The 60948-nt window shown below is 34.6% G+C and overlaps 2 protein-coding genes across 3 annotated transcripts; both read right to left on the minus strand.

The window, feature by feature from the left end:
- Window positions 1–16481: 16481 nt before the first annotated feature.
- On the minus strand, window positions 16482–60430 carry LOC123564749 (uncharacterized). 2 transcript variants are annotated; one of them, XR_008369980.1, is made up of 3 exons: window positions 28811–28855; window positions 17385–17535; window positions 16482–16649 (listed from the first exon to the last, which is right to left on the minus strand). XR_008369980.1 is itself a non-coding variant. In XM_053537398.1 (3 exons), exons 1-3 carry the CDS (start codon window positions 60419–60421, stop codon window positions 16556–16558), a joined length of 345 nt encoding a protein of 114 aa, XP_053393373.1. In that variant the 5' UTR covers window positions 60422–60430; the 3' UTR covers window positions 16482–16555. The 2 variants fall into 2 exon arrangements, 1 of the variants encoding a protein (XP_053393373.1); XM_053537398.1 differs by lacking the exon at window positions 28811–28855 and adding an exon at window positions 60322–60430.
- On the minus strand, window positions 53598–55483 carry LOC123562937 (uncharacterized). Its single transcript, XM_045355515.2, has 4 exons — window positions 55352–55483; window positions 54658–54774; window positions 54147–54297; window positions 53598–53744 (listed from the first exon to the last, which is right to left on the minus strand). Exons 2-4 carry the CDS (start codon window positions 54764–54766, stop codon window positions 53651–53653), a joined length of 354 nt encoding a protein of 117 aa, XP_045211450.2. The 5' UTR covers window positions 54767–54774; window positions 55352–55483; the 3' UTR covers window positions 53598–53650.
- Window positions 60431–60948: the final 518 nt, after the last annotated feature.

A 60948-nucleotide genomic window follows, 5' to 3' on the forward strand; every position in this document is an offset into this window, starting at 1 on the left:
TTAAATGGTCTACTAGAATTATAAAATCTAGACACATTGTCTGTATTTGTTTATATTCTGTTCCACTATATAATAATGGTTACAGACAAGTAATCTGCAGTCAAATACACCGCAAGTTGTCAAATGGGCAACAAAATATGATCGTTTTTGACAGCTGTCTCCATTTATGTTATCAAATGGGCTGCATGGATTCAAATGGGTTACTAAGTCTATGTTACTCAGATATTTTGTCCGTATTGATGTAGCCAAATGGACTATAGTGTAGTCAGATGGACTACTTTGTATAGTCAGATGGACTTCTTTGTATAGTCAAATGGACTATATGTAGTCATATGGACTACTTTATTTAGTCGATGGTTTATTTTTACTGTATGGCTAAACACAGGTGACTGCCATACACTTGTAAAATGTTACAAGAAGATATTGTCGTAAATACAGTATTATCTCGTGGAAGTTGATCTTTACATGCTCTTTTAGTAAGTATAGATATAGTAAGTATATTAGCCTGTCATATATGATAGATGGACATGGCAGATCTTGTATATCACAAATTTTCTGCCCGTTTGTACTAAAAGACTAAATGTAAGTAACTGGACTAATAAAATTAGTCTAAACAGATTGTATTTGTTTATACGTTTGTGGCCGATTAGTTAAATGGTCTACTAGAATTATAAAATCTAGACACATTGTCTTTATTTTCTTATATTCTGTTCCACTATATAAATAATGGTTACAGACAAATAATCTGTAGTCAAATACACCGCAAGTTGTCAAATGGACAACAAAAAATGATTGTACTTCACAGCTGTCTACATTTATGTAGTCAAATGGGCTGCATGGAGTCAAATGGGCTACTAAGTCTATGTAACTCAGATATTATGTCAGTATTGATGTAGTCAAATGGACTATAGTGTAGTCAGATGGATTACTTTTTATAGTCAGATGGACTTCCTCGTATAGTCAAATGGACTATATGTAGTCATATGGACTACTTTATTTAGTCGATGGATTATATTTACTGTATGGTTAAACACAGGATGACTGTCATACACTTGTAACATGTTACAAGAAGAGATTGTTGTAAATACAGTATTTCTCGTGGAAGTTGATCTTTACATGCTCTCGTATATGGTTTTCTATTTCATATGCCACCAAGACAGCGAAGGCTGCTGCAGCTGGGAAAGCTGCTAAAACCGAACGAAGAATAAACCAAATTGAGCAGATTTCAGAAGCTAACACATCCAATTTATCAGAAAAAGACTTGAACACAATTATATCAAATGTTGTTCCTGCTGTCACACAAGGTATGTTGTAGGTTTTAAAAGACTTGAAGGTACTACCGCCTGACTATTCAGAACCAAAACTTCGGAAAAGAACAGATACCTTTGGAATCCACACAAAGCACTTCAACATCTGCTCCAACACCAACTTTGCCAGCTTCAGTTATGAATCAAAATTCTGCCACATTTTGAATCACTTTTTCTTGGTATTGATGAAAAAATCGAAGCTAAGATTGTATCAGATCAGTTTGTGGAGTTAGATTCCATATAAAATAAAGGTGATTATCAATATCATTTAGTCGAAAATGGTAGTGGGGAACTCTCGTTCAAAAAAGTTTTAAATCGTCGACCAGTATAAAAACGCTGGATCAAGGGTTTAATACAGTTCATATTTTTACAAGTGTTTACACAGACAGATACCCAACATCTGCTGTTACATTAATGAAACATTGCGACACAGTTCGTAAACTTGCAAAGCAATCGGGGTATTCCGCTGCCATTTTAACGATAGACAATTTAGTCTCTTAATAGAAGCAAGATTGTCTTCGATTTCATATGGGGAAATCGATACCCAGTTATACACGCAGGCACTGGTCATGGGGTTAATTAAACCAAAACAAAAACAGTCTTTTCCTGGCGCAAGATCCCACCCAAACAAACCGTGCTTTGATTTTAACAATGGGTCTAGTGCCAGAAAATCGTGCATCTTTCAGCACAGATGTCAAAAGTGCCCCTGTCCTCATGGACGAATTGTGTGTTTTCAAAAAGGTGCAATCAAATTTCAAGTCAAAGAACTGATAACGTAGCCCTATGCATGGTGCCTGCAGTCTTAAATAAGGCTACTTTTCATATTGTTACACCAATTAATTCTGATAACCTACGATACTGGCTCCAAAGTACGACTTGGAATTAACTGAATATTTGATGAATGGCTTCACAAAGGGCTTTAAAATACATTTTACCGGTACCCATTCTAATAAATTTCCTGGGAATTTGAAATCTGCGACTGAAAATTTAGAGGGCATAAAATCACTGTTGAAATTGATGCGGGTCGTGTTCCAGGTCCTTTGAATGAACCACCTTTTAGCAATTTTATGACCTCAACTCTGGGTTTAGTGCCAAATCAGGAACCCAGTGAATTTCGTGGAATACATTATTTATCATTTCCAGAAGGTCAATCTGTTAAGGCTGGAATCCAATCAGAATTGTGTTTTGTTCAATATCAAAATATTGATGATGCAGTAGAACTTGTGAAAACTATTTGACCTGGTGCGCTTCTGTCAAAATTTATGTCCAAAATGCATTTAAAATCATTCCAATTCAGTTGTAGGCTTGGTAAATAAACAAACATCTCAGGACCTAAGTATTATATGCCTGGTCAAAAGAGTAGTTCTACAATGTTTGAAATATAACTTTTTGTTTTAAGACACGCATTTTAAAAGCATTGAAAGGTTATCATAATTTAGTTCCTAAAACAGACACACGTTTGCCAGTTGCATAACTTAATACGGTCAATGGACGTAGTTTGCAATTCACAATTTCTACGTATACTGCTAACAGCCATTTGTTTATTGACCTTTCATGTTTTCCTTCGAGTTGGAGAATTTACTTCTTCCTCTCCCGACTCGTATAGTACAGTAGTAGAACATGTATATATAACATTCAATCGAACTAAATAGCTTTGGCTTGGTTCTGAAAAGGTATAAATATAGTCGAGGCAAGACCCATAAACTGCATATATCATGTTGTCACTATGAATTAGGTATGTGCTCATTGCATGCATTGTACTCGCATTATACATTAAGTAACGCTCCACCTGGCCCACTATTTTCGTTTTTGATAAACATCCAGTGACAAGATATTTCTTTTGTACCAAGCTTCAAATGTCACTCACTCGGTTAGGTTATAGTAATGACTTTTACAAAGGTCATAGTTTCCGCATTGGTGCGGCATTGCAAAGAGGTTTATGGGGAGTTTCAGAAGAAAACATCGACCTTTTGGCAGGTGGTTTTCAAACACTTATAAAAAGTATATTCGCATTCCTATGGGAGAAAAATTAGATGGGGTCCAATAATATAGGTACATCATGGTCACAAATGTGATGGGGTCAAGGGTCTCTCACCTTGTGATTATCATGTTAACAAGTATTCTTCAGTTATCCTCTTAAGACAAATATCAGTATTGGATTTTAGAAGTCATACAACTTTGTTTGGGGTGGATTATTTTTATCAAGTTAATATCTAGTTTTCTTATGTTTGTATTTTTTATTGCTAATGGTACAGTGGGATCATGGGTCTCTCGCACTTATGTTATCATGTTACACAAAGTTTATTAGTAGGCAATTTTGCATGTTTTCATGAGTTACTGATATTTTGCTTGTGTGATGGTGCCAAGGGATGCTCGCCTCTTTTTGTCATGTTAAATATACTTGTACCATTGTCTACAATTTCTGCATGTTAGAGGATGTAACACTTCAACAAGTATTCTTCTGTTATCCTCTTAAGACAAATATCAGTATTGGATTTTAGAAATCATACACCTTTGTTTGGGGTGGATTATTTTTATCAAGTTAATATCTAGTTTTCTAATATTGTAATTCTTATTGCTAATGGTGCGATGGGGTCATGGGTCTCTCGCACTTAAGTTGTCATTTTACATGTACATAAAGTTTATTAGTAGGCAATTTTCTAATATTTTGCTTGTGTGATGGTGCCAAGGGGTTCTTATTTTTATTTTGTCATGTTAAATATACATGTACCATTTTCTACAATTTCTGCATGTTAGAGAGTGTAACACGTTAATAAGTATTCTTCTGTTATCCTCTTAAGACAAGTATCAGTATTGGATTTTAGAAATCATACACCTTTGTTTGGGGTGGATTATTTTTATCAAGTTAATATCTAGTTTTCTAATATTGTAATTCTTATTGATGATTGTTATCAAGTAAATATTTAGTTTTCTTATGTTTATAATTCTTATTGCTAATGGTGCGATGGGGTCATGGGTCTCTCGCACTTATTTTATCATGTTACATAAAGTTTAATAGTAGGCAATTTTGCATGTTTTTATGAGTTACTGATACTTTGCTTGAGTGATGGTGCCAAGGGTTGCTCACCTCTATTTTGTCATGTTAAATATACCATTTTCTACAATTTCTGCATGTTAGAGGGTGTATCACAACACATGAGTAAGCTGTTGATAAATAAATGATACACTCACTTTCTTCGGATGGGGTTATTGCTAATAACTTAATAAATGAAACCCATTTATTATGTTTTTGCAATATGTGGCATAAAGGTTAGATCCCCACTTTTGATGATGCATATCAACTGTTAATATTTGTCTTTTCTTGATAAAATTAGTCACCTATCACATATTATGTATGATGCTGTAACAGAACCATTTATTGTTAATTGTGTTTTCAAATTCGTCATTTAGATATTAAATGACAAATTTCAATCAAAGATACGTGTTGGGTTTTGAATTGATTTACTACATCATCAAACAGAGCTCATAAAGTGAGTGTAAGATATCTCCTTGGTTATATGGAGCTAATGGTACGGAGCTTGCATAAATATAGACTGATAAGCCAAAAGAAACTGGTAGCTATTCATAATGAAAAGGAAAAGAAAGCTGATACGTGCCAAAACTGTGATCTGATTAGAAATGCCAAACCAAACATTTCTATCAAACTTTCAACAAAATTAAAAACTCAATATTACCCTCGGATTACTGGAAATCTCTCAAACAATTTGTCAAATCAAGCTCGGACACTTCTTAAATACCACTTATTAAAAATGCAATTAACTACACTGACAATTCTGTTAAGCACAAATTGTTATATTGATGAAAGTAAAAAACCCTCTCATTTATACATAGAGAATGCTTCATATTGAATTTATTAAACGGGTTGAATAAAATAATAAAATCCGTGACTCTGTCGAGAATTTTATCAATTTTATTCAACGAGTTTAATAAGTTGTGGAAATGCTAGCTTTCCCTGTGGAAGAATTTAAAAAAAATCTTTCTTTACCTAATATAGACCAAGTAAGTTCGACCAACATCTCTTATACTTAAAACGATGTCAACGACAAAGCTTTATTACACTAGTGCAATCCCAAAGTTATGTAATGGCTTTATTTCAATCCGACGACAAACATGTTATATGAAATAAGGCAATGCCTCAATCGGGAATCGTTCCAGTCCGATTCCAATCAGCTTGCCCAGAAATATGCGTTTGTATCAATTTAAATAAGAAAATAATACTGCCCATATTTGTACTGATGTGCAAGACGTTGCAGTTCAGACAAGTTATATGGAAGCTTATTAGGCACAAGGAAAAAACGTATTCTTCTAAAAATTCTTCCGAAGTCAGACGCCCTGTGCACGTGCACGTGCAGGAAGACCATATGTTTTAATTCGATAGTATATTTCATTCGGTATATATCGCATGTTACCGTAGAGGGATCGATCCTTATTTTCGTCGCTTTGCGATGAAATTCGGTACGATCGATTCCCTTATAAATATAAGTAAAACTGCATCACGCCTACATTTTATTTCAGTCACCCGAGAGGAGGTTACCATGACATTATTGCCAGTGTCTCGCAAGGATATATTCTACGTCCACTATTATTTCTCGCATATATAAATGTTGCCTGGGAATCCAGTCTGACAATTTCTAACTTTTTTTCTACCTGCAAATTGACAGCCTGGGGAAATCTGTTTTCCGACCGCAGCGCCACCTATATTACACCCGAAATATGCTGGTGTTTGATAAAGAACGATAACTTCTGAAAGCAATAATCCATGGCTAAAAATAGAAACGGAATTCTCGCGGAAAAGACAAATCGGAATCGTGTACTTCCGACGGTTTCCGAACATTTCCGGGCCATAGTCAAATATCAGATTGTACATCCTATAGCTTTTCCAGCAAGTTGTAACAACTTTAAAATACGTTAACATAACTTAAATGTGCGTGATAGCTATCAAGATGTTATATTAATGCAGACATAGTGATCTACGAAAATTACCGAATATTCGGCAGCATTGCCTCGTTTTCGTTTCATACAAGCGCAAATATGATCACATGTTAATTAGTCTAATTATAGAAAATCGATTATCAGCAGTGACATGGAAACTCCTTCACATTTGATGGAGTTGATAATATCAGAAACTCCATGAATGCCAGTTAACACTAATTAGCGCAAGTGGGATCTTTAATGCATAGATATTAGGTATGATTTCTTCTGACAAAGCACAAATATTATCAACGGCTTCCCAGGCTAATATGAATGATATTTTATAGATTAATTCTGCTGTGTATGCATTTGCGGATGATGCATGTCTTTACATAATTGTTGATAATCTAGTAATTGCAGCTGACACTTTAATCTGACCTTGAAAAATATCGAGCTTGGCAGAATCATGGCTGGTAGCTTTCAATCCAAACAAAACGTAATCCCTTCTTTTATCTCGAATGTCACCAAAACTATTCCACCCTCCTATGAATAGTGAAGCAATCTCTGTAGTTGTCACATATAAACAACTTGGATTAACACTTTTTACTGGTGGTACTTGGCACTAATATACCGACAATGAAACAGAACGCATGGCTTCGGATAAATATTCGAAGATGAGGAAACTTAAATTTATAGCTGACAAGGAATCTTACTATTTACACATCTTACATACTACCCTAACTGGAATAGTCAAATGCTGTTTGGGAAAATATCACAAACTATCTTACTATTTACACATCTTACATACGACCCTAACTGGAATAGTCAAATGCTGTTTGGGAAAATATCACAAACTATGAAGAATTTCAACTTGAACAAACCGTTTAGAGTAATATCAAATCATATCTGGAATCTATTGCGAACCTTTACAAATATACTACAAGCTTCCCTTGCAACACGCAACTGTATGTAAATTCATTCCTTTCCTCTCCTCTCCTATATGTGAATGGAATTCATTTCCACTAGTACGAGATGCACCAACCCTAGCTATTGTTTAAACCAGATAAAGGTTTTACTGCAAACATTCCTGAAGATTACTTTACTGGAGATCGGGTACTTCAAATCATGTTCACACGACTCAAAGCAGTGTCTAGTAACTTCGAAAGAGGATTTCTTCCGGAAAAAGTCCATTTTGCGAATGCAGCGAGATTGAAGTCAGCAGATATTATTTCTGTGCTTGCCAGCGGTATATCACGGAACGACAGGCACTTCTCGATTATTTCATACACTGTCTCACTTTTTATTCTGTTATTTGACAATAACAAGATAGGATCTGACACAAACAATCTCATCTTCAAGCATGTGCAAAAAAAAGAAAACAAAACGGTTCACTGAAACATACTTCATTCTAACTTAGGGTTTATGTAGCGAATTAGCTGCAAATAACGGACGTGAAGAAGGTTTATAATTTAATTGCACGACGCTAGACGTGACCTGACAGTGAGAAAGTGCCTCACATTCGTTGGCTAAGTTTTAGCCGAATATATTTGGATGTTTGAACGTTCCCGTATTGGCAGACTTTTAACATTTCACTCCCTGCAGTATCCTAGGAGCTGGGAAAATTAATTAACGTGTTCCTTACTTCTACACAAAAATTGTTCGCAAGTCCTAACAAGTATAAATATTAGATACAAATGTACAAATGTATGGAAGTCCTGGAGGGACTTTTTCTGACTTTTTACTTCCAACAGCCTTACTCCTTGCTTGATGACTTTTATTCTTATTTTCTCTCTAACTTCCAATTTTATTACCTCTGACCTCTAACTGCCTGCTTCATTATATTTTTTCCTCTATGTTTAAATTTCATAACTTCTAACTTCCAACTTAATTATTTCCAACTTCAGATCTCATTACTTCTAGCTTCTAAGTCGCCATATGTCCTATAACTGTGTCGGTGCGACGTTAAAACCAACAGAATAAATAAAATACTTCTCGCTCCCAACTTCATAATTTGCAATTTCTCTGTACCAACTTCCTTATTTCTTAGTTCCGAACTTTCAACTTTTTTACTTCTAACTTTATGACTTCGGACATTCATTTCCCTCAATTCGAAGTTCCTTATTTCTAACTTCAGATTTTCTGACTTGTAACTTCCATGTACTATAAGCATTATGGGTTATTTTAGCTTATCCTTGATCAATTTTTGCACATTCCGATCCCATGCACAAACCAAACCAACAGACACATTTTGAGATTAAAACGGCTAATTTAACAAATAATATGTTTTTCTGTATGTCCAAAGAAGTCATTGTAGTTCAATCGCAGCTAATAATACATAAGTTTGATGGCGTAATACAGACAAACATACGCTTGAGAAATAAAATATAATGACTTAAAAAAAATATTGAAAAGCACAAGCTAAAAGTCTAAAGATGTTATTAATAACTTAAGTACTTGTACATGGTCAATTGTCCTTCCATACTTTGGACAGGTAGAAAGACATTAAAACAGACATACGGACATACACATAAAATTTTGTTAAGCTAATATTTACTCAGCCCTTTTGATTTATAGAAACTCTACATTTTTTACCAGGACGAAGGGTGAAAATTTGGTCAATATTGACAATGAATAAAGCTCAGAAAGAGTTAGTGTAAGTTAGATGTTATGAAGTTAGGAAAGAGACGCGAGGAAAGTAGAAGTAATGAAGTAGGAAGTAATTTGGAAGGTAAGTATGTTGGAAGTTAGAAGTCGAAAAGTTTGATGTTAGAAACCATGAAGTAAGAATTTAGGAAAATAGAAGCCATATTTAGTGCTGAAGCTAGAAATCTCTCCAGAGCTTTACAAATTTATGAAAAAAACACGAAACCCTTCCCATGTCACGTGAAGAATCAATACATTCCTCAAGTGAATCTAAATTGTGGAATTTTATTATTCGTAGTACATTATTATACTGGATAACTTAAGTACTACAAGCTTCATAAAGAGGCTGTATAAAATATTTGTTTTACAAATTTTCAAAAAACCTTCAAATTTTAAGTCAGTTTTTAAAATACTTTTGTAATATGTTGTAAATTCATTTTCGTAAAAATCGTGATCATGTCATGAGTTTCGAGTCGTATCTTATCACACCAAGGTCACTAGATTAAGGTACAAAAGTCAGACGCTTATATACAGCCTTAATAAAAAGTCAAAGGAATGTACATAGTAAGACATTAATAATTAGATCATTTTACAACAAAATCACAGTACTACTATACCTTTTACAAACTGCGCTATATAGTTACGCCTAAAATCATTCTTGTGGTGACGGCGCATATTTGCACAGTCAACCAGATATAAGAAAAGACCTAACCGGTAAAGATTTAAATACACTTTAACTGACGAATATACAAATATTTGTTGTTTTATTTTGTCATTTTCTTGTGACATCACTAATTTGAATGCATGATAGTGAAATATGAATAACTTGCTTTTGGGTTAAAGTTAAAAAATGTTGGTAATGTATTCATGCACGAAATGAAAGATTGCAAGAAATTTAAAAATCATGAAAGATTACTTGTTTCTTTAATATGTTTATGGTGTTTATTTCGATTGATAAAATTCTGCAAATAGAAATATAATAAATATGAAATGTATTGCACTTTTACTTAAGGAATGCGCCATACACTTGATTTTTGCAACCCTCAATAAATCAAAGAAAAGTAATTCTGAGATATCAGATCCCGCAAAACGGCATGCAATTAGACATCAATGAAATGGAGACTAATGACTGAATGTAATATTTTATCAGAATAAAGAAAAAAAAATTTTTCCTTTGGAAAAATACTGGATTATGTACCCAGTCATATTGTTTTAAAAATATCAAAAACTGTACGCTCATTTAGTCTGGTTACGTCTTTTACTTTTTTATATTTGTCTTCATTTTCTCACTTTCACTCCGTGCGTGATATGAATGCTATCACATGTCTTTTGAGAAAAAGGTGCATGTTTTTATAGTTATTCGAAAAACCTTATAAGTTATATGCTAAATATGGTCTGAATGTACACTATGTATCCTAAATAGTTACTGAATCAACAGTAACTGTAACGATATGCATGTGCACACTTATACTAGTAGATATAATTATATTTCAGGAATAACCATGGAGTTCGCATTGTTTCTGCTTGCTGTACTACCATTTACACTGGGAGCTAGTATTGATGAAAAATGATTAATAGAATCGCTTCTTGGTGGATATGACAGTAAGACAATGCTTTCGCTGCTTGAAACTGTATTTTGTTACAGTATGATATTCCATCATTCAATAAAGAAGACCGGTATTGTAAACGTTCTAATTCATTATGTTTTGTTTTATAAATTCTCAGTTATTTGCAGTTCATATATATTGAACATAAATAATGTATTTTATAAAAACATCCTTTGTTTAAAATGGCCATTATATATAAAAATTACTTATTAATAAGCAACATACACAGAATGTATAATGTCAGAATGTACGTAAAGTACACAATTTATGAACACTGGTTGGAAAAGGAATATTTGCCTCTTTCTCGTAATTCCGAGCCTTCTCATTGATTCGAAACTTTGGAAAATTTGCACTTGCAGCTAGTTCCTGTTTCTAAATTTATGCATGCTGCGGCAAATCATATGACAAGAACAAAGAGAAAATATTATTACTCGCATTAAAATAGAAATATAAACAACAGAACATCTTGGCAAAAAAATTGCTTATCTAATATCACTGGGGTAATATATAACCTTCATATAGGAAACAGAAACCACTTATTGTAAAACGTTTTTGTCTGCAAATACAATTATACATCTATTTTTAATATTAAAAGAAGAACTTTTTCAAAAAAAAAAGCATTAGTTTTGGAGTACAGTACAGCTAGTACAAATGATCACTAAAAGTGATGACAACTACTAATAGTACTTAGTATCTAATCTAAATATATCCAATGATTTACAACTTCATTATAATTATCAATTTCAATTACAAAAATTATCATTTAGTAATGTACAAGCCAGTATGTCATTGACATCAGATTTTTAAGTTTCCACAGAAATGAATTGAATTGTTTCACATCTAAAGCATTAATTATTATTTCCTCTTTTTTTTCAAAAACAATCCGTCATTACCATTAACATTTCAACAAATCTCCCCTGTTTTGTGCCAATAAAAATGTGTACCTCGTTGAATTTCCCTGTCAAATTTCTTTCTACTAACTTAATCTACTGAACTTTTTATTTTTGTGCTGATATTTTGCACATCCGTCAACTTTCTTCCGATGTATGCTTTACTTGTTTTCATCGTGGTAGTGCTGTTAATACGAGGCCCTCGTATACACATATTTGAAGTTATTTCAAAACTATTTGAATGTAGTGTACACACATGCACTGTTTGTGGTCAGCCACAAATGACAATGTATAAACTGGCGTTTTACGAGTAACATTTATTTTTTGGTATTATATATTGTAAACCATTACATGCATTTCTCATTTTTCTTTTTATTTAAATAAATGTCTTTTAAATGATTTTAATCAAATACAAAAATGTACTTCCTATTTAAACAGGATAGCATTGTGAATTCACAATGATTTTGCTGGATAAAAATAAATAGACTGATGTGATGAAATATACAGCTTCTTTTATAGTGTCTTTATTTAAATAATCATAATAGCAGTTTTCAGCAAATCTGCATACATATTCAACTGACTGTTACAAATGAAGGTTACGAGCAAATAAACATTATATGATATTTTATGTGCTAACTATGAAAAGAGAGTGTGGAAGGACGTTGGCTCGATCATTGGCTGAGTCATACCAAAGACGTAAAAAATGGTACTAGTAGTTTCCTCGCTTGGCGCTCAGCATTAAGAGGATAGAAGTAGGGCTGGTCAGCCCGGTGTCAGTATAATGTGACTGGATGGGGTATCATGTCCCGTGTCTACGGCGTGATATTCCAGTGGTGATATTGCACTTTAAAGTGGAGTATTATGCTCACTTCTACAAGTAGACACCGTCGTTTATATGACTGAAAAATTGTTGAAAAGACGTTAAATCCAAACATACACACATGCTGTGAAAAGAACATAGGAAATGTTTTGAAAAATATTTTCAAACACCGCTGCAATACACTAGACAGTACCTTATTTGCGCATTTAAAACCTGTCGAAGGGTGTTGGACATTTAAATCATGTAACAGAAAAGTTAGTTATCAAAATCACTGATAGAAAAAGATGCATTATATTTTTAATAGAAAGAATGCATTCAACTTTTAATTTGCATTTCGATTTTTTACATTGAGGCGATACAGGTATTTGAAATGTTTTGGAATTTCGGAATTCCTTGATAAAATTGTTTTAATTATGATTATTGTAATAAATAAAGTTTGCGAGATCGATGAATGCACTAACAAGGACAAATAACCACATGGAAAAACCATGTTCTAAGGACACAGCCCCAATAAACCACAATCTTCTAGCAGGCAGTGTTTATGTGAATGTCTCCATGACAAACATATACACAGAAATCACTTTTTCGACCATGTCCGAAATATCTCTCCTTTGGAGCGGCATGCATCATAAGTAGATAATATAAGATAGACATGCAAATGTAAGAGAAGTTTTATTTTCTAAATTAATTTTATTTTGATTATTAATTGGCCTATATACACTTAGCCTTTATGCTCCTAAATTTCTAAAATGCATTGGTCCATCATTCATTTTGGGCAATTCTGCTTATTATTCACTGTTTACTGAATATTTACAGACTGAATAGCAAACAGTGCAGACCATGATCAGTCAGCAAGGACGTGCAAGCTGGTCTTGGTCTGCACTGGTCGCAAAGGCAAAATCATTTGTCGAAAGCAGGCTAAATGTTAAAGCAAAGTGAAAATTTCATATTCAAATAAACACTAAAGCAGGATAAGTATACCTGAGTTTTACATAATATGAATTACTTATTTTGACCTTGAAAATCTTTAAGTTTGCTACTAATTTGGACAAATATGTAGTTGTAATTCAAAAATAGTTCTCTTAAAGAGTTGTAGAAGAATTATAAGGAACATGTTAGTCTAAAAAAGTAAAATTGAAGACATTCGGGGAAAATTTATTTCCATATTCTAAGATCATATTGAATAAGAGTCTTTTATCCTGTAATGCCAACGGTACAAGGATCTACCCCAGTCGCAGTGCCACTTCCAAAGTTCTTGGCTAGCACCTGAGCTCTGAAACGAAGTACAATGTATGGCGTTATTATTAAGTTTTCGTTATCAATAACAAAAGATAGGGTGCAACAAGATATCTAAACAAACAAATCCTTCATACTTAAAAAACTTTTGCTTGTTCATCATTAGTTGTCTGCCTTTGAAAATTAATGCCATTTGTACAGAAATGAAAAATAAACTATTGTTGAAAATAACGTTCCACCTAATTATGTGAAATTTAGCACTGGGGCGTTATTTCAAGTGCAGAGAAACGACGACATGTAACAGTTCTTTGAAGATGATAAGTTTTTAAAGGCGTTGAACTGTCCGGAAGTGTGACCGCTTTATGCAGTCTTTTTTCCGGAACTGTAAATTGACAGTTCCTTTGTAGAGTAATATACATTTCTTATATGCTGTTCATTTTTTTATGTGAAACAGCTCTTTCTTTGTATGATTTTATGTTGTTTTTTTTTTTTTCTCAAAATATGGGTCTAACCGTTAAGTTTGATTAATTTCAGACTAAAGAAAAATAGTATGTAAAATTAAACATTTGGAAATATTATTGTCTAGACACTAAAGAAGGAACAACTGTGATTTTATTAGAACCAATTATTATATTTAATTGGATGAATGAAAATGCATAACTGAAACCACAAATGATTATGTTGTACAATAACTCTACAACCTTCACTCTGCTGTGGACCCACAACTCCAAAGGTTTTTGGCCCACAGGGACTCTAACTAATTCACCTATACATACACCGGTACCAACGGCTCTACCAGTGGAGTACCCCCAACTACAAAGATGATAACATAGAGAAAATCACCTGAGCGGCAGCAATCTGAAGCCCTCGCCCCAACACCGGGATCCGAACATAAGTCAAAACTTGTGGCTTGGTTTGCGTTCTGGAAGTCTACAATTGTTAGTCTGCAACTGTTAATAGCTTTTTAATATCTAGGCCAAAAATAATCATTTGTTTCCGGAAGTCCCACTTAATAAAAAATCCAAAAAAAAAAAAAATTACCGACCTACCTACCCTAATACTGGAAAGAAACAATCGTTTTTCTTAGGCCCTATCAATACAAATCATCTTACTATAAACATAATTTCATTTTTGAATAAGAAGGAAAACTGATAAAAAGTACATGTATTGTACTTTTCATACATTATAAATACCAACAGAAAAGAAAGTTAATATAGATGCCTATGACCTTGAACTTTACACATGATGCATTATTTCTTGTAATGGTTCAACTTATGTTAAGTTATTTAAATATAATCCATGAATAAACTAGAATGTGTCTGTAGGACACAGGTGTGCCCCCACCGGTACATCTGTCACAAATAAGGTTAATAATTCAAATGTTTACAGTCTTAAGGGAGTATAGCTTCAACAAACATTTTATATAAAGGACTCATTATTCTGGGCCATATACTTTTTGAGCTTTCAACATCACAGACAAGAAAAACTACCATTTTGGCTATTTCAAGGGCAGTAACTCTGTAACTAGCGCTAAAATCTCACGAAGAATACCAAATGTGCCAGGTCGCATCATGATAAAGACTCATGCAATGTTTCATGAATTTACATCGAATACATTTTAGCTAGGTACATCCTTTGGTGAAAATGTGCATTTTTGACTATTTCAGGGGCCGTAACTTTGGAAATAGGGGTGGAGCCAGACGAAAAATGTAAGGTGCGCAAGTTCATATCATGATAAAGACTCATGCAAGGTTTCATCAATTTATATCACATACTTTTTGAGCTAGGCGCGTCACAAGGTGAAAATGTGCATTTCTGACTAATTCATGGGTAACAACTCTGGAAATAGGGGGCAGAGCCAGACGAAAAATAGGAGATGCGCAAGTTCATATCATGATAAAGACTCGTGCAAGGTTTCATTAATTTATATCAAATACTTTTTAGGTAGGCGCGTCACAAAATTTTCCCGGACGGACGAACGCACGGAGGCACGGACAAGACCAAATCTATATGCCGCCCCCCCCCCCCCCATAGTTGGGGCACAAAAGTTGCAGCCCAGATAAAAATACAACACATGATTTATCTCCGAGTGTGACTTGACCTTGAGGTAGAGGTCCGAGTCTTACATGAGACAAATTTGTGACCTCTCCGCGTGACCTTGACCTTTTAGACTGAGAACTGGGTCTTGTACGTAACAAGTGGTCTTATTATTATGAGGAATATTTGTGCCAAGTGATTCTGAAATCCTTTGATAAATGGCAGAATTATGGACCAGACACGAAACAGACCCTGTAAAATCGACCTATAAGTGTGACCTTGACCTTGGAGCTAGGGGTATGTATCTTGCGCATGATACATCATATTATTATGGGAACGTTTGTACAAAATGTTTTTAAATCCCTTGGTAAGTGGCAGAGTTATGGACCGGACAAGACACAGACCAAGTTAACATTTGACCGCAAAGTGTGACCTTAACCTTGGAACTAGGGGTCTGCATATGACGCATTGTCTCATTATGGCAAGTGATTTAAAAATCCCTTCATAGATGGCAGAGTAATAGACTGGTCGGACGAACTGACGGAAGAATGTAGCCATTTTCTATGTCAGCCTTTTTTCTTCGATAACGACGGGGGTAAAAAAGGCGTAATAGAATAAAAACATGTAATGTTCATAGGTCCTCTAGCATTACAAGCATGTCTCTACCGGTTCGACAATCTTTTATAGCAAATACAATCTGAACTTAATTAATATCTTGATAGTATTTTTACGAGGACTGTCTGATATTTTTCTTTCGAAGGCAGCATTACTTTTTGTGAATATCACAAGATGAGATCTTTATGCGATATAATACTAGTACTTAGTTCTACTTTACGGACTCAGAATCAGGGCAGAGCTCCGCTTTGGTCTTAATGACTTTTGATACAGTCAGTGGAAACACGCTTCTTAAGAACTGTCAATTACTTGAAAAAATGTTTTTAAAAAGAACTGTTAGTGAAATACCGTGTCAATATAGAACCCTATCTTACTTTAAAAGGCAAAACGTGAAGATATTTTGAAATCTTTATTTCAGCTGCTTAGGTTAATACTGAATTTAATGAAGCATTGCAGAGCATATCCTTTTTATCCACCAAGAACACCTGTGAGGCCACCACCAGTACAAGGATCTACCCCAGTCGACGATCCAGTTCCAAAATTCTTGGCAAGCACCTGAGCTCTGAAATAAGATACAAAAATGGCGTTATTATTTTGTTTTATTTTTAAGCAATTGTCCGAAATAAAAGGAAATGGAATAACTTAAGAAAAGCTTTCTAATTCACAACATAGCCACAGTTAATGTAAAAGTGAGAGAGCAGCTAATACTTTTCTTTATTACATTTAATTATGCATAACGATTTTCCGAAAAAAAATATAACAAAATTGCAAAAGAAAATATCGCCCCTATGCGCTTTTTTACACGAATAGTGCTGTTAAAAAGAAACACTTGGAGGTAAAACAAATTAAATCACTACTTTGACAGAATGTGCTTGCAACATATTAAAAATTATTTAAACTGAAATTAAGACGTTTAAATCTGTTATTTTGGTTTTTAAGTTCTAGAACCGTTTTCTAGTAAGCTTTTTCTACTTGGTATTTACATTTGTATTAGGAGAAGAAAGGTCTAGGATGTATAGACTCCAAAAATAACTACTCACATGAGCGGAGGTAATAAATGAGCTTCACATATGATGTCTTAAAAATATAATCCACGTTTTTTTTATGAGAACTTAGACTTTACAAACATCAGAGTAGGTGACACTGGTTTAATGTTGGTTATGGTGGTCAATAGGGTCTTAAGGTTGCGGGCAAAGTAAGCTTGCACAGGTTGCCTCAGTTCGATCATATCCAAACTGACTGAAATTTGCTGTGATTAGGTACTTTAAATTTTTATTCATGTTTTATGAGAACTTACTCTTTACAAACACCACTGCAGACGAGACCGGTAATAAGTTGGTTGCTGTGGTCAATAGGGTTTAAAAGTTGCGGGCAAAGTGCGGTTTCACACTGTGCCTCAGTTTCATCACATCCAAACTGACTGAGCAACTGTTTGGCTAAATCTAGGACTGAAAAATATTTAATTCCCCATAATAATGTGTTCATGGCAAGATACTACCCTAGTCCAAGGGTCAAGGCCACTTATGGTCGATTTTACTGGGTCTGTTTCGTGTCTGGTCCATATTCTGCCATTTATCAAAGGATTTCAGAATCACTTGGCATCAATATTCCTCATAATAATAAGACCACTTATTACGTGCAAGACCCAGTTCTCAGTCTGAAAGGTCAAGGTCACGCGGAGAGGTCACAAATTTGTCTCATGTAAGACTCGGACCTCTAGCTCAAGGTCAAGTCACACTCGGAGATAAATCATGTGTTGTATTTTTATTTGGGTTGTAACTTTCGTGCCCCAACTATAAGGGGTGGCATATAGATGTGGTCTTGTCCGTGCATCCGTCCTTGCCTCCGTGCGTTCGTCCGAAAAATGTTTGTGACGCGCCTACCTAAAAAGTATTTGATATAAATTGATGAAACCTTGCAAGAGTATATCATGATATGAACTTGCGCATATCCTACTTTTCGTCTGGCTCCGCCCCCACCCCCTCCACTTTTTCCAGAGGTATGGCCCATGAAATAGCCAAAATGCACATCTTGTGACGCGTCTAGCTCAAAAGTATGTGATATTACTTGATGAAACCTTGCATGAGTCTTTATCATGATATGAGCTTGCGCACGTCGTATTTTTCGTCTGACTCCATCCCTATTTATTTCAAAGTTAAGGCCCCTGGAATAGTCGAAAAAGCTCGTTTTATCAAATGACGTACCTAGCTAAAGAGTATTCGATGTAAATTCATGAAACCTTGCATGAGTCTTCATCATGATGCGACCTTGCACACTTGGTATTCTTCTTGAGATTTTAGCGCTAATTACGGAGTTACACAAAGTTTAAAGAATTTCTGCCCGTAGGAAAAATTTTCCCTATATACATATAGGCAACTGTGGCATTTACCTTTAAAGCAATTTTATCAAGGAATTCCGATATTCCAAAACATTTCAAATACCTGAATCGTCTCAATCTAAAAAATCGAAATGCAAATAAAAAGTTGAATACATTCTTTCCATTTTATAACGCAGCTTTTTCTACGAGTGATTTAAAAGACCAACTTTTTTGTTACATGATTTAAATGTCCAACACCGTTCGACAGGTATTAAATGCCCAAATAAGGTACTGTCCAGTGTATTGCAGTGGAGTTTGAAAATATTTATCAAAACATTTCCTATGTTCTTTTCATAGCATGTGTGTGTGTTCGGGTTTAACGTCTTTTCAACAATTGTTCAGTGATATAAACGACGGTGTCTACTTGATAGTACAACGTACATTACTGGAATACGGGACATGATACCCCACCCAGTCACATTATACTGACACCAGGCTGACCAGTCCTACTACTATCCTTTTAATGCTGAGCGCCAAGCGAGGAAGCCACGAGTCAGTACTATTTTTACGTCTTTGGTATGACGCGGCCAGTGATCGAACCCACATCCTCCCGCACTCTCTTTTTATAGTTAGTACATACAATATGTTTATTTGCTCGTAACCTTCATATGTAACAGTCTGTTGAATATATATGCAGATTTGCTGAAAACTGCGATTACGATTATTTAAAGAAGACACTATAAAAGAAGTCAATACATTTCATCACATCAATCTATTTACTTTTATCCAGAAAAATCATTGTGACTTTACGATGCTATCCTGTTTAAATAGGTAGTATTTGGTTAAAATTATTTAAAAGACATTTACTGAATAAATAAAAGGAAAAATGAGAAATACATGTATTTGTTTATAATATATAATACAAAAATAATTGTTACTTGTGTAACGCCAGTTTATACATTGTCATTTGTGGCTGACCGCTGTAGAACACAGTGCATCTGGAGTTGGTGCGGTGTATACACGATATTCAAATAGTTCTGAAATAACTTCAAATATGTGTATACGAGGGCCTCGTATTAATAGCACTACCACGATGGAAACAAGTAGAGCATACATCGGAAGAAAGTTGACGGATGTGCAAAATATCAGCACAAAAATAAAACTGACTTCTGTAGATTAAGTTAATAGAAGACAGGGAAATTCAACGAGGTACACATTTTTATTGGTACAAAACAAGGGAGATTTGTGGAAATGTTAATGGTAATGACGGATTGTTTTTGAAAAAAAAGAGGAAATAATAATTAATGCTTTAGATGTGAAACAATTCAATTCATTTCTGTGGAAACTTAAAAAATCTGATGTAAATGAATAGGGGTTTACATTACAAAATGAAATTTTTGAAATTAAATTGATAATTAAATGAATTTTGTAAATATTGGATATTTTTAAATTTAGATACTAAGTACTTTTAGAGCTGTCGTCACTTTTATTTTTTAATGCCCTTTTTTTTTCGTTTTTCCGAGCCCCTTTAATCGTTTCAGTTTTTTAAGTAAAGTTTTAAGTGTCAAAAAGTTTTTGCTATAGTTTTAAAACCCCAACATTCAATTTTAAAAAATCCCAAGAAAAAAATTCTACGGTTGTTGTCAATAATAACCGGGCTTCACATGAACCCAAACCCTCTGAAAACCAGATGTTTTCTCGTTGAACCATACGTGATCTTTGTACTAGCCTCCAAAAACTAATGCTTTTTTAAAAAAAGTTCTTTTTAATATAAGAACGATGTGTGAAAAAAAGGCCGTCCCGGGCAAAGAACCCACAAACAAATCAACACCCTTTACAATATTTACAAATTTAATTTAAAAAAGATGATATTAAAATAAATAGATATGAAAAAAAAAAACTGATTATAAGAAAAAAAAAAAAATTCATTATTTCTGAAAAAAAGTTTTAACCCTTTCTAACTGACGTGACACAGGTCTTTAATGAAATTTGTGAACTTTAAGTGCACAAACAAAACATAGTTCAAATTCAGTCCCTTTAAAAACCGTGAATACGTTTTTCCCGGTTGGCCCCTATGGGGTGGGTGATTGCACCCTGACGACTTCAGAGGTAAAAAAAATCATCGCTTTGGGGTTTCGGCACAACCAGGGGGCAAACCCGCGGGGAAATCACTAGGCGAGTGAAGACAATGAACCTCGGGCTTGTACTTCCGGGTTAGAATCACCAAAAAAATCGTCGGGGCGGAAGAAGCAAAAATAAAAAAAACATATGGTAAGCCCATAGAAAAACAAATCGTCAGGGCTAAAACTGCTCCTTTGGGTACCCATCCCTCCGTACTCCCAAATAATACGTGCCTTAAAAATATATTGCCTAAGTTCAGACGTCACATGTTTAAAAAATACGTCACTTTTTCTTCCATTTTACAAAAATTATTTAATTAAAGACTAAATTTTAAAGTAAAAAAAAATAGAAAAGTATATAAAACAAAATTAATGGAAAATGATAAACTGCACCCATTTTTTCAATACAAATTAACAAATTCAATGAAAATAAAACGTTAATGAGAGTTGGCTCCATAAAATCTAATCCATACACTAAAACGGACATTAATTAATTCTATAAGGGGCCACAATTAAAAATTACAAAAATATTTAAAAAAAATGGCACTAACTTGCCATATTTTTAAAAATAACCATCAATGCAGTAAGGCGTTCCAAAATTAAAAAAAAGTTTGCAAAAAAGTTTTTTGAAACAGGCTTTCAATTTCACGATACAAATTTCAGAAAAAATTTTACATCTTATAAAACGAAACATTAGACTCCTCTTTCAAAAAATTTAAAAGTCAAAAAAATTTAAAAAATATCCTAAACATACCGAAACTACAAAAATCAAAAATGCCAAAAAGTAATGTTACAGTTTTCGTAAAGAAAAAAAATTTTCCCAAAATAAAAATGAAATGCAAAAATATAAAAAAAATCTAACAAAAAATTTTCTTACCTCGATCGGCAAAAATTTTTAGCAAAAAATAATTCAACAAAATTTCGTCATAAAGTCGGAAGTTTTTGGCCCCAAGGCATACTAGTCCAGTCTTTTAAAAGGGAAAGGTCCCCCCAAAATGCAAAATTTTCATGGGTTCAGCAAGCCGGGGACCCCGACTTTTGTCATTTTAAAGGGGATTCACGATATACCCGGGGGAATTAACTTTTTGGCGCGAATTAAATTGACAATTTGAGGCCCATTTAGTGTTTTGGGGATAAAAAAACAAAAATTACTGAAGTTTTAAAATTAAACTTTCTTTTTAAATGAACAGAATTTAAAAAATTTACATGGAATTTAAGTTTGAAAACAGAAAAAATAAAGGGGGTATTTCATGCGTGAAACAAATTTTACTCAATAACTCAAAAATTCAAAAGAGAGCAATCCTCATTTACACTACAGATAAAAAAGGCCCCCGTTTTCCCAATTTGTGCACACGTCCCCCCTTAAAAAAGAAAATTTTAATTTTCTAAAAAACAAAATGACATACTGATTAACAAACAAACACACAAAAAAGACACTGTCACATTGTACACCATAAAATAGCCATTGTCTACACTCTACCAAAAAATTGCGCCACTTTTCCTACCAGGAATTGCTCTGATACTGATCCATTGGGCAATGCCAAGCCCACCCACACCGGGAAATTTCTAATTTTCGCTTTATTAAAATAAGTGAGGGGCTGATATTGTCTTAAAAAAAAGCTTTACCGAAAAAATACCGGTGAAACTTAGCTACTGCCCATATTACCCAAAAACATCCTTCTCTTCACGAGTCTTTGCTCCCTGGGTAGAATTTTCTACTACAAACGCTAAGGTAATTTCTCTCCATATTTTCCGAAGCAAAAAGAGCCAAACCTAAATTGAAGCACTACTCTCAAAAAAAAGTCTGATCTAAATTGGAATTTCAAAAATGGGGGACCCAAAGCACCCTTAAAAGTCTGGAAACCCTTTTCTTGACTTCACCCCCCACTCAAAGTTTTGGTGCCCCTTTTTTCGTAAACGTGAGGGGAATTGCAAAGCGCCAAATTTTGAGAAAAACTTAAAAAAATCAATAAAAAACACATACAAAAAAATCTGCCCCAAACCTTTGGAAATTTCTAAAAAACTCTACTTCCGCTTACATTTACTGTTAACTCGTTTTACTCAAAACCTTTGTAGTTTCTGTACCCTGCTTTATGGCCCCCAAAATAACCTTTTCTACTTCTCGAAAACTATCACACTTCATTCGGATCTAATCTGTCAAATCTCTTGATCCCCTCACAAAAGCTGCTCCAACCTTATTAAAAATCCCTTATCTGGTTAGACTTACTATCATCCTTCTTTCCGTACTTTTTTTCAGCATGTTTCTGAAACGTTTAAATTTTCCCGCTACATTATCCTGAAATTTTAGTCTTTTTACTACCTCTATACTACGTAAGGACCCTTCCAAATGTAAAAAAAAAATTTTAAATGTTTCTAGGTAACATACAAGTACCTTTACCTGCCTTAAACCCCTATCTCTAGCCTCCTATTGTAATACTTCTTGATTGCACTACTTTTTGCTAATTTGCTGGCTATCTTAACGTATCTTCCAACTTTTTGCAAACCATAACAACTGGTAAGGGGTTTTAACCCCCCAAAATCATTCCGTTTACCACCCATACTCTTTAGCACTTTATGGGTCCACGATTGTTCTACCATAAAAGAAACTCAAAGGGAAAAAATCCCAAACTTTTTTGCGGAACTTCAGGTAAGCAAACAACATAGATTAAATACCACCCCAATCTCGGGTCTTCACCACATACGCTTCAACATTTTTTCAAACTCCCGTTAAACTTTTTACTAAACCTTACACTAGGGTGATACGGTTTTTTAGTTAAACGGGCCTTAAGACAATCCTACTAACTTCTCCATAAGGTCTGACGTAAAACTGCGACCAAAATCGTAAGCTTTTCCTTGGCACTCCAATCTACGTACATTTTAAACCTTTGCACTCTCCAGTTTAAATACTGGTGTGCATGTTTTCGGATATCTAGAGCATAACTACCATACAAATGCCTTTTTTTTTCCTACAGCATGGTTCAGGGCCCAAACGTATCGACGGAAAACTCTCTTAAACGGAGTACAAAAAAGGCATTTTTCCTAACGGAACTTTACTTACCCCACCCTTAGCATAGTACTTTGACAAATCTAAGACTGACAGTACCTTCAACCTCTGCCATATCCGGGCCCAAAAAAAAATTTCGCCTAATACCCACACTTTTTTCCTTAACCCAAAAGGGCCCGACAAAAAGAATCATGGCAATTTTCATCACATTTTTCTCAAGACTTTAGGTACAATCAACTGCTACTTTGTCTAAATTCTGGGCGGTATACCCCTAATAACAATCTTTTCCTTATCTCAAACCTAACAAAAACCTTCCCTCTACACTGCAAATCGTACCTTCCTCACCCTTTCTTTCTAAAAATCTAAATGCTTTTTTCTGTTGCTTTTTAAAAATTTCCTCTCAGAAATCTAAAATCTAGAGGAAATTTTTAAAGCTTTATTTGCTTTTAAATTTTTGGGTGGCCCCCCTATTCAATGCGGGCGCTAACTACTAAATGAGGTTCTACAGCTCCCCAAAATTACCAATTATAACATCATTGGTAGGTTTATCTACAACCAAACCCCCTCTACTTCCCTTGAAATCGGACAATCAATATCTTTTCTAGCTAATTTTCCTATTTTCACTCCCTTTGACTTCTCTAGGGGGTTTTTTTAAAAAACTGATTGCTTCTCAATTCCTTTTCATATCACAATTAAAACCACCCCGCATAGCGTTTAAAACCCTACCATAAAATACCGGGTTTTGTGGGCATGATTCACTAAGATACCAAACTCCTCAACATCACTTAGTTCTATAATGTATTTCCCTCTCTGACCTACTTGACTTACCCTATTTTTCATCCTTTCTTCCTCACCTCTACTCCTAGATCGGTCCCCGGGCCCCACCCCTATTTCTATTTTCCTTACTATTTTATTTTTTCCCCCTTTTTTACTTTCCCGTTCCTGCCACTTTAAAATCGCTGCTGTTCACGTTCCCCCCGTACTTCCATCCCGTAAATGAACTATGCCCTTTCGACCACACTTTTAAAAAATTTGTACACCAAAGGGTTTTAAACCCCTTTTCCTCATTAGCAACATGCTACACCCTTTTATTACTATGCCTCCCCTTTCACTAATAGGATACTTCTTGGGGTTTTTATATGGTTTATAGCTCCGGTCCTTTTTGGTTCATTTAAGACAACGGGGCCTCCACGAGTCTTTGCAAAAAAAATCTGCAATTTTTGCTACATCCTTAGTTTTAAAAATTCTTACTACCAAATTTGGATAGTTCTCTATTACGAATTAAAAATTGGTCCCTAAATAAAAAATAACAATCCTTCGTACGTTTTTTCTACCTTACTCATCTAAGCCAACCATCTAAATATTACTTATTTGGGTAAAAATCAAAAGGTTCATTATCACAGGCCTCTCAGTTTTTAAAATTTTTCTTAAAGCCATCGTCAGTGAGTTTTGAACTGACGTAGCAAAGCGGCTTTATTTTTCATAATCCTTCCTATTTCCAAAAGGAAACCTATCAAAACCTCTTTGCCGTACCCTTTAAAGGAAAGGGAATTTTAAATGACCATATCCCTTTTTTAACCCATCCTGCGCAACAGGGAGTTTCTACACATTTAATAGCATCCATGGAACAATTTTCATCAAAGGGGAACACTTAACCCCTTTTCCTTTTCCTACCATTTTTCTAAGTCTGTCTTTAAAAATTTTGCTCTGTTTCTAATTTTTACTTTTGCTTCCTCCCTTTTTTGTTTTTCTAAAAATTCCCCAGCAAAATTAACTTCTCCTTTTCCTTTTTTTAACTTTCTAGTTCAACTTACGTTCAAAACCAAAATTTTTCCTTCTAGCCTCAACTGCACGTCGTTCAATTCTATCTTTTCCTTCTGCAAAACCAACTTAACCAATCTTTCCCCACTCTTCTAATCTATTTTTTTCTTTTTCTTAATCTCTCTGTTCTAAACTACTTTTTTTTTCATTTCATCTTTTCTTTCGCAATCTAGCTTTTAACCTAACCCTTTTCCTTCTCTGTTCTATCTATCTTTTTGCCCCTAAACATATTCTTTTCCCCACGTTCCCTGCCTGCTCTTTCCCTTAACAAAATTCGTAATCCTCCTTTATAAACCAACTCCCTTTCCTACCTTTTGTTAACTCTACTACACTAGTATATTCACACGTTTAAAACCATAAACCTACAGTAAACGCTACTTAACAACCTGAGGGGCACAAGTTTAAAAAATCGGAGGGAATACAGACACACTAGTTTTTCACTAAGGCTCCAAAAGTTTCCACTGAAGCCAAAACAAAGTCTATCCTCGTATATACACACAAAACGTCCCATAAAAAAATAAACCTAAGTTGCGAAAAGACATTGCAATCAAGGTCCATAGGCAACAATCAACTAAGTACAGTGACAGGAGCTGCAAAAAAAACCCTAGCCTTATCAAAACAATCAACTGTAACTAGTGTTAAACTTTAGTGTAAAAAATAAAACAAAAAAAAATCAAAGTGTTTTTCCCAAAACAAGTATAGGTATACCCCAACGGTAGCACTAAAAAATTAAAGTAGGTAAAAAATATCAAATAAACAAACTTTCTCAACCACAAAGTAAAATCGATAGTATTATACATACACTAATACAAAATAGGATACCGGGAGAAGTAGGGCGACGCACAATTATAGTGAGTAGGATAACTTCCTGTCAAGGGCGGTCACTCCAGCACAGATATATGGTTGCTTAATCTAGGTGACCCAAAATAAACCCCAAAAAAAAAAATAAAAGGAACGAACCACCCCAATCCAAATTTGTAAACAAATGTCTTCTCGGACCACAAAAGCTGGTTATGAAGCCCAAGGATCTGTCTTTTCTTGTCTGAGTAAAACGTCATTGAAAAAAGAAAAAAACTATATATGTGTAACAATAAAAAAAACAAAAGAAATCTTTACAAATTATTTCTGCATTAAAAGGTGTTTTAAAATGTTTGAATAGTCGTGTCTGGTCACCAACCCCTTGACACCCTTGTGACAGGAAAAGGCGTACCGGGGACAGTAACCAACAAACAAATCAACACCTTTAAAAATTTTTCAAATTTATTTTAAAAAAATGATTTTTAACAATGAATAAATGAAAAAAAAAAAAAAACAACTGATTTTAAAAAAAAAAAAAAAAAAAGTTCAGTATCTCTAGATACAAAAATTCTTATAGTCCTTCTAAAACTGACGTGACACAGGTCTTTTAAGTAAATTTTGAAATTTAAGTAGCACAAACAAAACATAGCTTCTAAATCAGTCCCTTTAAACCGTGAATACTTGATTCCTGTTGGCTCCCCCTGGGGAGGTGATTTCATCCCTGACGACTTCAGAGGATAAAAAAAAATCATCGTCTTTGCGGGTTTTCGCCCACCCAAGGGGGAAAGCTCGCGCTGGGGAAAATCAATCCAGGCGAGTGAAGACAAGTGAACCTCGGGCATTTTACTTTCCCGGGGTTTGACATCACCGGGAAAAACGTCTGCGGGAAAAGCTAAAATATATAACAATTTTTAAACCCAAGCAAACAAATAGTCAGGGCATAAACGCTCCTTTGGGTAACCCCCCTCCGAGGTCCCATAAATAATACTGCTCTATACAAAATATATGTGCTACTAAGTTTGACGCACATGATTAAAAAAACTCATTATTCTCCATTTTACAAAAAAACTTACTTAAAAGACTAAAGTTAAAGTATGAGAAAAATATGAAAAGTTATATGAAACTTATGTAAGGAAAGATAAATGCAGCCATTTTTACAACTACAAAAAAACAAAAATTAAAAAAAATCAAACGTTATTGAGAGTTGGCATCCATATAAAATCTAATGCCATACACTCCCCAAAGGCATTTTAAATTTGATTTTTATAACGGGGCCAATTACAAATTACAAAAATAATTACAAACATGGCATAGATTTCCATATAATTTTTCTAACCATACAATGCGTAATGGCGTTCCATAATTTAACAAAAATGTTTGACATAAGTTTTGAAACAGGCTTTTCAATTAAACACATACAAAATTTTTATATAATTTTACATTTTAAAACAAACTTTTAGACTCCTCTTTTTTAAAAATTTACAAATCTGAAAAATTAATAAATCATCCTAAAAACCGCACCCCCCAAAATCACATGCCGAAAAATAAAATTTACAGAATTTGTAGAAGAAAAAAAATTTACCAAAAAAAAATCGTAATGCAAAAATATACAAAAATCAAAAAAAAAAATTTTTTACCTCGATCGAGCATAAAAATTTTACAGAAAATAAACAGCAAAAATTTGTTATAAAGTCGGAAGGTGGGGTGCGCAAGGCATACATCTCTATTTAAGGATAAGCCCGCCAAAAAACTAAAATTTTATAGGGGTTTAGGCTAAACCCCGGACCCGACATTGCTTTTCAGGGGTTTACGAATAGCCGGGAAACTAACTACTTTTTCGCGAATTAAATGACAAATTTTAGGCCTTTAGTGGTTTTGGGGTAAAAACATAAAAATTCGAAGTTTATAAAATATCCTTTTTTATTACTGAACGAAATTTTAAAAAATTCTGGAAAATTTTAAGTTTTGAAAAACAAAAAAAAAAAGGAGGATTCATGCGTGAAATCTGACATTTACCTCAATAACTCAAAAATTTACAAAAAAAATGATGCAAAACCCGCTTTTCACAAGATAAAATAAAGGCCCCCTATGTCAAAATTTTGACAAGTGAAATTGTGTTTGCAACAAAAAAAGTTTTTTATAAGTGGTTTCTGTTTCCCGTAAAAGTTTTATATTTCCCCAGTATATTAGTAACACATTTTTTGCAAAAGTTCTGTTTGTTCATATTTCCCATTTTATGCAGTGAAAATTTTTTTTTATTCGTCATATGATTTGCCCCCAAATGCAAAAATTTTGAAAAAAGGAAATAGCTTTCAATAAAAATTTTCCAAAAAATTTGGATCAAGCGAAGGCCGAATTTCAGAAAGAGGCAAAAAAATCCTTTCCAACCCGTGTTCTAAATGTGTACTTTACGAATTCTGACATTATACATTCGTGTAGTTGCTTTTAATAAGTAATTTTTATATAAATGGCCATTTTAAACCCAAAGGTGTTTTTATAAAATACATTATTTATGTTCAATATATATGAACTGCAAATAACTGAGAATTTATAAAACAAAACATAATGAATTAGAACGTTTACAATACCGGTCTTCTTTATTGAATGATGGAATATCATACTGTAACAAAATACAGTTTCAAGCAGCGAAAGCATTGTCTTACTGTCATATCCACCAAGAAGCGATTCTATGAATCTTTTTTTTCATCAATTCTGGCTCCCAGTGTAAATGGTAGTACAGCAAGCAGAAACATAGCGAGCTTCTTTCCATTGGTTATTCCTGAAATATGATTATATCTACTAGTATAAGTGGGCACATGCATATCGTTACAGTTACTGTTGATTCAGTAATTATTTAGGATACATAGTGTATATTCAGCACATTAGCATGTATCTCATAAGGGTTTTCTAATAACTAATAAAAGTATGCACCTTGTTTTTCAAAAGACATGTGATAGCATTCACATCACGGAGTGAAAGTGAAAAAATGAAGACAAATATAAAAAAGTAAAAGAAGTAACCAGACTAAATTTATTTATTTTCGTTTCAGTTACATGTTACTTTTTTTATCTAGTTTCCTTATTAGGAAACGTTCCTAAATATAGAACGTTTACGCCTCGATTGATTGCGGCTTGATATTAAAGCCGCTCCGCACGGGATTTACGCTATTCGAGGTCTAACGGGCATAGTGACAACAAGATTATACATATATGTACTAGATTAGATTGGCATTTTTCTCGACAACGTGTGCACGTTTTCAGTGGAAGAAGACAGCCATATTGGAGGAGGAGATAGAAGCCTTTCTGCGCCCTCTAACAACGATGGAAACAATTCAAGTAAGTCCCCAGGGGATTCAGCAATAGAAGCATTTTCGCTTTTTAAAACGTATTTAGACGCCAGTTAAAAGACTTTAAAAAAACTTTAGTTTCTCGAAACCCTGAAAGGAAAAACAGCAGTTCAATTAAAAAAAGAGTCGAACAGAATTCAGTACGAATTTAACATTGAAATTCAAAAGGGGAAATAGAAGTGGTTAGAAATTATAACATTTGTTGCCACAACAAGTTAGCGAAGTTTTGGATGATACGGGGTTCTAAACTGAAGCACCGAACAAGTTAGTTACTTTACTGAAACTTCCCCTGGGGCGGACTACGGTGTCCGAATATGAAAGACCGCTGTTGGGGTTTCAGATAGTGATGACGAAAAACGCATTAAACAGGCAGAGGCCGGGGCTCTCAAGAAAATTAAGACAAAGAAAACCACTTCTGTTCTTGCAGTTCCTTTTCCCTTACAATTAATAATCGTTTGTATGATTTCATGGGGAACCTAAAAACAACCAAGGACAGGGCAGTCCTTTTCCTGACCGTGTCTGCATCCTTTCGTTCCTCACGTGGTACTGGAACATCCAGAAAATGCGGCCATCTGCTTCTCCTGCGGTTTTAGGGGCCACTTCCGTCACGAATGTCACTAAGATCAATCCAGGACCCGAGCTTCCCGCTACCGTCAGCAGATACTCATCCGGAGAACCAGCCAGCACACCAAAAAGACTATAAATGATAAGTATTTTCAGTATTTTTGATTCTTATGAAAATCAATCTGGGATGATTTTAGAGAAAACCGAAATCTTCTACAAATGTAAAGGGTCGCCTCAGGGAACATATTTCGTACTGGAAACATATAGGCGCTAATCCAGAAATTATTGATATTATTGATATGGATAAAAAATTCCTTTTTTAGAACTTCCAGATTCGAGTTTTCAAAAAATAACAGGTCCCTTTAGAACTTTCGCCTTTGTAGAAGAAACCGTTCATGAACTTTTACAGAGTGGCTGCTTTTAAAACACAGTCTTTTCCCAAACTATTGTTAGCCCACTTAAAAAACAAGGCAAAAAACGCCTTATTTTAGATCTCAGAATAGTAAACAAATGGATTTGGAAAGATAGTTTCTCTTTCAAAGATTGGTAAGTAGGTTAAGAGTATTTTGATAAGGATTGTTTTTGCTTCAAGTTTGACCTTAGCAAAGGTTACTATCATTTGGATATTTTCCCCAGTCATCAAACTTATTTAGGTTTTTCAATAAAGGGAAAGTACTACGTGTTCACAGTTTTAGTTTTTGGCCTGAGTTCTGTCCCCTTTGCTTTTACTAAACTTATGAGAGAAATGGTAAAATTCTGGAGAAATAACGGAATTAAAATCGTGATGTTTTTAGATGATGGCTGGAGTACAAATAAGAATTATGATACAAGTTTAAAGATTCGCATTTTGTACAAAAAAGTTTACAGAAAGCTGGTTTTGTTATAAACAGGAAAAATCCGTTTGGTTACCCGTACAGTGTTGAGAGTGGATAGGTATTTACTGGAATAGTATAGAATTTTTACATCAGTATACCTGGGTAGACGCAATAAACGAATGTATTTTTTCTTTGCAAGCCATTTTGAATGATTTGCCTTCGTTTCCGCTAGAAAACTTGCTCAGTGCACGGGAAAGATTATTTTGATGTCCGCTGTTATCGGGAAAACTTACAAGATTAAGACCAGGTATTTGTACATGGAATAGAAAACAGAAAGTCCGGGATTTTTGATACAAGATTTCAGTAAATCATCAATGTATCGATGAGATTAAATTCGGGATCAATAACTTAGTGAAAAGAAACAAAGGTTCTTAAAGATTACTCTCCTACAAAGACTATAGTCTATTCAGACGCGTCCCACGTTGCAGCAGGCTCATATATGGTAAGCTGTAAGGATAGCGTTTTTCATTAAAACTACAAGCTCAGCTTTCAGAGAACTACGCGCAGTCAAATTAGCTTTAAGGGCCTACGGACAAACTTTGAAAGATCAGTCCGTAAAGTGGTTCTCAGATTCCGAGTCATGTGTACACATAGTTCAGTCAGGTAGCACTAAATTCGAGCTTCAGAAAGGGGTCCCGAGACATTTTTGAGTTTTTATGTTCTCAGTTTAATATAGATTTGCGCATTCAGTGGGTACCCAGGGAACTCAACCAAGTTGCGACGATATTAGCAAATTGAGTTGTACAGACGAGGGAAGTTTCAGTAGAATTTTTCCAATTTCTGTAAAATGTGGGGTCCGCACGACGTAGATAGATTTGCCACTTTCCAGAAATAGGAAAATGAGAGATACATTCCAAGTTTATTGATTTTCAAAACCCAGGCAGTTGATGCTTTTACACAGTCGGGGGAAACTGCAATAATTGGCTAGTGCCTCCTATCAAGTTGGTGCATAAAGCTTTGTCACATTTACTTTATTTCAAAGTCGCAGGTACGCTAGTAGTTCCCAAATGGCCTAGTTCGGCATTTTGGGCCGCTTCTTTCCATAAAAATCAGTGAAAAGAACTTTAATCAAGGAATTCTAGAATTCCTGAAACCACGCCTTTTCGTAAATTCAGGAGTTAAAAGATGTGTTTTTGATTCAATGAGGTTCAAAGGCAAAGTATTGGCTGTTAGGGTTGAACATATATAGTCTGAGAGAGACCAGAATTGCCATCTTAAAATCTTTTAAATTTTTCGAGATAAGATAGTTTAAGTTTTACTTGGGTTTATTCGGACCTAATAGAAAGCACATTTTACAGTTTAGATTTCATGTACATCTGATTGTATGTTTGCCTTAAATTTTGATAGTATGTTTTTCAGGGTGAGTGGTGTACAAAGATAAAGATAAACCACATTTACCCCACTCTACTGGTCGATCATCAACACATCGCACAACATCGTACCGTCTGACATTTGCAAGACAAATATATTCGTATTTTTTTTGTACATTGGAATGCTGTCAAATACTAAGACCTGTATCTTATATTTGTGTTTGTTGTTTTTGTAGTTAGGAACATGAAATAAGTGAATAATTGATTTACTCACGACACAGAGTGAGTAAAGCTTATCAGTGTTGTATGTCTTATTTAGTGGCAATTCGGGGCCAATAAAATGGATAGATGGATCGCTTTTTTCTAATTTCATAAAAAGTTAGTTTATATAAATAAATGAAAACATACGTACTTCTGTTGGAGTTTAAAGCACTGACTTAAAAATATTTTTATGATATTTATTTTGCATCCATGGAAAATTTATCTGTTATCATGATATATATTTCTAGTTTTTATTAAATCAATCATTATTATTGCAAATGTTTCATGAACATTATCGGGTGGAAAATCAATTTTCCGTTTTAAATGCAGATACTTCATATACATTATAAAATAATTTTCGACATTTTTTTTTTAATTTCACTATGTAACACTTTTAACGCCTTATTTACATGTAGCAGACTTGATCACTAAACTATTACAGAAAGCTGTAAATATATGATTTTTAAACTCGTAATCTGATAATATCTGTAAAAAAAATTCACTATATAATTGAGCCGCGCCATGAGAAAATCAACATAGTGGATTTGTGACCGCACAGTCTAGGAACGATCCAAGCTGTTCGCTTTCATAACCTACTGCAGTAGGAGAAACAGTTAGTGAACAACACATATCCTGATCAGACCGCGCGGATGCGCAGGCTGGTCAGGAGCCACGCTGGTCGCAAAGCTACTTTGTTGGTTTTCTCAAGGCGCGGCTCATATTATGCAAAACTCCCGAAAAATAATAAGATATAAGATAACGGAAGTGAAATCTTTAATTACTTCATCGTTAGTTCTAATAGGTCCTTTAATTCCTGATCTTTTCGTGTCGTCACACAAGTATTTTACAAGAAAATGCGAAATTTAATTCGTCCATTGACGAAGTGCCATTATAGGTTACTTTTTAATTCCAGCGTAATTTTATAACTTATAAGTTAAACACAATATCACATTTATGTTGAACAATGACTGTTTTCAAGTCTTTAATTTTCACGTGTACTTAATGCTTGACTAGTATCATTTTTATTGGTAGACGAACTGATCAGTGGAAAATTTAGAACATGGCATGAAACACTCAACTATAATTAAATGCATATGTCGGAATTAAAACAAATGGGCATCATTGAACCTGGGGCAATTATCGACCACAATACGTTGATGAATGAAATCGAATTTTCGATGTGTGATGTATTTTCGCAACTCGGCCATCAACATCAATTGCTTCAAAATAAATAGTGTTTTATTAAATATTGTTGCAATATTATTCAAACTCAAAATCATCTGGTTAAAATCAATTAGGTAATTATAGTATACGAGTTCAATGAAATTACATAACGCCGGAATTTTAAAAGCAATGACAGTCTTTTGTGTATTTATGAAATTATAGAATTTAATGGAAACTGTACTTGAAATAGAATAGTTAGAAGATATAAATGCTTGCAAAATACAAAATACTATTTATTTTCATCTTGTCTAAATGAATTAACAAATTATACAGTAGTACATGTATATATACATGTATTATACAGGTTCAAAGACATAATGATATTAAGTTTCATAACCCAGATGTTTTAAAAATATAATCGTTGCATTTATTAAATTATATGAGTTAATGGAAATAACACCTGAAATAGAAAAGTAAGAAGAAATAAATGATTCAAAAATATAAAGCATTGTTTAATTTCTTCATTAAATTTTCTTATCCCATCATAGTGTTGAAATTTTAAATTAACTGTATACATAACAACAAGCCTCTGCATTTACCTGTAAATCGCGGCGATTCATCGCAATTCACCGCGAGCCACCGGCACTTCATCGCGATGCGCCGCGACCATCATCGCGGGACACCGCAATCAATTTTATTGCATTTGGTCGCGGCGGACGCTGTTAAATGTATTGCGGAGATGCATGAAAAAACGCGCATCCCCGCGGCTCAAGAAATTGTCCGCGCTAGGGTCCAGTCGCGGGGAAGCGCGGACTTTGAAAAATCCGCGAGCCAGGGACTGTATATTAAAGTTATTCAGACTACTGCCGTTTTTGATTTTCAGTCCTAAATTTAGCTGAACAGTTGCTCAGTCAGTTTGGATGTGACGGAACAGAGTCGCAGTGTGAAAACGCATTTTGCCCGACAATTTTAAACCCTATTGACTTCAACAACCAACTTATTACCGGTCTCGTCTGCACTGGTGTTTGTAAAGAGTAAGTTCCCATAAAAACAAAGATATAAATTTTAAGATGTCAATTTTGATGCACGTTTATTACCTCCTCTCATATGTCTAAAACTATAATATATATATATTGTTTTAATAAAGTTTTTAATCTGTTGTACGTACATTCTTCTGTAATAGGAATCTGATTTATTTTACATCTAAAAGCAATATTTCGTGTAGAAAAATGCACATAGGGGTGATATTTTCTTTTATAGGTTTGTTAAAGTATTCATGAAAATCGTTATGAATAATTAACAAAGAAATATTGGCTGCTGTCTCATTTTTTCATAAACTGAGGCTGTGTTGTGAATTAGAAAACTATTTCTTTTCCCCCTGTTTTCGGACAAATCAAACATAATAATGGCATCATCATTTCTACTTTTACAGAGCTCAGGTACTTGCCAAGAATGTTGCGAGTGGAACGGCCACTGGAGAAAACCCTTGTACTGGTTGTATAGCCTTTAAACAGATGCAATGGGTAGATAAGAAGGAAAAGTTCTATTGTTCTTAATCAAGTTAAAAGTAGAAATAAAAACCTCTTCGTTTTGTCCTTAAATCAGCATAGACCCATATATATATTGTCAGAGCATTTCAGTGACAGTATTGTTTTAAAAAATTGGCATTTAGGTCCAAGAAATGAATGCTTACGGTGACTGGACCAACAGGCCCTGCAGACTTAAGATAGGCTGTGTTCCAAATCACATTTTGGATGCCAATTCTATAAACTGTAGGTAGGCCGAAGTGTATTGTATCATTTGTTATATTATACCGAAAATAGATTTTATTATATTCATAATATGCTTTACATCAGAACGTATTTGTACTACTGTTACTAGTAATAATGATGGTCATATGCTATTAAAAGGGTTCATATTGGTTTTGCTATATGGCTAAGGACAGTCGTACTGGCCGAGAATTGCTTGCAATTTGGAGGAAATACAAACATTACAAGTATTTATTTGAGCCGTGCCATGAGAAAACTAACATAGTGGCTTTGCGACCAGCATGGATCCAGATCAGACTGAGCATCCGCGCAGTCTGGTCAATATCCATATTGTTCGCTTTCAAGGCCTATTGGAATTAGAGAAATCGTTAGCGAACAGCATGGATCCTGACCAGACTGTGCAGGCTGGTCTGGATCCATGCTGGTCGCAAAGCCACTATGTTGGTTTTCATTACACCATTTACTTACAAAAATGATTTTTTTTCTGATAGGATGAATAAGGCACAGAGCATCATGACGAGCATAAACCAATCATATGAAACGCTAAATCCTCTAATTTGTTTGATTTGGTTTGTTGCCTCCTTGGCTTTTTTACGTTCAACGGTGTGAGGCGAATTCATAATAGTGACATATTCTTGTTTCCCATTAAACTGGAATGTTGCTGACGTTTTTATTTCGTTTTATTCTGTCGCGTCCCTCCAAAAATGTCAGAATAGAAAATGATGTGTGACAGAACAACACTTATGTTCGTTCAGATTACAGTACTATCAGTATTCTTGTCGTTCTGTATGAAGGTATTGGACCCCTAATAGTAATGTTTAAACAATGGTATTTGCTAGGTATATTCTTAAAGTGTTTTGCATTTCGTTGCAAATTTCAAACAACTTTTATCGTGCCGTTTTTTTATAAAATTTTTGTATAATTTATGGTATTTCTTCAAGCTCAAGTAGAGATAAATTGCAAAGTAATGGCCACTGTCTAAAACGTTTGCAGAGAATTCATTATACCATTAACGTTAATAAAAGAAACACCAAATTATTGGTAAACAATAATAAAACACAAAATAAAATAGTCAAAACCATTTTGTCTTCGGTGCCTCAAGTAAACGGATTTAATGAGACAGAATTCTAACCCCAACATTGAAAAATTATGGTCGAGTCCTGTGGCACTGTTTTAAATTTTGTTCACTTCATTCAAAAATAATCTTCGGGCAGAAGTAAAACCTTCCTACATTTTTTCCACAATATGTAATCTAAAGAGTAAAGGCAAAATAGAGAACTTTTACTGCATGTAACTCAGTATTTTTAAAGATGTCTAACTCCATCCCTTACTGTTTCAGAGGTAAATTCAATTTAAACAGTAAGAAATTGATTATTGAATGAAAAATTTCCACTTTTGAACTTAAGTACGAGCAGCCTCGGATAACTACGTTCAGCTACGGCGAGATACGTAACAGCACGGATAACTACGTTTAAGAACGTTTAACTACGGATAAATAAGTTTCAGCCAAGTTGGACTAAAAGTCACGCTCAAATGGCTACGGTTCGCTCAAATTTTGTGCTGCTCAAAAGTGGAGGAAACTTGCAATTTGGAATAAGTTTGAATACTTTTGACCACGTTTCGATACGGATTATATCAATGATACTCTGAGGTACGGCTCAGATACGGATCGATACGGATTACTACGTTTCTGTCCGTAGCTAGACGTAGCTATCCGCGCCGTATGTGTTACTGGGATATTAGTCAAACCTGTTTGAAACTTATTGATCCATAGTTAAACGTACTGAAACGTAGTTATCCGTACTGAAACGTACCTTGCCGTATTGATCCGTACTGCCTGTACTTAAGCGTAGCTCAACGTAGTTCACCGTAGACCTGCCGACGCACTGTTGCGTCCTGTATTTTTTATTCCCTATTTCTATGATAAAATCGCATCAGCTGGAGTCCTTACGTTGTTGTTATTATTTGTTATTATATCAAAGACCTACTTATTTTGAAAATAGATTTTAAGAAACACGTTTTCGTGTTGACTGTTTAATACTTACTACTCGGTATGAGAAAGATTGTCGGTAACGTTTATGTTACCCGTATAACGGCCACTAGGTATTATTCTAGGTTTTCTGCGTGAATAACATTGAACCGTTACTTCCAGCTTTTCTAACATACAGAGCTACTCTAATAATTAACCGGAATATTGGTAACAAATAATCTGCTATCAAGAGGCAATTAAATAATCCATGCATATAAATACATATGAGTGTGTATTTGCAATTCTTACACTCACAAACTTATGCAAAATATGTACTCTTTCTTTGTCCGCGTTATTTTGGATCTTCTTTTGTCTTCTGATAAAAACTTTGAAAGAAGATGGGTAGCAATATAAAGATATATTTGAGCGACTCGTTTTCCATTCTATATGAAATTTACAGTTCAAGCTAATCGCATGATAGGGTACACAAAATAGACCCAACCTGTGCTATCGGGGTTTGTTGAAAAAGAAAAACCAAAGGTCGCCCAACACGACATAAACGAAAATGTTGCAGGCTCGCTTTGATTAAGCCTGTTCATGGACGGTAGTGGAAATGTAAGCTACCGCTCACGTCCTGTTGCCCAGGACTGAGAATAACCCATCATTTACACATATTACAAGTTCTGAAAACAAATTACAGTGGTGTACATTGAACCTTCAGTGATACACAGAGTGCAATGTCATGAGAAACAGCGTCCTTAGGTTTGTCCTAAACGAAAAAAAAAAAAATGGGCAGAACCTAACAAACTTGAATTAAGAGAGGGATCTGAAGTTATGGAGCCTGCATGTCCCAGAAACTGCCAAAAGACAAAATTAAAATGTAAGCAGCATAGTCTAGGGGTAGTTAGACAATACCCAAAGCTGTTAAAGCCTGGGTGTTGGAAACCACCTAAGCCGAAATGTTCAAGCTGAAAAGTTAAACAGTACACTAACACAACATAAATGTCGTGTTGAACGGTCTTAAGAGATTGATATGTATACAGCGCTGATTGAAAGTATGGGGAAATCTTTTATGGCCGCGTAAATGGTGTCTGACCTAATGATATCGCTATTTAATCTGAATAATGTTACTTAAGGTCACAAACAGGTAAATAGTTTTCCCCATATATTCTGTATAAAACTGACACTTTTTAAAGTGCTACCAGTATCGGCCTAGACTGGATGCTGGGGAGGTAAATATGACACCTGCCGTGTGCTCTGCTGGAAATAAGTTGTTCCATCCATTCTAGGTGGGGACTCTCGTCGACTACCCACGTTAAACAAGAAACTTTACTTTACCAAACATAGATAGACCCATTTCAGAGAACAAATCCTTACCTCATTTTAAAGAGTTATGATAAAACTAATATAAAACGAAGAGAAAAGTAGAGGTCATGTATCTTCTAAGAGAGATTTCTCTGTCACATTTGCTTACTGTAAAATCATATCAAAATCACACTGTTGTGACCTGGAAATATTACTCATAGTAAAATTGAGCTTCACTTGACCAAATACAACCTGCTCTCCCATTTTTCCTACCAAAATGTCAAAACACATCCACAATGAAATTTAAGCAACTTGTACCAGATGGCTACACAATCAAGCACGTCCCCCGTTGTAACAGCAGCCGTGGCGGAGGTGTCGCAATCATACATAGAACCTCTATAGATGTCCGCCTTTTGGCATCAACACGAAACAAAGATTTCTCAACTTTCGAATACATGGACGGCAATTTTAGCATGAAAAATTTCATTTTGCTCTAGCTGCGTTTATAGACCACCACCACCCCGGGGAAAGGACTTAAAATAGGAGACTTTCTTGAGAATGAATGGCCCAATTTTCTATCTAGATTTGCAACAACTGAAAAAAAATTATCATTGTTGGAGATCTAAACTTTCATTTTGACATTCCGACTGACCAGACCAAACAGCAAACCCTTGTAAGTACTTTGGATGCACCGGAATGAGACAGCATGAAAATAAACCCGATCCTCGGCGGGGGCGTTTTGTTCTCCGTAAACTATTTGATAAAGACTTTGGGTGTCTGAAATCATTAGTCCTCCACTTGATTCATGTGGGGAAGTTGGCAGTTACTTGCGGAGAACAGGTTTGTACTGGTACAGAATCCAGGAACACTGGTTAGGTTAACTGCCCGCCGTTACATAACTGAAATACTGTTGAAAAACGGCGTTAAACCCAAAAACAAACAAACAGCATGTAAATGAAGCCACTCACGTCGGTGGACATATCCCGGATGTTGTCATTACAAGAGATAACGATGACATCGTGTCAAACATTGAAGTCACTGATCCAGGTCTGTCTGACAACAGTGATAAGGTCGCTCGCGATCATTTTTCTGTGACTTTTAAAGATGCCAGACCTCCACCGGTGAGAAAAACTTTCCTTTCGAAAACTTAGAGCAATTGATGTTGGCTCATTCAAAAGGGATTTTCTGAACTCAGAGTCCTTGAAAGCAATCATACAAAAGACAGATTTTGATGAGTTAGTGAACACATACACACAAGAACTTACATAAATTATTGACAAGCAAGCACCATTTCGCACAAAAACCATTCTTCAGAGACCAACCTGTCCCTTGTAAAACAAAAAACTTCATGATTTCTAAAACATTTAAGGCGCAAGTTGGAACAGAAAATGCGCAAATCAAAACTGACAATAGACCACCAGCTTTACAGAAAACAGTGTGCAAACAGTAAATAGGTTCTAAAAAAGGCAAAAAATACATTTCTACTCGGAAAAGGTAGATTTCTTCCAAAAGATTCAAAGAGTCTTTTCAAAATCACAAAGCATCTGTTAGGTGTTACAAATGACTCATTTTACCAAAGCTGCATCCTTCAAACAACTCGCTCAAGACTTTAGTGACTTTTTCATAAGCAAAAAAGACAAAATACGGACAGACATAGCATCCTGTTTGTATCTGACATTACTGATGACACTGAAACACAACCATCATGGGGGGACTGCCAAACTGTTTTACTCCAGCAACACCAGAAGAAGTGAAGAAATTTTTCAAGGCATCTCCATGTAAGTAGTGTGAATTAGACCCAAAACCAACTTGGCTTTTAAGACATGCCTTTACGAGCTCCTTCTGGCTTTGACAAAAATTATCAAACACATCACTGGAAACGCGTATGTTTCAAAAGAATTTAAAAGTCTCATGTTAGACCTCTTTTGAAAAAAAACAACAAGCCTTTATTCCAATGAACTAAAAGAACTACAGGTATGTTTCAAACCTACCTTTTGTCTCAAAAGTACTGGAAAAAAGTAGTAGATAAACGCATTTAGTACCACCTGAAATTCGAAAAACCTACATGAACAGCATCAGTCTGCAACAGAAAGCAACTTCTTTGCATTATAAAGATCAGGAAGCACTCGTTTCGTCTGAAGAAGAGGACATTCCAAAGACCTGTATAGACCTATATTTGACTACAACTGATACGCATCTGTCAAATTACATGGGCTTGGTATTAAATTTTGAAATAGTCACCATCGCCTGATTTCTCTAAAGTCTCATATTAAGGTCATTGACAGCTGTAAACATCACCTCATTTATTTGATAGTGAACTGAAGAAATATGATTAAACTAGGAAGAAATACTTCTACGTCTACTATAATGTATGTAATGTACGTAATTTCTTACTGAAAAATTGTTTTGGAAGTTAAAATATCCGTAGAAAATGACCCAAAGCAACACATAATTTTATGGGCCCTCTTGTTGCTCTGTCTTTTGAAAAGGCATTGAGTACAGACGTTTTTGGTTTGTTTTTCTATATGTTTATACACGAGCATTTTTGTGTTTTACATACCATGCCTTTTTGTTTCCATTACGTGTGTTAGAGATTCACCTGGAGGGGATTCTTTTATTTACACAGTCCCGTGTCTTTGGAACATGGCGGGGGTAAGAGTGAGGTTGGATGCGCACCATAAACCGGTTTTTACCACTGACCGTTCCAAGACGGTGCTCCACTGTGTTCCTTTGTTTGTTCGTTTTGTCCTCATGTGTTGGCTTTGTGTGTGTGTGCGTGTATGTGTGTGTGTGTGTGTTTGTGGTGTGCACGTCTGCGTGCTGTGGGTTTCGTTTTGGGGAGGCTGCGTTTTTGGTACGTGGCATTCCCTGTTTGATATTTGTCTTTGTTTTGTTTTTTTTTTTTTTTCGTTTAATTTCATTTCAGTATTGTGGAAATCTATTATAAATAAAGCTCAGTACCATAGACATATACGATTAAAACATTTCAGTACTGTGGAAATGTACAAAATCAAATGTATAAGTTTAAGGTAAAATGTACAAGATAAAATGTACAAGTTTAAGATAAAACCGATACTAAAAACCAACAGCCGTTATGGGGAACTTACTTCACAATAACACTTATAGAGAAGATAGATGACATTTCCTTTTTACTCTCTATATATTATACGTAAATGTTGATGCTAGAAAGAAGATAACAAACAATTTTTGAAACATGTTTTTAATGATTTTAAATGTTCAAATAGATAGAAACAATTGACGGTCACCTTCATATACATCAAGTACTGATAATATGACATATAACCCATTTTATCTGTCGTGATGATGAACAAACGAATATAGATCTTCGTGCAAGGACAATTTAAAAATGGCATAAGCAAGCAAAAAAATGTCTTTCCGGTACAAAGGCCTCATTCGAATGATACTAGTTTTGTCACTGAAATGACAGTCGTCTTGTTTTTCCCAAAGCATATAATTAATGATCAGGAACAGTGTTTAATGAAGGGCATTTTCAAGACCTTCATAAAATGGGTTACACATTTTTCCGTCAAAAGCAAGCGTCGGACATTTTAGTAATTTTAGTTTTTAATGTATGTTAAAAATTAAACAAAACAGCTGTCCATATATATATTATGTATAGCTACATGGCTAAAAGGCATTGCTATTTCAATATTGCATGTGGACTTATACTGCAATAGCCATAGATAGACGGAAGCAATAAAAATCATTTTCTACAGTGTTAAAGGTGGTCAAACACATTTAAGCAAAATTTAGTGACATTTTTTACTTTTTGTATATTCTGTTAGAGATTTATTTAAGAAACAAAAATACCCATTACTTAGAGTTAGATCCCTGTTAGAAATATATACTTTATTGATTTTCTTAATAATTTGTAATTATTCAATATTTAACAATCTGAATCAAAAAGTGGGTTTTAAAATTCATGTAGCTTCTGAATTTCATTTTTTTCCATTCTATCTTGGTTGCGCAACCAAGATAGGCAAAGGGAGGTAATAATAATTTTTCAAACTTGCATTTCTAATGAATTCAATCTATATATGTAATTGTTAATGCAATTATTTTACGAATATAATACAATATATCGGTTAGTTATACATTTTCTTAGGTAAAGTATGTTTATCACATTTATACTTACGATAAAATAACTCGATCTTGGTTGGGCAACTGCAATAGGAAAACCAATTATTAAAAATATCTCCAGTGAAAACCTAACTCGTATTAAGCGCTAACTGAACATAAATGAGTGTAAATGATCAGATGTTAAAGTTTAAAACAAATCCGTTACTTAGCCAAAATCTGATTATCCACCTTTAAACAGATATTCAAAGTTAAGAAAAATACAAAAATGTATATGAGACAACAATAACTGATCAAAAGGATTTAAAATTACCAAGACAACACATTCTTGACTAGTTTCGACCTTTATGTCTTCGTCAGAAATAACAACGTAAAATACAAACGACGTCACGTCCGTTTAGACGCGAACGTCAACGTGACAAAAAGCGCAAATATAGAATATATTTGTATTAATGTACATATAGATACGGATCATAATGATACGGCGGGTATTTATCGTAAACATATTTCTTCAATATGAAGCAGAGAAAAAATAACAACAATAACTGGAAATACGAAATGCTTAGAATTTGATATGGGATAAGATATTGATATGTTTTGTGCCAGTAAATAAAATGCGGCGGCCAAATTATAACTAGTCATTATGACGCTTCAAATTCTTTCCATTCCAAACTTATCGTCGTGACCTACTATTTACCGGTAGCCTTTAAAGATTAGAGAATTATGACAGTGTTTTTCCACTCTTGATGATTTGTCAAAATTTGCTTTAATGAAAAAAAATATCTCAAGCAGAAATTTACAAATAATCTGCTATGTAAAACTTACACTTTGTTCGGCCATCACTTTGTAAAGTTTATTACAAATGTATTGTATGTAATGTAGGATTCATTTACAATCTTACCTGAAGAAGGAGTTAACTAAAATATAATGAAACAGAAATGTTCTTTAATTGTTAGTAATCTACCAAATTCAGTTATACTTAGTGTTTATTTCAGCCGTATCCCAAATGTTATAATCAATTCCCTACATTTATAAGACGGAGAAAAATGACATTAGACACATTCTGTCATGCAAACATTTAATAGCCAATATAGACGACGAAAAAGAATAATGGCGAATTCAAATAGGTTTTATTCTGTTAGGATGTCATTTAGCATTGACTTTACATGTTTAACCGTGCGTATTGTCAACTGTTAATGAAGACTGTTTGTTACTGAGTTTAGCGTTTAAGCATTTGGGAGTCAGTAACAGTAATTTTAATAAATTTAGTGGCCATGTAAACATAATTAGAGGCTGTGTCTGCTCCTTTTAGTCATTCCTGCATATCAACAATGCAGATAAAACCTATTGCTTCTCTTTCTTGCACCAAATATGACCCCACTTTTCTTTTAGCATATTTCACACTGACAGTGTTCCTCTAAAAAATGTAAGCAACATAATTTTGAAATGACCCACAAGTATAGAGATAACACGTTTGTCTTTCAATCAAGACGTTCTGGGTTCGAATCCTGCCCAGGCACTGAAATAAATTTTCTAAAATGCCATGCAATCGGCAGGCCAGTACTAGTTCTTTGTGTGTATTGGTGCTTTACCATGAGCACATAAAAGTTCCTAAATTGTTCTTGCAAAAGTGCCAAAGTATCCCACCGGGGTCCCTTGCATCCAAGACTCTGTCTCCCACGCATATGTTCCTGTCTCAGTCATAATCGAAAACAATTGTTTGGGAGCAAAATATATTAAAAAGAGCCCTACTGTATACTAACATCATGAGAAGTTTTTAAAAGAGACCATCAACTTTGTGTGTTGGTGACTAATGACGGAGACCATAATGTCTGTGTTACAGTCACCTGACAAATTCATTGCTTTTTCGTTCAAAATCTCCTTTGACCTAATTGAAGCAAATCCTTGATAATTTTCACCTATAGTAACACTAATACCTTCTAATGAGATAAGTGATATATCATATCATTTTTTCCAGTGCTGAAAATCAGAATCCAGACGGATATTTGGGTATAACTGAAACAAATATGTAATTGATACACTTTTATGCTTTTCTACCCGTTAATCTTTCACAGAATGTATAATAAAAGTAATCCACAACCAATAGTATCAAAGCCAGCTTAGTGTATATCAATTTGTTGTCTTACACGTATTTTCGATACAAAGTAGATATACACAGAATAATAGGTTTCTGTCGCCGAAGACGATGTATGCGGCGTGGCACTAGCTGAGCCCTGTGTGTTTAGGAAATGAACTGATCCGATGGTACTTTTGAGCCGTAATAAATATATGATTTCTGATATCAATGTAAATTTACAATACCCAATGTAGGATAAAGAATGTCAAACAACGAAAAAAAATAACTCCTTTCATTTTTTGAGATTATTATCGAGATATTTGTAAAAATATATTTTCAGACTTTTTTCTAATTTCTATTATATGAAGACTTTGCATATCTTTTCAATGATATTAACTTTTTCACTTTTTACTGATTTCTATTTTTAAAGTGTGTCTGGTCAACTTTTCACTTCTCACCCGTTTAATAAAGGGACATCATTATCTGTCCACCTTGTTGCAAAATGCGTGATGATTTGATGGTCTTGATATTCAAGCAGGACGTAATGGTACTGATAAATCGTATGAGCGAAAATTTAAATGTGTGAATGTCACCACCTGTTGTCGAAAGCAGAGAATCAGTTAAAGTGGTAAGGAAAGACAAATCATCACTGAAAGATATCGATAAAGGAAACATACGCAAAAGGAAATTCTGCTTTTTTTGCTTACTTGATTTTAACATCGAAATCAACTTTGTTTCAGTTGGTCTTTAACAGAGAGCTAAAGTAGCCGTACTAATGACGATGCTGTGAACATTTCTGTCATGGCAAAACGATCTCTCTCTCTCTCTCTCTCTCTCTCTCTCTCTCTCTCTCTCTCTCTCTCTCTCTCTCTCTCTCGAACTCATTGATTCTTCAATTTCCCCTCTTTTATAAGGATTTACCAGAATTGCATCGCAATTAGATGTTTATGAGTACAGTAGACATTGTACTTGCGACCACCTCTTTTAAGCAATTTTTGTATTAAACGACCGGTCAAAATCCCTCCCGAACATTTTTCAGTACATAAATTCATTTCATTAAACGACTTTTTTATTAAACGACTAGCGACCTCATTAATGTAGTCCCGACAGGTAAAATATTCGACAAAAGTCTCTATTAAGCGACCGGGTACCAAAATTCTACCGGGCATTTCTTCATCTGTGTAATTAGCGAGTACGTTTAGCACGTGACTGAATGCAATTAACCTTTGTATCACTCGAACTGACAAACAATCTGGCCATAATTTTCACGGTTTGAGGACATGAAAAAGTGTTTACCATGTTAAAACAGATTTTTAACCATGTTCATAATAAATACAGTTACATTAACAGTTAAAAATAACTTTTCTTTTCATTTGACTGAAATTCATTAAGAGACCATTCCATTAAGAGACCACTTTTCAGCAGTCCCTAGGGTGGTCTCTTAATACAATGTCGACTGTACTTCTCACTATTCATAGCAATCTGTAAAAGTATCTCAGCCAAAACATTCAATATTAAAGTACACACAGAGCCGTAAGCAACATATGTAGAAGCAATTAGATACTTAGGGAATGTTCGTAAATAAATGACTAGTAATGAAATAAACATAACCAAGATCAACTCTAAAAGATAAATAATTCTACTGTGATTTACTTTGTAAACAAAATCAATTTTTAGTCCAGGTAATTTATATTTTTAAATAATTAATTAATGTTCCATCGAAAAAAAAACAGTGAAAAAATTAAGTTGTATGAAATCATTTCTGTTGTGAATAAAATCTGACCGGTTATAACACTGAAAAGTCATTTAGACCGAAATTAACGCCGTTATAAATTAACATAAACAGTGATGTAAACAGGTGAACCAAAGGTTTAGCATTTCTTATTGATTATTTGAATTTTCTACCGAGAACAAAATCATGATGAGTTTTGTGATGTAAATAAACACAATGACTTTCTGTGTGACAGCTGAGACTAGGTTGCGTTACATCATTGTGAGAAAAGAGAGGTTGTAATATACAGCATTAATGTTTGGATATCATGCTTTGGTAGATCGAGTAATTGTAATGGATGTGAAGCTGATAGTCAAAATGTTACCCCTAGACGGTAGTCTTATGCAAATTATAAATGCATTATATTTGCTTACATAATCGACGACGAAGAAATGACTACACATATCCCTTTCTGGGGAGAAATGTTGAGTGGTCATTCTTTTTTTCTGACTCTATTTGAAATAAGACGTTTCTCAGGCTGACAATATCTTTTAGAACCCTTCTAGGATAGTGTTATATATAAAATATGCACAACAGTCTCAAGAAACTATCATCAATACCATTAACAATACTATATAGATAAAGGACAATTAGCTTCTGTAGTAAATAATTTACTAGTTATTACATTCACGAAATATTATACACGAGTATGAACAATATGTTTCTAACGTTGGTTGCTGTGTATTTGTTTATATCTTATTACACGAGTCTGTGGTCTTCTAGTTAAATGAAAACAAGACATGCACAACTTGTTATTTCATGGCTTTCCCTATAAATTTTGTTCTTGGTTCTATGAAAGCAATAAGGCCAGCATGGGAGATTATTTTTAGTTCATTTTTTAACTGTTGGCAAAAACATAAATTATTTGAAGTGTCTCTGCGATAAGAAGCATTGAGAAAATATGATGGGTGAACGATGGAAGATAAATTACCAATTGTTCAATATGCATAGTGCACCTTTGTTGAATTGCACCTTTTAGGTGTGAAATGCGCGATTGAAATTGGCTAGCATATTTCTTCTGCTGGATACCATGGTTGTCATAGTATAGCAAGGGGTACGGTAAAACATATACAATGACATTTTCTTTCTCATCTTGCCATGTTATAAAAATATTACTCAGCACCGCTTCAGTTGTTTGGCTAGTAGAATATGGTTCCTTTTTGCGCATGCCGACGGTGACATGATCGTTGTTAGCTTTTGATCAGGACGTAAAAGATATATAATACCACAACTGGCTTCTGCAGATTGAACCAACGGGTTTTGTGTACATGACGTACTTTTTCGGTCCTAGGACAGATCATTGTGGTGCACTGTATTTCATATGGACTGGAGTAGATAGTTCGCCATTTACCAAGACTGTTTGGTAACGGTCATTGTGATAAGAAGTCATCCACTGTAGTGGTTTGCCAATGATCCCGAAGCCCTTTTCCAAGCGTTTAAGCAACGTTTCATGGTCGATAGTATCAAACGCAGCTGATAAGTCAAGCACTACCAAAATTGTGATTTCGTTTTGATCCAGGGATTGAAAAATGTCATTTTGAACTTTGATAAGTGCAGTTTTCTGTCGAGTGATGCTTTCTGTATGCAGACTGATGCTGTTCATGTAGGTTCTTCGAAGTCAGGTGGTACTCAATGCGTTTATCTACTACTTTTTCCAGTACTTTTGAGACAAAAGGTAGGTTTGAAACATACCTGTAGTTCTTTAGTTCATTGGAATCAAGGCCTGTTGTTTTTTTTCAAAAGAGGTCTAACATGAGACTTTTTAAATTCTTTTGAAACATACGCGGTTTCCAGTGATGTGTTGATAATTTTTGTCAAAGCCAGAAGGAGCTCGTCAAGGCATGTCTTAAAAAGCCAAGTTGGTATTGGGTCTAATTCACACTACTTACATGGAGATGCCTGAATAATATTCTTCACTTCTTCTGGTGTTGCTGGAGTAAAACAGTTTAGGCAGTCCTCCATTGATGGTTGTGTTTCAGTGTCATCAGTAATGTCAGATACAAAACAGGATGCTATGTCTGTCCGTATTTTGTCTATTTTGCTTATGAAAAAGTCACTAAAGTCTTGAGCGAGTTGTTTGAAGGATGCAGCTTTTGGTAAAATGATGTCATTTGTAACACCTAACAGATGCTTTGTGATTTTGAAAAGACTCTTTGAATCTTTTTGGCAAGATTCTACCTTATCCGAGTAGAAATGTATTTTTGCCTTTTTAGTAACCTATTTACTGTTGCACACTGATTTCTGTAAAGCTGGTGGTCTATTGTCAGTCTCGATTTGCGCCATTTCTGTTCCAACTTGCGCCTTAAATGTTTAGCATCATGAAGTTTTTGTGTGTACCAGGGACAGGTTGGGTCTCTGAAGAATGGTTTTTGTGCGAAATGGTGCTTGCTTGTCAATAATTTATGTAAGTTCTTGTGTGTATATGTTCACTAACTCATCAACATCTGTCTTTTGCATGATTGCTTTCAAGGACTCTGTGTTCAGAAGATCTCATTTGAATGAGCCAACATCAACTGCCCTAAGTTTTCGAAAGGAAAGTTTTTCTCACCGGTGAAGGTCTGGCAGCCTTTGCTTTAAAGGTCACAGAAAAATGATCGCGAGCAACCTTATCACTGTTGTCAGACAGACCTGGATCAGTGATTTGAATGTTTGACACGATGTCATCGTTATCTCTTGTAATGACAACATCCAGGATATGTCCACCGACGTGAGTGGCTTCATTTACATGCTGTCTCATTCCGTGTGCATCTAAAATACTTACAAGGTTAGCTGTGTGTCTGTCAGTCGGAATGTCAAAATGAAAGTTTAGATCTCCAACAATGATAATTTGTTTGTCAGTTGTTGCAAATCTAGATAGAAAATTGGGCCATTCATTCTCAAGAAAGTCTCCTATTTTAAGTCCATTTCCCCGGGATGGTGGTGGTCTATAAACGACAGCTAGACGCAAAATGAAATTTTTCATGCTCAAACTGCAGTCCATGTATTCGAAAGTTGAGAAATTTTTGTCTCGTGTTGATGCCAAAAGGAGGACATCTATAGAGGTTCTATGTATGATTGCTACACCTCCGCCACGGCTGCTGTTACAACGGGGGACGTGCTTGATTGTGTAGCCATCTGGTACAAGTTGCTTGAATTTCATTGTGGATGTGTTTTGACATTTTGGTAGGAAAAATGGGAGAGCAGGTTGTATTTGGTCAAGTGAAGCTCAATTTTAGTATGAGTAATATTTCCAGGTGATTTTGATATGATTTTACAGTAACCAAACGTGACCAGAGAAATCTCTCTTAGAAGATACATGACCTCTACTTTTCTCTTCGTTTTATATTAGTTTTATCATAACTCTTTAAAATGAGGTAAGGATTTGTTCTCTGAAATGGGTCTATCTATGTTTGGTAAAGTAAAGTTTCTTGTTTAACGTGGGTAGTCGACGAAAGTCCCCACCTGGAATGGATGGAACAACTTATTTCCAGCCGAGCCCACGGCAGGTGTCATATTTACCTCCCCAGCATCCAGTCTAGGCCGATACTGGCAGCACTTTAAAAAGTGTCAGTTTTATATAGAATATATGGGGAAAACTATTTACCTGTTTGTGACCTTAAGTAACATTATTCAGATTAAATAGCGATATCATTAGGTCAGACACCATTTACGCGACAATAAAAGATTTCCCCGTACTTTCAATCAGAGCTGTATACATATCAATCTAAATGATGGGTTATTCTCAGCCCTGGGCAACAGGACGTGAACGGTAGCTTGCATTTCCACTACCGTCCATGAACAGTCTTAATCAAAGCGAGCCTGCAACATTTTCGTTTATGTCGTGTTGGGCGACCTTTGGTTTTTCTTTTTCAACAAACCCCGATAGCACAGGTTGGGTCTATTTTGTGTACCCTATCATGCGATTAGCTTGAACTGTAAATTTCATATAGAATGGAAAACGAGTCGCTCAAATATATCTTTATATTGCTACCCATCTTCTTTCAAAGTTTTTATCAGAAGACAAAAGAAGATCCAAAATAACGCGGACAAAGAAAGAGTACATATTTTGCATAAGTTTGTGAGTGTAAGAATTGCAAATACACACTCATATGTATTTATATGCATGGATTATTTAATTGCCTCTTGATAGCAGATTATTTGTTACCAATATTCCGGTTAATTATTAGAGTAGCTCTGTATGTTAGAAAAGCTGGAAGTAACGGTTCAATGTTATTCACGCAGAAAACCTAGAATAATACCTAGTGGCCGTTATACGGGTAACATAAACGTTACCGACAATCTTTCTCATACCGAGTAGTAAGTATTAAACAGTCAACACGAAAACGTGTTTCTTAAAATAAGTAGGTCTTTGATATAATAACAAATAATAACAGCAACGTAAGGACTCCAGCTGATGCGATTTTATCATAGATGCCCATTGATTAAATTTACCGGAGGACCATATTATTAAATCGGTGGAATAAAAAATCAAGCACAAGACTGAATTGTTTTATTGGACACGAAATAATTTGAAAAATATGATTTATTACAAATCTACATTTAGAATAATACTATTAAAATTAATCAATGGGCATCTATGATAAAATCGCATCAATTGGGGTCCTTACAGATAATCTGTTTACACTATATATATGTTGGTGGGAAAAGGATACAAACCTTTTTGTGTGCTTATTTTGTTTTGTTCACAGTATTTCAGTTATGTAACGGCGGGCAGTTATATTAAGCTACAGTCACACATACGGATATGTCCGTGCGTTGAGGTACGGTGAGGATTGGATTGGTCTTGGGTGGGGCGGACACGGATATGTACGGACCCGTACGTCTTAGTACAGGAAAAATGGTGAGAAATGGGGAACAAAAAATACAGGACGCAACAGTGCGTGGGCAGGTCTACGGTGAACTACGTTGAGCTACGCTTAAGTACGGGCAGCTACGGATCAATACGGCAAGGTACGTTTCAGTACGGATAACTACGTTTCAGTACGTTTAACTATGGATCAGTAAGTTTCAAACAAGTTTGACTTAAGTCACGCTCAAAAGCTACGGATCGCTCAAACTTTTGTGCATGTTCAAAAGTTTGTTAGTGGCTGTTTAAGGAAGTGTCACACTGTATCCGTTTTTGTATGTGTTTTCATGTACATGTCAATCATCTACACCGCCACATAACACTGCAGCAGAGTTTCGTTTTCTGTCGTTCCCGCTATTAAAGGTATTAGATCCGTAATAGAGTACCTATTCTACAATAAACCTACTTTGACTGAAATTTTTCAGGGGGGGGCGTAGGTTCAAGTCCCACGGGACCAAACTATTTTTTTCTTTTTCTTTCCTTTTTACTAGTAAGATTTTATTATTTCAAGACTTATTATTGATTTATTGTACAAAAGTGGACATTTTTCATTTTATATTCAATTTCTTACTGTTTAAATTGAATTTACCTCTGAAACAGTAAGGGATGGAGTAAGACATCTTTAAAAATACTGAGTTACATGCAGTAAAAGTTCTCTATTTTGTCTTTACTCTTTAGAGTACATATTGTGGAAAAAATGTAGGAAGGTTTTACTTCTGCCCGAAGATTATTTTTGAATGAAGTGAACAAAATTTAAAACAGTGCCACAGGACTCGACCATAATTTTTCAATGTTGGGGTTAGAATTCTGTCTCATTAAATCCGTTTACTTGAGGCACCGAAGACAAAATGGTTTTGACTATTTTATTTTGTGTTTTATTATTGTTTACCAATAATTTGGTGTTTCTTTTATTAACGTTAATGGTATAATGAATTCTCTGCAAACGTTTTGAACAGTGGCCATTACTTTGCAATTTATCTCTACTTGAGCTTGAGGAAATACCATAAATTATACAAAATTTATATAAAAAAACGGCACGATAAAAGTTGTTTGAAATTTGCAACGAAATGCAAAACACAGTCAACTTTAAGAATATACCTAGCAAATACCGTTGTTTAAACATTATTATTAGGGGTCCAATACCTTAATACAGAACGACAAGAATACTGATGGTACGGTAATCTGAACGAACATAAGTGTTGTTCTGTCTCACATCATTTTCTGTTCTGACATTTTTGGAGGGACGCGACAAAATAAAACGAAAAAAAAACGTCAGCAAAATTCCAATTTAATGGGAAACAAGAATGAAGGGACGTGTCAGGCAGACATATGTCACCATTATGAATTCGCCTCACACCGTTGAACGTAAAAAAAACAATGAGGCAACAAGTCAAATCAAACAAAATAGAGGATTTAGCATGTGATTGGTTTATGCTCGCCATGCACTGTACCTTATTTATCCTGTCAGAAAAAAATCATTTTTGTAAGTAAATGGTGATATAAAATCAGCCGTGCCATGAGAAAACCAACATATGTTCGCCAACGATTTCTCTAATTCCAATAGGCCTTGAAAGCGAACAGTATGGATCCTGGCCAGTCTGATCTGGATCCATGCTGGTCGCAAAGCCACTATCTTAGTTTTCTCATGGCACGGCTCAAATAAATACTTGTAATGTTTATAGTTCCTCCAAATTGCAAGCAATTCTCGGCCAGTACGGCTGTCCTTAGCCATATAGCAAAGCCAATATGAGCCCTATTAATAGCATATTACCATCATTATTACTAGTAATAGTAGTACGAATACGTTCTTATGTAAAACATATTATGAATATAATAAAATCTATTTCGGTATAATAATATTGTAACAAATGATACAAGACACTTTGGTCTGCCTACAGTTTATAGAATTGGCATGATCCAAAATGTGATTTGGAACACAGCCTATCTTAAGTCTGCAGGGCCTGTTGGTCCAGTCACCGTAAGCATTCATTTCTTGGACCTAAATGCCAATTATTTAAAACAATACTGTCACTGAAATGCTCTGACAATATATATATATATATATGGGTCTATGCTAATTTAAGGACAAAACGAAGAGGTTTTTATTTCTACTTTTAACTTGATTAAGAACAATAGAACATATCCTTCTTATCTACCCATTGCATCTGTAAGGCTATCACCAGTACAAGGGTTTACTCCAGTGGCCGTTCCACTCGCAACATTCTTGGCAAGTACCTGAGCTCTGTAAAAGTAGAAATGATGATGCCATTATTATGTTTGATTTGTCCGAAAACAGGGGGAAAAGAAATAGTTTTCTAATTCACAACACAGCCTCAGTTTATGAAAAAATGAGACAGCAGCCAATATTTCTTTGTTAATTATTCATAACGATTTTCATGAATACTTTAACAAACCTATAAAAGAAAATATCACCCCTATGTGCATTTTTCTACACGAAATATTGCTTTTAGATATAAAATAAATCAGATTCCTATTACAGAAGAATGTACGTACAACAGATTAAAAACTTTATTTAAACTATATATATATATATATATTAGTATTAGACATATGAGAGGATGTAATAAACGTGCACCAAAATTAATTTCTTAAAATTTATATCTTTGTTTTTATGGGAACTTACTCTTTACAAACACCAGTGCAGACGAGACTGGTAATTAGTTGGTTGTTGAAGTCAATAGGGTTTAAAATTGTCGGGCAAAGTGCGTTTTCACACTGCGACTCTGTTCCATCACATCCAAACTGACTGAGCAACTGTTCGGCTAAATTTAGGACTGAAAATCAAAAACGGCAGTAATCTGAATAACTTTAATATATATACTAGTATTTTATAGAACATTAGGGTTTTTTGTACATTAGATTTGATGGCTTATCTCTCAAGAACAGACTCAATAAAACTGAGTCTGCTGTTATTCTGCTTGGTTCTTTGCGAAGGATGTTTTACATTATTTTATTTATTAAAGAAATATATAAAAGTACACCTACACAGCAAGTTACATATATAGGAAATGCAATATAATTTCAAGAACATAATGAACTACAGTGTTTACAATACCAATTACCTTTATTAAAAAATCATGGCATATCATACTGTAATAGAAATGCAGTTTTAAGCAGATAAAGCATTGTCTTACTGTTAAATCCATTAAATCCACCAAGCAGCGATTCAATGAATCTTTTTTCATCGATACTGGCCCCCAGTGTAAATGGTAGAACAGCAAGCAGAAACAATGCGATCTTCATTGTTATGTCTGAAATGTAATTTTATCTACTAGCATAAGTGAAATATTCTTCAATTATATAGAAATCTGTTGTTTTTTTTTTTCAATGATACGCATTCTGTTCTGCGATTTGTAATTTGATTATACAAATGGCTGAATTTTTTCCTTCAGATAGACTTACTCGCAAAGAATCAGAATATTTTATATTAGTAAATCTTCTAACCAATATTCTAACACGACCAGCAAATAACATACATACATATAGAGCAAAATCTATCTCGGGTTATTCTGCAATAAACCACTCGCATGCAATATGACGTCGTAAAAAGTAGTTACCATTTTTTCTAATACTGTTGATACTAGTATGTCCTGTAAGAATCGAAATAATAAGTTCACAAGAGTGATTTATTGTAGAATAACCCGAGTTTTCGTTTTTATGCTAAACAATATATCACTCAGGCCTACGGCCTTCGTGATATATTCTTACGTATAAGAACTCAAAACACGGGTTATTCTACGATAAACCACGTTTGGGAACTTGTTATTTTTTAAATAAATATCTCAAAATAATCTACACATTCTATCATGAAGAATAATATTAACTTACCTGTAATTGAAGAGAATCAAAACAGTGTGGACCGCTCAGGAGACTTATATATATATATACATGTAATTGTTTCAGGTCAAGTGACACAGTCAACTCGCGATATTAATAACATGTAGCGATAAGGCACACCATCGAAATGCCCTACTTCAAAGTTAGAAATAATTCATTTAACAGGTTTTTCAGGTCAAGTTAGTTAACCATTTCTAAACGAACTTCAAATTTTTTTATGCCAAAATGTATATACTTGACATAACACATATCTGAGAAAAAAACTAGCTTTATTTGGATAATGTCTGCATATTGTGCATTTTGACCATTACGTGGTTAGGGATTCGGATTCAAATTGCAGAAAAAGATGAAGCAGTTGCCTAGTGATTAAGGTAGTTAAGTTGCCGGCCGCGCAAGTCGGGGGTCGTGGGCTCGAGCCCCACTTGGATTACGACTTTCTCATATGACACCAGTACTGTTTTTTCTAGTAAAATAAATAAGTAGAAATAACTTTTGATTTACACTGTACTGGTTTTGAATAATAACCGTTGTAAAAAACAAATGATGTTTTAGTAACTGACCATTTTAAAGTAATGTTTTAATCTTGTTGTCTAGTTGTTATACGTATACGTTGTCGTGTATCCTCGTGTTTATGCCAATCATCTACACCCATATAAATGTACACGGATGTGAGGTTTCGTTTTCTGTCGCCCCCGCAATTAAGACCGAAGAACAAGGCAACGCTAGAGTGCCGTAATCGGCGGTAGTATGTTTCGTTCTGTCGCGGGCCATTTTTCGTTCTTTCGTTTTAGCGGAGGCGACTGAACAAAACAAAGGAAAGTCGGCAAACTATTGTTCTATTGTTTTGGCGAGACAACAGAGTGATATGAGATATAGGACATACATAAGCTACCATATGAATTTAACTCAGATTTGTACAACTGATCCGTTTGAAGAAAATCTTTCTTTCGATAAAAACCGCGATACACTGAGGTAACAAGCCAAGTCAAACTAAAAAGGGAACATTGGGTTTGAGTCGGTTGTATATGAGCGTCATGAACTGTATCAAATTCATAGCGTTTAGAAATTGTATTTGTGTAAGCCAAATGTGTAAAAGAAAATAAATAAAAGTAATGTTTATAGTTCCTTAGACATAGCTTAGCCAATGCGACTGGCCTAGGCTAAATAGGAAAGCCAATATGAATTTATCAACAACATCTTATCATCATCATTCATATTACTGTTACGTTCTGATATCCTTTTTTCATAAACAACATTACTCTTTTTATGAATATTACAAGAAACTTTTATATAATATATTATGAATAATATTACAAATCTTAAATGAAACGTCGGCTATATGCAATTTACAGACTTGGCATTCAAAACTTGCCTCACTATAGTCTACAAGACATATTGTGTCCAATCCCCGTTAACATGCATTTGTTTGGATCTCATTGCCAATTTGAAAAAGCAATGTCGCTGTAATGACCTGTCAAAGTATTAGGGTATATGTTTTTTTCACAAAAGACGAAACATAAAGATATTCGAGAATCTTTATTTCATTTTTAAATTTATTTAGAACAATAGAATATAATATTATCTTTCTTATCCACTAATTGCACCTGTGAGGCCACCGCCAGTACATGGATCTACCCCAGTCGCTGCTCCAGTTCCAAAATTCTTGGCAAGCACCTGAGCTCTGAAGTACAAATAATGGTTTTATTTTAACGTTTGTTTAATCAATCAGTTCTGTATATTGCATTTTTTCTGCATAATCACCGTTATTTTAAAGTGAATAATGATGCAAAAGTTTTGATTGCTCACTGTGTAACAAAAAACTTTAACATGAAAATACCGCTTAGAATTACATTTTATGCTTTTCTACGCAAGAAATCTTAAAACGCGATTCATTAAATAGGTATGTTTATATATGCAAAGCTTATTCAACCACTACTACAAAAATGAATGTACAACATATTAGAAAAATATCTTAAAAACTGAGGGGTTTTTGTAAACAATTGTAAAAAACGTTAATTTTTGCAGCCTGTTTAGAAAGTCTGTACTACTTATCATGTATAATAATAATGTTCTACGAATAATAAAGTTCCACAACTGAGATTCACTTGAGGAATATACTGAGTCTTCACGTGACATGGGAGGAGTTTCATACTTTTTTCATAAATTTGTAAGCATCTTTACGAAATCTCTGGAAGGATTTAGATCTTCAACACCAAATCTGGCTTCTAATTTCCTTACTTCTTACTTCATGATTTCTAACTTCAAACTTTACGACTTCTATCTTACATACTTCTAATCTTCATTACTTCCTACTTCATTACTTCCATCCAGCTGGCTTACGGAAGGTCGGTGGTTCTACCCAGGTGCCCGCTCGTGATAAAAATATTGCACGGAGGGGCTCCTGGGGTCTTCCTCCACCATCAAAGCTGGAACGTCGCCATATGACCTATAATTGTGTCGGTGCGACGTTAAACCCAACAAAATAAATAAATACTTCATTACTCCTACTTTCCTGGCGTCTATTCCCCAAAATTATAGCCTCTAATTTACATTAACTATCGGGGGTATGACTTACTGAGCCTTCTTCATTGTCATTTTTGACCAAATTTTCACCTTTCGTCCAGACCAAAAATGAGGAATTTCTATAAATCAAAAGGGCTTAACAAACATTTTATAATGTGAATGTCTGTATGTCCGTTTGAATGTATTTTCACCTATCAAATGTATGGAAGGTAATTTGACCATGCACTAGTATTGAAGTTAAAAATAATATTATCAGAATTTGAGCTGGTGCTTTTCGATTTCACCTCAAAACATGTCTGCTGCTTTGGTTAATGCATAGGGTCAAATTTGTCACAATGACCATGAATTAGCCAAAATAACCCATAACGCTTATAGAAAATGGAAGTTACAAGTCAAAAAGCTTGAAGTTAGAAGTGAGGAGCTTCGAAGTAAGGGAAATGATTGTCTGAAGTCATGAGTTAGAAGTAAAGAAGTTGTAAGTTCGGAACTGAGAAAGAAGGAAGTTGGAACAGAGAAATTAGATGTTACGAAGTTGGCAGTTAGAAGTAAGAAAGATTGAAGTTTGAACTTATAAAGTTGGAAGATAGAAGTAATGAAGCTAGAACATAAAAGAAGAAATAATGAAGCAGTCAGGTAGAAGTCAGAGGTAATGAAGCTGGACGTTAGAAAGAAAGCAAGGATAAAGTGATAAAGTTAGAAGTTAAAAGTCAGAAGTACTTAAGTTAGAAATCCTTCCAGGGCTTCCATACATTTGTATCTTATAATTAACTTGTAAGGATTACTTTAAATGAGCAATGTGTTAAAGTAAGGACTATGTTCATTAATTTCCTAGCTCCTAAGAGACTGCAAGGGGTAAAATGTAAAATGTCTGTCAATAAGGGAACGATCAACCATCAAAATTGATCAAACGGATATTCATAAGACACTTTTTTTCAGTATTTTGAGACCGATTTCTTCAATAGGTTGGCAAGTTGGGTAATTTTGTCTCAAAGTGTATTGCCCTGAAACAAATACTTAACTCGTATTCATCGTAAAAGAACTGAATGGGCAGACAGAAAATGGCATGCGATGAAATGCTATGAATGTGTACTATATTCACAGTATTCTTCACAGACAAAATAGGTTCTTTTCCTGATTTTTCTGATTTGTATCAACGCGTTTTGGCGTATTTTCAATTTTACTTTCCCCATGCCCCTATTAAAATATTTGTGTTTTATTTATAGAAACTTACTCTTTACAAACAGCACTGCATACGAGACCGGTAATAAGAGCGTTGTTGTGGTCAATAGGGTTCAAAAGTTGTGGGCAAAGTTGCTGTTCACACTGTGCCTCTGTTTCGTCACATCCGAATTGACTTAGCAATTGTTTGGCCAAGTCTAGGACTGCAAAATACAATCAACATCTGGAATCTGTACACGTTTAACAATTTAAATACAAATAATTATTATATACACCACATATAAATGGCACTATATGTATTTACTCATAAGTGGTTGCTAAATAGAAACCAGCTTAGGAAAAATAAAACTTAATATGAAGAACACTTTAGGTAGTTCAACTTTCTAATATGTTGTATTATATATTAAAAGGGATTTTCAAATACTTAGACTGTTTTATCTTATCATTGTTGTTGTATATACGAAGTTTTATGTATAAAGTTTACATCTATTTGCCGTTTGTCATTATATAAATGAGAATGCAAGTTTTATCCGAATTTCTTTAAGGTTTAGAACAAACATAACAAGTTAAGGAAAGTCTAGTAAGCGGACATGTATCTCAGTTGGTAGGGCATAGAAACGATATTACGGTATCGAATTGGCATTTTGTGGTCTCAGTTTTGAAATGGCAGACATGTAGCCGTTTTCGAGATGTAACATATTTTCAATAAGTAGTTGTGTTTTCTTACCGAGTTTAATGCCATTTCCTTAATGTATTTCATGTTGTCAGATAACTTAACCAATCGATTATGTTATTGTCAAATGTCTTAAGTTATGAACAATTATTTTCATTAAAATATGTGCATTACGAAATTCTCTGATAATTTCAAAGACGCTGTACTATACTGTTAATTGCATAGTTTGTTGATGTGTGGAAACGGGATAAACGTTGTCAAGGAAATCCATATATGGCGCATTTGATCAAACATTTTTGCTTGCCGTCTACCCCTAACCTCAGCGTTTTAGTACACTACACCAGCGATATGTTTTGTACAGATGTTTACTATTCCGATATAAAATTCATCGTGTATTCATCTGACGTCTCATGACCAATATTACTATATAATGCTGGAATCTAGATTTAAAAAAACTATAATTCATATATATGCATCGGCCTAGTATAACGGCGGATATGAATAAAGATTAAGTTAGTGTGAATATCAGAGACTAATCAGGTTCCAGACAAAGGGAATGCAAAAATTTACTCCAAAACATACTCACTGTCATATCCACCAAGTAACGATTCTATGAATCTTTTTTCACCAATGCTGGCTCCCAGTGTAAATGGTAGTACAGCAAGAAGAAACAAGGCAACCTTCATGATTTAAGTCTGAAACATAATTATATTGAATGAGATGACGCGTTCAAGTTAATTTGTTAAGCAATTTTTAGGGTTTCTTCTTATATGCTGTTCACAAACTCTATGTATTTTAGCACGTGAAATAAATGCTGACGCTATTTAGGTGAGGGATATGCATTAGGGAGAAGACGGAACTTTGCAAGGATATAAGAGCCAAAAACATATAAATGGAGAAAAACTTTCGTTTATAAAATATGAATCAATTTGTAAGAAATGACACGTGTTATTGGTGTAAATCGAAAATAGCTGTTATATAACACGGGAATAATTGGAGAAATCATCACTAAATATATCACAAAATTTAGTATTTAGTAAATTACTTACTTGAGACGGAAGACAATGAAAATAATGTGGATTCCTCAGATCTGAGATCTCTTATATACATCTCGAAGTGGCCAGTGGTCATTGTTTTAGGTCACTTGATTTATTAACCTGGCGACAAATGATATACAGTACAAAGATAAGGCACAACAATAAAATAAGAAATA

This window comes from Mercenaria mercenaria, chromosome 2, assembly GCF_021730395.1.
Source record: "Mercenaria mercenaria strain notata chromosome 2, MADL_Memer_1, whole genome shotgun sequence".
NCBI lineage: Eukaryota > Metazoa > Mollusca > Bivalvia > Venerida > Veneridae > Mercenaria > Mercenaria mercenaria.

Bases quoted from the DNA above. Each gene is read 5' to 3' on its own strand.
- LOC123564749 (XM_053537398.1), bottom strand. From the start codon at position 60,421: ATGAAGGTTGCCTTGTTTCTTCTTGCTGTACTACCATTTACACTGGGA. The intron at 17,536-60,321 runs GTGAGTATGTTT...AATATTTTTCAG, and splicing joins GTTACTTGGTGGATATGACA to TCCTAGATTTAGCCAAACAG. The intron at 16,650-17,384 runs GTAAGTTCTCAT...ATCTTATTTCAG, and splicing joins TGCAGTGGTGTTTGTAAAGA to AGCTCAGGTGCTTGCCAAGA.
- LOC123562937 (XM_045355515.2), bottom strand. From the start codon at position 54,766: ATGAAGATCGCATTGTTTCTGCTTGCTGTTCTACCATTTACACTGGGG. The intron at 54,298-54,657 runs GTAAGACAATGC...TTTGATTTTCAG, and splicing joins TGGATTTAATGGATTTAACA to TCCTAAATTTAGCCGAACAG. The intron at 53,745-54,146 runs GTAAGTTCCCAT...CTACTTTTACAG, and splicing joins TGCACTGGTGTTTGTAAAGA to AGCTCAGGTACTTGCCAAGA.